Below are 72,089 nucleotides of genomic sequence, written 5' to 3'. Positions count from 1 at the left end.
TTGGGAAAGGCCATGGGATGTAGAAATATTTTTTTCACATTTTATTTCCTTGTAAAAACAGGTAAATCAATAGGGATTTTCGTACAGATAAGTGCCCAGTGAACGGTTCGTTTAGCTTTATATATTGTTCCGGGTGAGCGTTGTATAGGTTTTTCGGAAGTGTTAGACCTGTAAGAGAAAAATTTAAATGGTTGGGAATGGCCATGGGATGTAGAAATATTTTTTTTCACATTTTATTTCCTTGTAAAAACAGCTAAATCAATAGGGATTTTCGTACAGATAAGTGCCCAGTGAACGGTTCGTTTAGCTTTATATATTGTTCCGGGTGGGCGTTGTATTGGTTTTTCGGAAGTGTTAGACCTGTAAGAGAAAAATTTAAATGGTTGGGAAAGGCCATGGGATGTAGAAATATTTTTTTCACATTTTATTTCCTTGTAAAAACAGGTAAATCAATAGGGATTTTCGTACGTGTAACTACCCAGTGAACGGTTCGTTTAGCTTTATATATTGTTCCGGGTAGGTGTTGTATTGGTTCTTCTGAAGTGTTAGACCTGTAAGAGAAAAATTTAAATGGTTGGGAAAGGCCATGAGATGTAGAAATATTTTTTTCACATTTTATTTCCTTGTAAAAACAGGTAAATCAATAGGGATTTTCGTACGTATAAGTACCCAGTGAACGGTTCGTTTAGCTTTATATATTGTTCCGGGTGGGCGTTGTATTGGTTTTTCGGAAGTGTTAGACCTGTAAGAGAAAATTTTAAATGGTTGGAAATGGCCATGGGATGTAGAAATATTTTTTTCACATTTTATTTCCTTGTAAAAACAGGTAAATCAATAGGGATTTTCGTACAGATAAGTGCCCAGTGAACGGTTCGTTTAGCTTTATATATTGTTCCGGGTGGGCGTTGTATTGGTTTTTCGGAAGTGTTAGACCTGTAAGAGAAAAATTTAAATGGTTGGGAAAGGCCATGGGATGTAGAAATATTTTTTTCACATTTTATTTCCTTGTAAAAACAGGTAAATCAATAGGGATTTTCGTACGTGTAACTACCCAGTGAACGGTTCGTTTAGCTTTATATATTGTTCCGGGTAGGTGTTGTATTGGTTTTTCTGAAGTGTTAGACCTGTAAGAGAAAATTTTAAATGGTTGGGAAAGGCCATGGGATGTAGAAATATTTTTTTCACATTTTATTTCCGTGTAAATACAGGTAAATCAATAGGGATTTTCGTAAGGATAAGTGTCCATTGAACGGTTCGTTTAGCTTTATATATTGTTCCAGGTGGGTGTTGTATTGGTTTTTCGGAAGTGTTAGACCTGTAAGAGAAAAATTTAAATGGTTGGGAAAGGCCATGGGATGTAGAAATATTTTTTTCACATTTTATTTCCTTGTAAAAACAGGTAAATCAATAGGGATTTACGTACGTGTAAGTACCCAGTGAACGGTTCGTTAAGCTTTATATATTGTTCCGGGTGGGCGTTGTATTGGTTTTTCGGAAGTGTTAGACCTGTAAGAGAAAAATTTAAATGGTTGGGAAAGGCCATGGGATGTAGAAATATTTTTTTCATATTTTATTTCCTTGTAAAAACTGGTAAATCAATAGGGATTTTCGTACGCATAAGTACCCAGTGAACGGTTCGTTTAGCTTTATATATTGTTCCGGGTGGGCGTTGTATTGGTTTTTCGGAAGTGTTAGACATGTAAGACAAAAATTTAAATGGTTGGGAAAGGCCATGGGATGTAGAAATATTTTTTTCACATTTTATTTCCTTGTAAAAACAGGTAAATCAATAGGGATTTTCGTACGGATAAGTGCCCAGTGAACGGTTCGTTTAGCTTTATATATTGTTCCGGGTGGGCGTTGTATTGGTTTTTCGGAAGTGTTAGACCTGTTAGAGAAAAATTTAAATGGTTGGGAAAGGCCATGGGATGTAGAAATATTTTTTTCACATTTTATTTCCTTGTAAAAACAGGTAAATCAATAGGGATTTTCGTACGTGTAACTACCCAGTGAACGGTTCGTTTAGCTTTATATATTGTTCCGGGTGGGCGTTGTATTGGTTTTTCGGAAGTGTTAGACATGTAAGACAAAAATTTAAATGGTTGGGAAAGGCCATGGGATGTAGAAATATTTTTTTCACATTTTATTTCCTTGTAAAAACAGGTAAATCAATAGGGATTTTCGTACGGATAAGTGCCCAGTGAACGGTTCGTTTAGCTTTATATATTGTTCCGGGTAGGCGTTGTATTGGTTTTTCCGAAGTGTTAGACCTGTAAGAGAAAATTTTAAATGGTTGGGAAAGGCCATGGGATGTAGAAATATTTTTTTCACATTTTATTTCCTTGTAAAAACAGGTAAATCAATAGGGATTTTCGTACAGATAAGTGCCCAGTGAACGGTTCGTTTAGCTTTATATATTGTTCCGGGTGAGCGTTGTATAGGTTTTTCGGAAGTGTTAGACCTGTAAGAGAAAAATTTAAATGGTTGGGAATGGCCATGGGATGTAGAAATATTTTTTTTCACATTTTATTTCCTTGTAAAAACAGCTAAATCAATAGGGATTTTCGTACAGATAAGTGCCCAGTGAACGGTTCGTTTAGCTTTATATATTGTTCCGGGTGGGCGTTGTATTGGTTTTTCGGAAGTGTTAGACCTGTAAGAGAAAAATTTAAATGGTTGGGAAAGGCCATGGGATGTAGAAATATTTTTTTCACATTTTATTTCCTTGTAAAAACAGGTAAATCAATAGGGATTTTCGTACGTGTAACTACCCAGTGAACGGTTCGTTTAGCTTTATATATTGTTCCGGGTAGGTGTTGTATTGGTTCTTCTGAAGTGTTAGACCTGTAAGAGAAAAATTTAAATGGTTGGGAAAGGCCATGAGATGTAGAAATATTTTTTTCACATTTTATTTCCTTGTAAAAACAGGTAAATCAATAGGGATTTTCGTACGTATAAGTACCCAGTGAACGGTTCGTTTAGCTTTATATATTGTTCCGGGTGGGCGTTGTATTGGTTTTTCGGAAGTGTTAGACCTGTTAGAGAAAAATTTAAATGGTTGGGAAAGGCCATGGGATGTAGAAATATTTTTTTCACATTTTATTTCCTTGTAAAAACAGGTAAATCAATAGGGATTTTCGTACAGATAAGTGCCCAGTGAACGGTTCGTTTAGCTTTATATATTGTTCCGGGTGGGCGTTGTATTGGTTTTTCGGAAGTGTTAGACCTGTAAGAGAAAAATTTAAATGGTTGGGAAAGGCCATGGGATGTAGAAATATTTTTTTCACATTTTATTTCCTTGTAAAAACAGGTAAATCAATAGGGATTTTCGTACGTGTAACTACCCAGTGAACGGTTCGTTTAGCTTTATATATTGTTCCGGGTAGGTGTTGTATTGGTTTTTCTGAAGTGTTAGACCTGTAAGAGAAAATTTTAAATGGTTGGGAAAGGCCATGGGATGTAGAAATATTTTTTTCACATTTTATTTCCGTGTAAATACAGGTAAATCAATAGGGATTTTCGTAAGGATAAGTGTCCATTGAACGGTTCGTTTAGCTTTATATATTGTTCCAGGTGGGTGTTGTATTGGTTTTTCGGAAGTGTTAGACCTGTAAGAGAAAAATTTAAATGGTTGGGAAAGGCCATGGGATGTAGAAATATTTTTTTCACATTTTATTTCCTTGTAAAAACAGGTAAATCAATAGGGATTTACGTACGTGTAAGTACCCAGTGAACGGTTCGTTAAGCTTTATATATTGTTCCGGGTGGGCGTTGTATTGGTTTTTCGGAAGTGTTAGACCTGTAAGAGAAAAATTTAAATGGTTGGGAAAGGCCATGGGATGTAGAAATATTTTTTTCATATTTTATTTCCTTGTAAAAACTGGTAAATCAATAGGGATTTTCGTACGCATAAGTACCCAGTGAACGGTTCGTTTAGCTTTATATATTGTTCCGGGTGGGCGTTGTATTGGTTTTTCGGAAGTGTTAGACATGTAAGACAAAAATTTAAATGGTTGGGAAAGGCCATGGGATGTAGAAATATTTTTTTCACATTTTATTTCCTTGTAAAAACAGGTAAATCAATAGGGATTTTCGTACGGATAAGTGCCCAGTGAACGGTTCGTTTAGCTTTATATATTGTTCCGGGTGGGCGTTGTATTGGTTTTTCGGAAGTGTTAGACCTGTTAGAGAAAAATTTAAATGGTTGGGAAAGGCCATGGGATGTAGAAATATTTTTTTCACATTTTATTTCCTTGTAAAAACAGGTAAATCAATAGGGATTTTCGTACGTGTAACTACCCAGTGAACGGTTCGTTTAGCTTTATATATTGTTCCGGGTGGGCGTTGTATTGGTTTTTCGGAAGTGTTAGACATGTAAGACAAAAATTTAAATGGTTGGGAAAGGCCATGGGATGTAGAAATATTTTTTTCACATTTTATTTCCTTGTAAAAACAGGTAAATCAATAGGGATTTTCGTACGTGTAACTACCCAGTGAACGGTTCGTTTAGCTTTATATATTGTTCCGGGTAGGCGTTGTATTGGTTTTTCCGAAGTGTTAGACCTGTAAGAGAAAATTTTAAATGGTTGGGAAAGGCCATGGGATGTAGAAATATTTTTTTCACATTTTATTTCCGTGTAAATACAGGTAAATCAATAGGGATTTTCGTAAGGATAAGTGTCCATTGAACGGTTCGTTCAGCTTTATATATTGTTCCAGGTGGGTGTTGTATTGGTTTTTCGGAAGTGTTAGACCTGTAAGAGAAAAATTTAAATGGTTGGGAAAGGCCATGGGATGTAGATATATTTTTTTCACATTTTATTTCCTTGTAAAAACTGGTAAATCAATAGGGATTTACGTACGTGTAAGTACCCAGTGAACGGTTCGTTTAGCTTTATATATTGTTCCGGGTGGGCGTTGTATTTGTTTTTCGGAAGTGTTAGACCTGTAAGAGAAAAATTTAAATGGTTGGGAAAGGCCATGGGATGTAGAAATATTTTTTTCATATTTTATTTCCTTGTAAAAACTGGTAAATCAATAGGGATTTTCGTACGCATAAGTACCCAGTGAACGGTTCGTTTAGCTTTATATATTGTTCCGGGTGGGCGTTGTACTGGTTTTTCGGAAGTGTTAGACATGTAAGACAAAAATTTAAATGGTTGGGAAAGGCCATGGGATGTAGAAATATTTTTTTCACATTTTATTTCCTTGTAAAAACAGGTAAATCAATAGGGATTTTCGTACGGATAAGTGCCCAGTGAACGGTTCGTTTAGCTTTATATATTGTTCCGGGTGGGCGTTGTATTGGTTTTTCGGAAGTGTTAGACCTGTTAGAGAAAAATTTAAATGGTTGGGAAAGGCCATGGGATGTAGAAATATTTTTTTCACATTTTATTTCCTTGTAAAAACAGGTAAATCAATAGGGATTTTCGTACAGATAAGTGCCCAGTGAACGGTTTGTTTAGCTTTATATATTGTTCCGGGTGAGCGTTGTATAGGTTTTTCGGAAGTGTTAGACCTGTAAGAGAAAAATTTAAATGGTTGGGAATGGCCATGGGATGTAGAAATATTTTTTTCACATTTTATTTCCTTGTAAAAACAGGTAAATCAATAGGGATTTTCGTACGGATAAGTGCCCAGTGAACGGTTCGTTTAGCTTCATATATTGTTCCGGGTAGGCGTTGTATTGGTTTTTCCGAAGTGTTAGACCTGTAAGAGAAAATTTTAAATGGTTGGGAAAGGCCATGGGATGTAGAAATATTTTTTTCACAGTTTATTTCCGTGTAAATACAGGTAAATCAATAGGGATTTTCGTAAGGATAAGTGTCCATTGAACGGTTCGTTTAGCTTTATATATTGTTCCAGGTGGGTGTTGTATTGGTTTTTCGGAAGTGTTAGACCTGTTAGAGAAAAATTTAAATTGTTGGGAAAGGCCATGGGATGTAGAAATATTTTTTTCACATTTTATTTCCTTGTAAAAAGAGGTAAATCAATAGGGATTTACGTACGTGTAAGTACACAGTGAACGGTTCGTTTAGCTTTATATATTGTTCCGGGTGGGCGTTGTATTGGTTTTTCGGAAGTGTTAGACCTGTAAGACAAAAATTTAAATGGTTGGGAAAGGCCATGGGATGTAGAAATATTTTTTTCTCATTTTATTTCCTTGTAAAAACAGGTAAATCAATAGGGATTTTCGTACGGATAAGTGCCCAGTGAACGGTTCGTTTAGCTTTATATATTGTTCCGGGTGGGCGTTGTATTGGTTTTTCGGAAGTGTTAGACCTGTTAGAGAAAAATTTAAATGGTTGGGAAAGGCCATGGGATGTAGAAATATTTTTTTCACATTTTATTTCCTTGTAAAAACAGGTAAATCAATAGGGATTTTCGTACAGATAAGTGCCCAGTGAACGGTTTGTTTAGCTTTATATATTGTTCCGGGTGAGCGTTGTATAGGTTTTTCGGAAGTGTTAGACCTGTAAGAGAAAAATTTAAACGGTTGGGAATGGCCATGGGATGTAGAAATATTTTTTTCACATTTTATTTCCTTGTTAAAACAGCTAAATCAATAGGGATTTTCGTACAGATAAGTGCCCAGTGAACGGTTCGTTTAGCTTTATATATTGTTCCGGGTGGGCGTTGTATTGGTTTTTCGGAAGTGTTAGACCTGTAAGAGAAAAATTTAAATGGTTGGGAAAGGCCATGGGATGTAGAAATATTTTTTTCACATTTTATTTCCTTGTAAAAACAGGTAAATCAATAGGGATTTACGTACGTGTAAGTACCCAGTGAACGGTTCGTTTAGCTTTATATATTGTTCCGGGTGGGCGTTGTATTGGTTTTTCGGAAGTGTTAGACCTGTAAGACAAAAATTTAAATGGTTGGGAAAGGCCATGGGATGTAGAAATATTTTTTTCACATTTTATTTCCTTGTAAAAACAGGTAAATCAATAGGGATTTTCGTACGGATAACTACCCAGTGAACGGTTCGTTTAGCTTTATATATTGTTCCGGGTGGGCGTTGTATTGGTTTTTCGGAAGTGTTAGACCTGTTAGAGAAAAATTTAAATGGTTGGGAAAGGCCATGGGATGTAGAAATATTTTTTTCACATTTTATTTCCTTGTAAAAACAGGTAAATCAATAGGGATTTTCGTACAGATAAGTGCCCAGTGAACGGTTCGTTTAGCTTTATATATTGTTCCGGGTGGGCGTTGTATTGGTTTTTCGGAAGTGTTAGACATGTAAGACAAAAATTTAAATGATTGGGAAAGGCCATGGGATGTAGAAATATTTTTTTCACATTTTATTTCCTTGTAAAAACAGGTAAATCAATAGGGATTTTCGTACGGATAAGTGCCCAGTGAACGGTTCGTTTTGCTTTATATATTGTTCCGGGCGGGCGTTGTATTGGTTTTTCGGAAGTGTTAGACCTGTAAGAGAAAAATTTAAATGGTTGGGAAAGGCCATGGGATGTAGAAATATTTTTTTCACATTTTATTTCCTTGTAAAAACAGGTAAATCAATAGGGATTTTCGTACAGATAAGTGCCCAGTGAACGGTTCGTTTAGCTTTATATATTGTTCCGGGTGTGCGTTGTATTGGTTTTTCAGAAGTGTTAGACCTGTAAGAGAAAAATTTAAATGGTTGGGAAAGGCCATGGGATGTAGAAATATTTTTTCCACATTTTATTTCCTTGTAAAAACAGGTAAATCAATAGGGATTTTCGTACGTGTAAGTACCCAGTAAACGGTTAGTTTAGCTTCATATATTGTTCCGGGTGGGCGTTGTATTGGTTTTTCGGAAGTGTTAGACCTGTAAGAGAAAAATTTAAATGGTTGGGAATGGCCATGGGATGTAGAAATATTTTTTTCACATTTTATTTCCTTGTACAAACAGGGAAAACAATAGGGATTTTTGTACAGATAAGTGCCCAGTGAACGGTTCGTTTAGCTTTATATATTGTTCCGGGTGGGCGTTGTATTGGTTTTTCGGAAGTGTTAGACCTGTAAGAGAAAAATTTAAATGGTTGGGAAAGGCCATGGGATGTAGAAATATTTTTTTCACATTTTATTTCCTTGTAAAAACAGGTAAATCAATAGGGATTTTCGTACGTGTAACTACCCAGTGAACGGTTCGTTTAGCTTTATATATTGTTCCGGGTAGGTGTTGTATTGGTTCTTCTGAAGTGTTAGACCTGTAAGAGAAAAATTTAAATGGTTGGGAAAGGCCATGAGATGTAGAAATATTTTTTTCACATTTTATTTCCTTGTAAAAACAGCTAAATCAATAGGGATTTTCGTACAGATAAGTGCCCAGTGAACGGTTCGTTTAGCTTTATATATTGTTCCGGGTGGGCGTTGTATTGGTTTTTCGGAAGTGTTAGACCTGTAAGAGAAAAATTTAAATGGTTGGGAAAGGCCATGGGATGTAGAAATATTTTTTTCACATTTTATTTCCTTGTAAAAACAGGTAAATCAATAGGGATTTTCGTACGTGTAACTACCCAGTGAACGGTTCGTTTAGCTTTATATATTGTTCCGGGTAGGTGTTGTATTGGTTCTTCTGAAGTGTTAGACCTGTAAGAGAAAAATTTAAATGGTTGGGAAAGGCCATGAGATGTAGAAATATTTTTTTCACATTTTATTTCCTTGTAAAAACAGCTAAATCAATAGGGATTTTCGTACGTATAAGTACCCAGTGAACGGTTCGTTTAGCTTTATATATTGTTCCGGGTGGGCGTTGTATTGGTTTTTCGGAAGTGTTAGACCTGTAAGAGAAAATTTTAAATGGTTGGAAATGGCCATGGGATGTAGAAATATTTTTTTCACATTTTATTTCCTTGTAAAAAGAGGTAAATCAATAGGGATTTTCGTACAGATAAGTGCCCAGTGAACGGTTCGTTTAGCTTTATATATTGTTCCGGGTGGGCGTTGTATTGGTTTTTCGGAAGTGTTAGACCTGTAAGAGAAAAATTTAAATGGTTGGGAAAGGCCATGGGATGTAGAAATATTTTTTTCACATTTTATTTCCTTGTAAAAACAGGTAAATCAATAGGGATTTTCGTACGTGTAACTACCCAGTGAACGGTTCGTTTAGCTTTATATATTGTTCCGGGTAGGTGTTGTATTGGTTTTTCTGAAGTGTTAGACCTGTAAGAGAAAATTTTAAATGGTTGGGAAAGGCCATGGGATGTAGAAATATTTTTTTCACATTTTATTTCCGTGTAAATACAGGTAAATAAATAGGGATTTTCGTAAGGATAAGTGTCCATTGAACGGTTCGTTTAGCTTTATATATTGTTCCAGGTGGGTGTTGTATTGGTTTTTCAGAAGTGTTAGACCTGTAAGAGAAAAATTTAAATGGTTGGAAATGGCCATGGGATGTAGAAATATTTTTTCCACATTTTATTTCCTTGTAAAAACAGGTAAATCAATAGGGATTTTCGTACGTGTAAGTACCCAGTAAACGGTTAGTTTAGCTTCATATATTGTTCCGGGTGGGCGTTGTATTGGTTTTTCGGAAGTGTTAGACCTGTAAGAGAAAAATTTAAATGGTTGGGAATGGCCATGGGATGTAGAAATATTTTTTTCACATTTTATTTCCTTGTAAAAACAGGTAAAACAATAGGGATTTTTGTACAGATAAGTGCCCAGTGAACGGTTCGTTTAGCTTTATATATTGTTCCGGGTGGGCGTTGTATTGGTTTTTCGGAAGTGTTAGACCTGTAAGAGAAAAATTTAAATGGTTGGGAAAGGCCATGGGATGTAGAAATATTTTTTTCACATTTTATTTCCTTGTAAAAACAGGTAAATCAATAGGGATTTTCGTACGTTTAACTACCCAGTGAACGGTTCGTTTAGCTTTATATATTGTTCCGGGTAGGTGTTGTATTGGTTCTTCTGAAGTGTTAGACCTGTAAGAGAAAAATTTAAATGGTTGGGAAAGGCCATGAGATGTAGAAATATTTTTTTCACATTTTATTTCCTTGTAAAAACAGCTAAATCAATAGGGATTTTCGTACAGATATGTGCCCAGTGAACGGTTCGTTTAGCTTTATATATTGTTCCGGGTGGGCGTTGTATTGGTTTTTCGGAAGTGTTAGACCTGTAAGAGAAAAATTTAAATGGTTGGGAAAGGCCATGGGATGTAGAAATATTTTTTTCACATTTTATTTCCTTGTAAAAACAGGTAAATCAATAGGGATTTTCGTACGTGTAACTACCCAGTGAACGGTTCGTTTAGCTTTATATATTGTTCCGGGTAGGTGTTGTATTGGTTCTTCTGAAGTGTTAGACCTGTAAGAGAAAAATTTAAATGGTTGGGAAAGGCCATGAGATGTAGAAATATTTTTTTCACATTTTATTTCCTTGTAAAAACAGCTAAATCAATAGGGATTTTCGTACGTATAAGTACCCAGTGAACGGTTCGTTTAGCTTTATATATTGTTCCGGGTGGGCGTTGTATTGGTTTTTCGGAAGTGTTAGACCTGTAAGAGAAAATTTTAAATGGTTGGAAATGGCCATGGGATGTAGAAATATTTTTTTCACATTTTATTTCCTTGTAAAAACAGGTAAATCAATAGGGATTTTCGTACAGATAAGTGCCCAGTGAACGGTTCGTTTAGCTTTATATATTGTTCCGGGTGGGCGTTGTATTGGTTTTTCGGAAGTGTTAGACCTGTAAGAGAAAAATTTAAATGGTTGGGAAAGGCCATGGGATGTAGAAATATTTTTTTCACATTTTATTTCCTTGTAAAAACAGGTAAATCAATAGGGATTTTCGTACGTGTAACTACCCAGTGAACGGTTCGTTTAGCTTTATATATTGTTCCGGGTAGGTGTTGTATTGGTTTTTCTGAAGTGTTAGACCTGTAAGAGAAAATTTTAAATGGTTGGGAAAGGCCATGGGATGTAGAAATATTTTTTTCACATTTTATTTCCGTGTAAATAGAGGTAAATAAATAGGGATTTTCGTAAGGATAAGTGTCCATTGAACGGTTCGTTTAGCTTTATATATTGTTCCAGGTGGGTGTTGTATTGGTTTTTCGGAAGTGTTAGACCTGTAAGACAAAAATTTAAATGGTTGGGAAAGGCCATGGGATGTAGAAATATTTTTTTCACATTTTATTTCCTTGTAAAAACAGGTAAATCAATAGGGATTTACGTACGTGTAAGTACCCAGTGAACGGTTCGTTAAGCTTTATATATTGTTCCGGGTGGGCGTTGTATTGGTTTTTCGGAAGTGTTAGACCTGTTAGAGAAAAATTTAAATGGTTGGGAAAGGCCATGGGATGTAGAAATATTTTTTTCACATTTTATTTCCTTGTAAAAACAGGTAAATCAATAGGGATTTTCGTACGTGTAACTACCCAGTGAACGGTTCGTTTAGCTTTATATATTGTTCCGGGTGAGCGTTGTATAGGTTTTTCGGAAGTGTTAGACCTGTAAGAGAAAAATTTAAATGGTTGGGAATGGCCATGGGATGTAGAAATATTTTTTTCACATTTTATTTCCTTGAAAAAACAGGTAAATCAATAGGGATTTTCGTACGGATAAGTGCCCAGTGAACGGTTCGTTTAGCTTTATATATTGTTCCGGGTGGGCGTTGTATTGGTTTTTCGGAAGTGTTAGACCTGTTAGAGAAAAATTTAAATGGTTGGGAAAGGCCATGGGATGTAGAAATATTTTTTTCACATTTTATTTCCTTGTAAAAAGAGGTAAATCAATAGGGATTTTCGTACAGATAAGTGCCCAGTGAACGGTTCGTTTAGCTTTATATATTGTTCCGGGTGGGCGTTGTATTGGTTTTTCGGAAGTGTTAGACCTGTAAGAGAAAAATTTAAATGGTTGGGAAAGGCCATGGGATGTAGAAATATTTTTTTCACATTTTATTTCCTTGTAAAAACAGGTAAATCAATAGGGATTTTCGTACGTGTAACTACCCAGTGAACGGTTCGTTTAGCTTTATATATTGTTCCGGGTAGGTGTTGTATTGGTTTTTCTGAAGTGTTAGACCTGTAAGAGAAAAATTTAAAGGGTTGGGAAAGGCCATGGGATGTAGAAATATTTTTTTCACATTTTATTTCCTTGAAAAAACAGGTAAATCAATAGGGATTTTCGTACGTATAAGTACCCAGTGAACGGTTCGTTTAGCTTTATATATTGTTCCGGGTGGCCGTTGTATTGGTTTTTCGGAAGTGTTAGACCTGTAAGAGAAAATTTTAAATGGTTGGGAATGGCCATGGGATGTAGAAATATTTTTTTCACATTTTATTTCCTTGTAAAAACAGGTAAATCAATAGGGATTTACGTACGTGTAAGTACCCAGTGAACGGTTCGTTTAGCTTTATATATTGTTCCGGGTGGGCGTTGTATTTGTTTTTCGGAAGTCTTAGACCTGTAAGAGAAAAATTTAAATGGTTGGGAAAGGCCATGGGATGTAGAAATATTTTTTTCATATTTTATTTCCTTGTAAAAACTGGTAAATCAATAGGGATTTTCGTACGCATAAGTACCCAGTGAACGGTTCGTTTAGCTTTATATATTGTTCCGGGTGGGCGTTGTATTGGTTTTTCGGAAGTGTTAGACATGTAAGACAAAAATTTAAATGGTTGGGAAAGGCCATGGGATGTAGAAATATTTTTTTCACATTTTATTTCCTTGTAAAAACAGGTAAATCAATAGGGATTTTCATACGGATAAGTGCCCAGTGAACTGTTCGTTTAGCTTTATATATTGTTCCGGGTGGGCGTTGTATTGGTTTTTCGGAAGTGTTAGACCTGTAAGAGAAAAATTTAAATGGTTGGGAATGGCCATGGGATGTAGAAATATTTTTTTCACATTTTATTTCCTTGTAAAAACAGGTAAATCAATAGGGATTTTCGTACGGATAAGTGCCCAGTGAACGGTTCGTTTAGCTTTATATATTGTTCCGGGTAGGCGTTGTATTGGTTTTTCGGAAGTGTTAGACCTGTAAGAGAAAATTTTAAATGGTTGGGAAAGGCCATGGGATGTAGAAATATTTTTTTCACATTTTATTTCCGTGTAAATACAGGTAAATCAATAGGGATTTTCGTAAGGATAAGTGTCCATTGAACGGTTCGTTTAGCTTTATATATTGTTCCAGGTGGGTGTTGTATTGGTTTTTCGGAAGTGTTAGACCTGTTAGAGAAAAATTTAAATTGTTGGGAAAGGCCATGGGATGTAGAAATATTTTTTTCACATTTTATTTCCTTGTAAAAACAGGTAAATCAATAGGGATTTACGTACGTGTAAGTACACAGTGAACGGTTCGTTTAGCTTTATATATTGTTCCGGGTGGGCGTTGTATTGGTTTTTCGGAAGTGTTAGACCTGTAAGACAAAAATTTAAATGGTTGGGAAAGGCCATGGGATGTAGAAATATTTTTTTCACATTTTATTTCCTTGTAAAAACAGGTAAATCAATAGGGATTTTCGTACGGATAAGTGCCCAGTGAACGGTTCGTTTAGCTTTATATATTGTTCCGGGTGGGCGTTGTATTGGTTTTTCGGAAGTGTTAGACCTGTTAGAGAAAAATTTAAATGGTTGGGAAAGGCCATGGGATGTAGAAATATTTTTTTCACATTTTATTTCCTTGTAAAAACAGGTAAATCAATAGGGAGTTTCGTACAGATAAGTGCCCAGTGAACGGTTTGTTTAGCTTTATATATTGTTCCAGGTGGGTGTTGTATTGGTTTTTCGGAAGTGTTAGACCTGTTAGAGAAAAATTTAAATTGTTGGGAAAGGCCATGGGATGTAGAAATATTTTTTTCACATTTTATTTCCTTGTAAAAACAGGTAAATCAATAGGGATTTACGTACGTGTAAGTACACAGTGAACGGTTCGTTTAGCTTTATATATTGTTCCGGGTGGGCGTTGTATTGGTTTTTCGGAAGTGTTAGACCTGTAAGACAAAAATTTAAATGGTTGGGAAAGGCCATGGGATGTAGAAATATTTTTTTCACATTTTATTTCCTTGTAAAAACAGGTAAATCAATAGGGATTTTCGTACGGATAAGTGCCCAGTGAACGGTTCGTTTAGCTTTATATATTGTTCCGGGTGGGCGTTGTATTGGTTTTTCGGAAGTGTTAGACCTGTTAGAGAAAAATTTAAATGGTTGGGAAAGGCCATGGGATGTAGAAATATTTTTTTCACATTTTATTTCCTTGTAAAAACAGGTAAATCAATAGGGAGTTTCGTACAGATAAGTGCCCAGTGAACGGTTTGTTTAGCTTTATATATTGTTCCGGGTGAGCGTTGTATAGGTTTTTCGGAAGTGTTAGACCTGTAAGAGAAAAATTTAAATGGTTGGGAATGGCCATGGGATGTAGAAATATTTTTTTCACATTTTATTTCCTTGTTAAAACAGCTAAATCAATAGGGATTTTCGTACAGATAAGTGCCCAGTGAACGGTTCGTTTAGCTTTATATATTGTTCCGGGTGGGCGTTGTATTGGTTTTTCGGAAGTGTTAGACCTGTAAGAGAAAAATTTAAATGGTTGGGAAAGGCCATGGGATGTAGAAATATTTTTTTCACATTTTATTTCCTTGTAAAAACAGGTAAATCAATAGGGATTTTCGTACGTGTAACTACCCAGTGAACGGTTCGTTTAGCTTTATATATTGTTCCGGGTAGGTGTTGTATTGGTTTTTCTGAAGTGTTAGACCTGTAAGAGAAAAATTTAAAGGGTTGGGAAAGGCCATGGGATGTAGAAATATTTTTTTCACATTTTATTTCCTTGAAAAAACAGGTAAATCAATAGGGATTTTCGTACGTATAAGTACCCAGTAAACGGTTCGTTTAGCTTTATATATTGTTCCGGGTGGCCGTTGTATTGGTTTTTCGGAAGTGTTAGACCTGTAAGAGAAAATTTTAAATGGTTGGGAATGGCCATGGGATGTAGAAATATTTTTTTCACATTTTATTTCCTTGTAAAAACAGGTAAATCAATAGGGATTTTCGTACAAATAAGTGCCCAGTGAACTGTTCGTTTAGCTTTATATATTGTTCCGGGTGGGCGTTGTATTGGTTTTTCTGAAGTGTTAGACATGTAAGACAAAAATTTAAAGGGTTGGGAAAGGCCATGGGATGTAGAAATATTTTTTTCACATTTTATTTCCTTGTAAAAACAGGTAAATCAATAGGGATTTTCGTACGGATAAGTGCCCAGTGAACGGTTCGTTTAGCTTTATATATTGTTCCGGGTAGGCGTTGTATTGGTTTTTCCGAAGTGTTAGACCTGTAAGAGAAAAATTTAAATGGTTGGGAAAGGCCATGGGATGTAGAAATATTTTTTTCACATTTTATTTCCTTGTAAAAACAGGTAAATCAATAGGGATTTACGTACGTGTAAGTACCCAGTGAACGGTTCGTTTAGCTTTATATATTGTTCCGGGTGGGGTTGCATTGGTTTTTCGGAAGTGTTAGACCTGTAAGAGAAAAATTTAAATGGTTGGGAAAGGCCATGGGATGTAGAAATATTTTTTTCATATTTTATTTCCTTGTAAAAACTGGTAAATCAATAGGGATTTTCGTACGCGTAAGTACCCAGTGAACGGTTCGTTTAGCTTTATATATTGTTCCGGGTGGGCGTTGTATTGGTTTTTCGGAAGTGTTAGACCTGTAAGAGAAAAATTTAAATGGTTGGGAAAAGCCATGGGATGTAGAAATATTTTTTTCACATTTTATTTCCTTGTAAAAACAGGTAAATCAATAGGGATTTTCGTACAGATGAGTGCCCAGTGAACGGTTCGTTTAGCTTTATATATTGTTCCGGGTGGGCGTTGTATTGGTTTTTCGGAAGTGTTAGACCTGTAAGAGAAAAATTTAAATGGTTGGAAAAGGCCATGGGATGTAGAAATTTTTTTTTCACATTTTATTTCCTTGTAAAACAGGTAAATCAATAGGGATTTTCGTACGTGTAACTACCCAGTGAACGGTTCGTTTAGCTTTATATATTGTTCCGGGTAGGTGTTGTATTGGTTTTTCTGAAGTGTTAGACCTGTAAGAGAAAAATTTAAATGGTTGGGAAAGGCCATGAGATGTAGAAATATTTTTTTCACATTTTATTTCCTTGTAAAAACAGGTAAATCAAGAGGGATTTTCGTACGTATAAGTACCCAGTGAACGGTTCGTTTAGCTTTATATATTGTTCCGGGTGGGCGTTTTATTGGTTTTTCGGAAGTGTTAGACCTGTAAGAGAAAATTTTAAATGGTTGGGAATGGCCATGGGATGTAGAAATATTTTTTTCACATTTTATTTCCTTGTAAAAACAGGTAAATCAATAGGGATTTTCGAACAGATAAGTGCCCAGTAAACGGTTCGTTTAGCTTTATATATTGTTCCGGGTGGGCGTTGTATTGGTTTTTCGGAAGTGTTAGACCTGTAAGAGAAATATTTAAATGGTTGGAAAAGGCCATTGGATGTAGAAATATTTTTTTCACATTTTATTTCCTTGTAAAAACAGGTAAATCAATAGGGATTTTCGTACGCGTAACTACCCAGTGAACGGTTCGTTTAGCTTTATATATTGTTCCGGGTGGGCGTTGTATTGGTTTTTCGGAAGTGTTAGACCTGTAAGAGAAAATTTTAAATGGTTGGGAATGGCCATGGGATGTAGAAATATTTTTTTCACATTTTATTTCCTTGTAAAAACAGGTAAATCAATAGGGATTTTCGTACAGATGAGTGCCCAGTGAACGGTTCGTTTAGCTTTATATATTGTTCCGGGTGGGCGTTGTATTGGTTTTTCGGAAGTGTTAGACCTGTAAGAGAAAAATTTAAATGGTTGGAAAAGGCCATGGGATGTAGAAATATTTTTTTCACATTTTATTTCCTTGTAAAAACAGGTAAATCAATAGGGATTTTCGTACGTGTAACTACCCAGTGAACGGTTCGTTTAGCTTTATATATTGTTCCGGGTAGGTGTTGTATTGGTTTTTCTGAAGTGTTAGACCTGTAAGAGAAAAATTTAAATGGTTGGGAAAGGCCATGGGATGTAGAAATATATTTTTCACATTTTATTTCCTTGTAAAAACAGGTAAATCAATAGGGATTTTCGTACGTATAAGTACCCAGTGAACGGTTCGTTTAGCTTTATATATTGTTCCGGGTGGGCGTTGTATTGGTTTTTCGGAAGTGTTAGACCTGTAAGAGAAAATTTTAAATGGTTGGGAATGGCCATGGGATGTAGAAATATTTTTTTCACATTTTATTTCCTTGTAAAAACAGGTAAATCAATAGGGATTTTCGTACAGATAAGTGCCCAGTGAACTGTTCGTTTAGCTTTATATATTGTTCCGGGTGGGCGTTGTATTGGTTTTTCTGAAGTGTTAGACATGTAAGAGAAAAATTTAAAGGGTTGGGAAAGGCCATGGGATGTAGAAATATTTTTTTCACATTTTATTTCCTTGTAAAAACAGGTAAATCAATAGGGATTTTCGTACGGATAAGTGCCCAGTGAACGGTTCGTTTAGCTTTATATATTGTTCCGGGTAGGCGTTGTATTGGTTTTTCCGAAGTGTTAGACCTGTAAGAGAAAAATTTAAATGGTTGGGAAAGGCCATGGGATGTAGAAATATTTTTTTCACATTTTATTTCCTTGTAAAAACAGGTAAATCAATAGGGATTTACGTACGTGTAAGTACCCAGTGAACGGTTCGTTTAGCTTTATATATTGTTCCGGGTGGGGTTGCATTGGTTTTTCGGAAGTGTTAGACCTGTAAGAGAAAAATTTAAATGGTTGGGAAAGGCCATGGGATGTAGAAATATTTTTTTCATATTTTATTTCCTTGTAAAAACTGGTAAAACAATAGGGATTTTCGTACGCGTAAGTACCCAGTGAACGGTTCGTTTAGCTTTATATATTGTTCCGGGTGGGCGTTGTATTGGTTTTTCGGAAGTGTTAGACCTGTAAGAGAAAAATTTAAATGGTTGGGAAAGGCCATGGGATGTAGAAATATTTTTTTCACATTTTATTTCCTTGTAAAAACAGGTAAATCAATAGGGATTTTCGTACAGATGAGTGCCCAGTGAACGGTTCGTTTAGCTTTATATATTGTTCCGGGTGGGCGTTGTATTGGTTTTTCGGAAGTGTTAGACCTGTAAGAGAAAAATTTAAATGGTTGGAAAAGGCCATGGGATGTAGAAATTTTTTTTTCACATTTTATTTCCTTGTAAAACAGGTAAATCAATAGGGATTTTCGTACGTGTAACTACCCAGTGAACGGTTCGTTTAGCTTTATATATTGTTCCGGGTAGGTGTTGTATTGGTTTTTCTGAAGTGTTAGACCTGTAAGAGAAAAATTTAAAAGGTTGGGAAAGGCCATGAGATGTAGAAATATTTTTTTCACATTTTATTTCCTTGTAAAAACAGGTAAATCAATAGGGATTTTCGTACGTATAAGTACCCAGTGAACGGTTCGTTTAGCTTTATATATTGTTCCGGGTGGGCGTTTTATTGGTTTTTCGGAAGTGTTAGACCTGTAAGAGAAAATTTTAAATGGTTGGGAATGGCCATGGGATGTAGAAATATTTTTTTCACATTTTATTTCCTTGTAAAAACAGGTAAATCAATAGGGATTTTCGTACAGATAAGTGCCCAGTAAACGGTTCGTTTAGCTTTATATATTGTTCCGGGTGGGCGTTGTATTGGTTTTTCGGAAGTGTTAGACCTGTAAGAGAAAAATTTAAATGGTTGGAAAAGGCCATTGGATGTAGAAATATTTTTTTCACATTTTATTTCCTTGTAAAAACAGGTAAATCAATAGGGATTTTCGTACGCGTAACTACCCAGTGAACGGTTCGTTTAGCTTTATATATTGTTCCGGGTGGGCGTTGTATTGGTTTTTCGGAAGTGTTAGACCTGTTAGAGAAAATTTTAAATGGTTGGGAATGGCCATGGGATGTAGAAATATTTTTTTCACATTTTATTTCCTTGTAAAAACAGGTAAATAAATAGGGATTTTCGTACAGATGAGTGCCCAGTGAACGGTTCGTTTAGCTTTATATATTGTTCCGGGTGGGCGTTGTATTGGTTTTTCGGAAGTGTTAGACCTGTAAGAGAAAAATTTAAATGGTTGGAAAAGGCCATGGGATGTAGAAATATTTTTTTCACATTTTATTTCCTTGTAAAAACAGGTAAATCAATAGGGATTTTCGTACGTGTAACTACCCAGTGAACGGTTCGTTTAGCTTTATATATTGTTCCGGGTAGGTGTTGTATTGGTTTTTCTGAAGTGTTAGACCTGTAAGAGAAAAATTTAAATGGTTGGGAAAGGCCATGGGATGTAGAAATATATTTTTCACATTTTATTTCCTTGTAAAAACAGGTAAATCAATAGGGATTTTCGTACGTATAAGTACCCAGTGAACGGTTCGTTTAGCTTTATATATTGTTCCGGGTGGGCGTTGTATTGGTTTTTCGGAAGTGTTAGACCTGTAAGAGAAAATTTTAAATGGTTGGGAATGGCCATGGGATGTAGAAATATTTTTTTCACATTTTATTTCCTTGTAAAAACAGGTAAATCAATAGGGATTTTCGTACAGATAAGTGCCCAGTGAACTGTTCGTTTAGCTTTATATATTGTTCCGGGTGGGCGTTGTATTGGTTTTTCGGAAGTGTTAGACATGTAAGACAAAAATTTAAATGGTTGGGAAAGGCCATGGGATGTAGAAATATTTTTTACACATTTTATTTCCTTGTAAAAACTGGTAAATCAATAGGGATTTTCGTACGCATAAGTACCCAGTGAACGGTTCGTTTAGCTTTATATATTGTTCCGGGTGGGCGTTGTATTGGTTTTTCGGAAGTGTTAGACATGTAAGACAAAAATTTAAATGGTTGGGAAAGGCCATGGGATGTAGAAATATATTTTTAACATTTTATTTCCTTGTAAAAACAGGTAAATCAATAGGGATTTTCGTACGGATAAGTGCCCAGTGAACGGTTCGTTTAGCTTTATATATTGTTCCGGGTGGGCGTTGTATTGGTTTTTCGGAAGTGTTAGACCTGTTAGAGAAAAATTTAAATGGTTGGGAAAGGCCATGGGATGTAGAAATATTTTTTTCACATTTTATTTCCTTGTAAAAACAGGTAAATCAATAGGGATTTTCGTACAGATAAGTGCCCAGTGAACTGTTCGTTTAGCTTTATATATTGTTCCGGGTGGGCGTTGTATTGGTTTTTCGGAAGTGTTAGACATGTAAGACAAAAATTTAAATGGTTGGGAAAGGCCATGGGATGTAGAAATATTTTTTACACATTTTATTTCCTTGTAAAAACTGGTAAATCAATAGGGATTTTCGTACGCATAAGTACCCAGTGAACGGTTCGTTTAGCTTTATATATTGTTCCGGGTGGGCGTTGTATACGTTTTTCGGAAGTGTTAGACCTGTAAGAGAAAAATTTAAATGGTTGGGAATGGCCATGGGATGTAGAAATATTTTTTTCACATTTTATTTCCTTGTAAAAACAGCTAAATCAATAGGGATTTTCGTACAGATAAGTGCCCAGTGAACGGTTCGTTTAGCTTTATATATTGTTTCGGGTGGGCGTTGTATTGGTTTTTCGGAAGTGTTAGACCTGTAAGAGAAAAATTTAAATGGTTGGGAAAGGCCATGGGATGTAGAAATATTTTTTTCACATTTTATTTCCTTGTAAAAACAGGTAAATCAATAGGGATTTTCGTACGTATAAGTACCCAGTGAACGGTTCGTTTAGCTTTATATATTGTTCCGGGTGGGCGTTGTATAGGTTTTTCGGAAGTGTTAGACCTGTAAGAGAAAATTTTAAATGGTTGGGAATGACCATGGGATGTAGAAATATTTTTTTCACATTTTACTTCCTTGTAAAAACAGGTAAATCAATAGGGATTTTCGTACAGATAAGTGCCCAGTGAACGGTTCGTTTAGCTTTATATATTGTTCCTGGTGGGCGTTGTATTGGTTTTTCGGAAGTGTTAGACCTGTAAGAGAACAATTTAAATGGTTGGGAAAGGCCATGGGATGTAGAAATATTTTTTTCACATTTTATTTCCTTGTAAAAACAGGTAAATCAATAGGGATTTTCGTACGGATAAGTGCCCAGTGAACGGTTCGTTTAGCTTTATATATTGTTCCGGGTGGGCGTTGTATTGGTTTTTCGGAAGTGTTAGACCTGTAAGAGAAAAATTTAAATGGTTGGGAAAGGCCATGGGATGTAGAAATATTTTTTTCACATTTTATTTCCTTGTAAAAACAGGTAAATCAATAGAGATTTTCGTACGTGTAACTACCCAGTGAACAGTTCCTTTAGCTTTATATATTGTTCCGGGTGGGCGTTGTATTGGTTTTTCGGAAGTGTTAGACCTGTAAGAGAAAAATTTAAATGGTTGGGAAAGGCCATGGGATGTAGAAATATTTTTTTCACATTTTATTTCCTTGTAAAAACAGGTAAATCAATAGAGATTTTCGTACGTGTAACTACCCAGTGAACAGTTCCTTTAGCTTTATATATTGTTCCGGGTGGGCGTTGTATTGGTTTTTCGGAAGTGTTAGACCTGTAAGAGAAAAATTTAAATGGTTGGGAAAGGCCATGGGATGTAGAAATATTTTTTTCACATTTTATTTCCTTGTAAAAACAGGTAAAACAATAGGGATTTTTGTACGGGTAAGTGCCCAGTGAACGGTTCGTTTAGCTTTATATATTGTTCCGGGTGGGCGTTGTATTGGTTTTTCAGAAGTGTTAGACCTGTAAGAGAAAAATTTAAATGTTTGGGAAAGGCCATGGGATGTAGAAATATTTTTTTCATATTTTATTTCCTTGTAAAAACTGGTAAATCAATAGGGATTTTCGTACGCATAAGTACCCAGTGAACGGTTCGTTTAGCTTTATATATTGTTCCGGGTGGGCGTTGTATTGGTTTTTCAGAAGTGTTAGACATGTAAGACAAATATTTAAATGGTTGGGAAAGGCCATGGGATGTAGAAATATTTTTTTCACATTTTATTTCCTTGTAAAAACAGGTAAATCAATAGGGATTTGCGTACGGATAAGTGCCCAGTGAACGGTTCGTTTAGCTTTATATATTGTTCCGGGTGAGCGTTGTATAGGTTTTTCGGAAGTGTTAGACCTGTAAGAGAAAATTTAAATGGTTGGGAATGGCCATGGGATGTAGAAATATTTTTTTCACATTTTATTTCCTTGTAAAAACAGCTAAATCAATAGGGATTTTCGTACAGATAAGTGCCCAGTGAACGGTTCGTTTAGCTTTATATATTGTTCCGGGTGGGCGTTGTATTGGTTTTTCGGAAGTGTTAGACCTGTAAGAGAAAAATTTAAATGGTTGGGAAAGGCCATGGGATGTAGAAATATTTTTTTCACATTTTATTTCCTTGTAAAAACAGGTAAATCAATAGGGATTTTCGTACGGATACGTGCCCAGTGAACGGTTCGTTTAGCTTTATATATTTTTCTGGGCGGGCGTTGTATTGGTTTTTCGGAAGTGTTAGACCTGTAAGAGAAAAATTTAAATGGTTGGGAAAGGCCATGGGATGTAGAAATATTTTTTTCACATTTTATTTCCTTGTAAAAACAGGTAAATCAATAGGGATTTTCGTACGTGTAACTACCCAGTGAACGGTTCGTTTAGCTATATATATTGTTCCGGGTGGGCGTTGTATTGGTTTTTCGGAAGTGTTAGACCTGTAAGAGAAAAATTTAAATGGTTGGGAATGGCCATGGGATGTAGAAATATATTTTCACATTATATTTCCTTGTAAAAACAGGTAAATCAATAGGGATTTTCGTACAGATAAGTGCCCAGTGAACGGTTCGTTTAGCTTTATATATTGTTCCGGGTGTGCGTTGTATTGGTTTTTCGGAAGTGTTAGACCTGTAAGAGAAAAATGTAAATGGTTGGGAAAGGCCATGGGATGTAGAAATATTTTTTCGACATTTTATTTCCTTGTAAAAACAGGTAAATCAATAGGGATTTTCGTACGTGTAAGTACCCAGTAAACGGTTAGTTTAGCTTCATATATTGTTCCGGGTGGGAGTTGTATTGGTTTTTCAGAAGTGTTAGACCTGTAAGAGAAAAATTTAAATGGTTGGGAAAGGCCATGGGATGTAGAAATATTTTTTTCACATTTTATTTCCTTGTAAAAACTGGTAAATCAATAGGGATTTTCGTAAGGATAAGTGCCCATTGAACGGTTCGTTTAGCTTTATATATTGTTCCAGGTGGGTGTTGTATTGGTTTTTCGGAAGTGTTAGACATGTAAGAGAAAAATTTAAATGGTTAGGAAAGGCCATGGGATGTAGAAATATTTTTTTCACATTTTATTTCCTTGTAAAACAGGTAAAACAATAGGGATTTTTGTACGGATAAGTGCCCAGTGAACGGTTCGTTTAGCTTTATATATTGTTCCGGGTGGGCGTTGTATTGGTTTTTCAGAAGTGTTAGACCTGTAGGAGAAAAATTTAAATGGTTGGGAAAGGCCATGGGATGTAGAAATATTTTTTTCATATTTTATTTCCTTGTAAAAACTGGTAAATCAATAGGGATTTTCGTACGCATAAGTACCCATTGAACGGTTCGTTTAGCTTTATATATTGTTCCCGGTGGGCGTTGTATTGGTTTTTCGGAAGTGTTAGACATGTAAGACAAAAATTTAAATGGTTGGGAAAGGCCATGGGATGTAGAAATATTTTTTTCACATTTTATTTCCGTGTAAGTAGAGGTAAATCAATAGGGATTTTCGTAAGGATAAGTGTCCATTGAACGGTTCGTTTAGCTTTATATATTGTTCCAGGTGGGTGTTGTATTGGTTTTTCGGAAGTGTTAGACCTGTAAGAGAAAAATTTAAATGGTTGGGAAAGGCCATGGGATGTAGAAATATTTTTTTCACATTTTATTTCCTTGTAAAAACAGGTAAATCTATAGGGATTTACGTACGTGTAAGTACCCAGTGAACGGTTCGTTTAGCTTTATATATTGTTCCGGGTGGGCGTTGTATTGGTTTTTCGGAAGTGTTAGACCTGTAAGAGAAAAATTTAAATGGTTGGGAAAGGCCATGGGATGTAGAAATATTTTTTTCATATTTTATTTCCTTGTAAAAACTGGTAAATAAATAGGGATTTTCGTACGCATAAGTACCCAGTGAACGGTTCGTTTAGCTTTATATATTGTTCCGGGTGGGCGTTGTATTGGTTTTTCGGAAGTGTTAGACATGTAAGACAAAAATTTAAATGGTTGGGAAAGGCCATGGGATGTAGAAATATTTTTTTCACATTTTATTTCCTTGTAAAAACAGGTAAATCAATAGGGATTTTCGTACGGATAAGTGCCCAGTGAACGGTTCGTTTAGCTTTATATATTGTTCCGGGTGGGCGTTGTATTGGTTTTTCGGAAGTGTTAGACCTGTTAGAGAAAAATTTAAATGGTTGGGAAAGGCCATGGGATGTAGAAATATTTTTTTCACATTTTATTTCCTTGTAAAAACAGCTAAATCAATAGGGATTTTCGTACAGATAAGTGCCCAGTGAACGGTTTGTTTAGCTTTATATATTGTTCCGGGTGAGCGTTGTATAGGTTTTTCGGAAGTGTTAGACCTGTAAGAGAAAAATTTAAATGGTTGGGAATGGCCATGGGATGTAGAAATATTTTTTTCACATTTTATTTCCTTGTAAAAACAGCTAAATCAATAGGGATTTTCGTACAGATAAGTGCCCAGTGAACGGTTCGTTTAGCTTTATATATTGTTCCGGGTGGGCGTTGTATTGGTTTTTCGGAAGTGTTAGACCTGTAAGAGAAAAATTTAAATGGTTGGGAAATGCCATGGGATGTAGAAATATTTTTTTCACATTTTATTTCCTTGTAAAAACAGGTAAATCAATAGGGATTTTCGTACGTGTAACTACCCAGTGAACGGTTCGTTTAGCTTTATATATTGTTCCGGGTAGGTGTTGTATGGGTTTTTCTGAAGTGTTAGACCTGTAAGAGAAAAATTTAAATGGTTGGGAAAGGCCATGAGATGTAGAAATATTTTTTTCACATTTTATTTCCTTGTAAAAACAGGTAAATCAATAGGGATTTTCGTACGTATAAGTACCCAGTGAACGGTTCGTTTAGCTTTATATATTGTTCCGGGTGGGCGTTGTATTGGTTTTTCGGAAGTGTTAGACCTGTAAGAGAAAATTTTAAATGGTTGGGAATGGCCATGGGATGTAGAAATATTTTTTTCACATTTTATTTCCTTGTAAAAACAGGTAAATCAATAGGGATTTTCGTACAGATGAGTGCCCAGTGAACGGTTCGTTTAGCTTTATATATTGTTCCGGGTGGGCGTTGTATTGGTTTTTCGGAAGTGTTAGACCTGTAAGAGAAAAATTTAAATGGTTGGAAAAGGCCATGGGATGTAGAAATATTTTTTTCATATTTTATTTCCTTGTAAAAACTGGTAAATCAATAGGGATTTTCGTACGCATAAGTACCCAGTGAACGGTTCGTTTAGCTTTATATATTGTTCCGGGTAGGCGTTGTATTGGTTTTTCGGAAGTGTTAGACATGTAAGACAAAAATTTAAATGGTTGGGAAAGGCCATGGGATGTAGAAATATTTTTTTCACATTTTATTTCCTTGTAAAAACAGGTAAATCAATAGGGATTTTCGTACGGATAAGTGCCCAGTGAACGGTTCGTTTAGCTTTATATATTGTTCCGGGTGGGCGTTGTATTGGTTTTTCGGAAGTGTTTGACCTGTTAGAGAAAAATTTAAATGGTTGGGAAAGGCCATGGGATGTAGAAATATTTTTTTCACATTTTATTTCCTTGTAAAAACAGGTAAATCAATAGGGATTTTCGTACAGATAAGTGCCCAGTGAACGGTTTGTTTAGCTTTATATATTGTTCCGGGTGAGCGTTGTATAGGTTTTTCGGAAGTGTTAGACCTGTAAGAGAAAAATTTAAATGGTTGGGAATGGCCATGGGATGTAGAAATATTTTTTTCACATTTTATTTCCTTGTAAAAACAGCTAAATCAATAGGGATTTTCGTACAGATAAGTGCCCAGTGAACGGTTCGTTTAGCTTTATATATTGTTCCGGGTGGGCGTTGTATTGGTTTTTCGGAAGTGTTAGACCTGTAAGAGAAAAATTTAAATGGTTGGGAAAGGCCATGGGATGTAGAAATATTTTTTTCACATTTTATTTTCTTGTAAAAACAGGTAAATCAATAGGGATTTTCGTACGTGTAACTACCCAGTGAACGGTTCGTTTAGCTTTATATATTGTTCCGGGTAGGTGTTGTATTGGTTTTTCTGAAGTGTTAGACCTGTAAGAGAAAAATTTAAATGGTTGGGAAAGGCCATGGGATGTAGAAATATATTTTTCACATTTTATTTCCTTGTAAAAACAGGTAAATCAATAGGGATTTTCGTACGTATAAGTACCCAGTGAACGGTTCGTTTAGCTTTATATATTGTTCCGGGTGGGCTTTGTATTGGTTTTTCGGAAGTGTTAGACCTGTAAGAGAAAATTTTAAATGGTTGGGAATGGCCATGGGATGTAGAAATATTTTTTTCACATTTTATTTCCTTGTAAAAACAGGTAAATCAATAGGGATTTTCGTACAGATAAGTGCCCAGTGAACTGTTCGTTTAGCTTTATATATTGTTCCGGGTGGGCGTTGTATTGGTTTTTCGGAAGTGTTAGACCTGTAAGAGAATAATTTAAATGGTTGGGAAAGGCCATGGGATGTAGAAATATTTTTTTCATATTTTATTTCCTTGTAAAAACTGGTAAATCAATAGGGATTTTCGTACGCATAAGTACCCAGTGAACGGTTCGTTTAGCTTTATATATTGTTCCGGGTGGGCGTTGTATTGGTTTTTCGGAAGTGTTAGACATGTAAGACAAAAATTTAAATGGTTGGGAAAGGCCATGGGATGTAGAAATATTTTTTTCACATTTTATTTCCTTGTAAAAACAGGTAAATCAATAGGGATTTTCGTACGGATAAGTGCCCAGTGAACGGTTCGTTTAGCTTTATATATTGTTCCGGGTGGGCGTTGTATTGGTTTTTCGGAAGTGTTAGACCTGTTAGAGAAAAATTTAAATGGTTGGGAAAGGCCATGGGATGTAGAAATATTTTTTTCACATTTTATTTCCTTGTAAAAACAGCTAAATCAATAGGGATTTTCGTACAGATAAGTGCCCAGTGAACGGTTCGTTTAGCTTTATATATTGTTCCGGGTAGGCGTTGTATTGGTTTTTCGGAAGTGTTGGACATGTAAGACAAAAATTTAAATGGTTGGGAAAGGCCATGGGATGTAGAAATATTTTTTTCACATTTTATTTCCTTGTAAAAACAGGTAAATCAATAGGGATTTTCGTACGGATAAGTGCCCAGTGAACGGTTCGTTTAGCTATATATATTGTTCCGGGTGGGCGTTGTATTGGTTTTTCGGAAGTGTTTGACTTGTTAGAGAAAAATTTAAATGGTTGGAAAAGGCCATGGGATGTAGAAATATTTTTTTCACATTTTATTTCCTTGTAAAAACAGGTAAATCAATAGGGATTTTCGTACAGATAAGTGACCAGTGAACGGTTTGTTTAGCTTTATATATTGTTCCGGGTGAGCGTTGTATAGGTTTTTCGGAAGTGTTAGACCTGTAAGAGAAAAATTTAAATGGTTGGGAATGGCCATGGGATGTAGAAATATTTTTTTCACATTTTATTTCCTTGTAAAAACAGCTAAATCAGTAGGGATTTTCGTACAGATAAGTGCCCAGTGAACGGTTCGTTTAGCTTTATATATTGTTCCGGGTGGGCGTTGTATTGGTTTTTCGGAAGTGTTAGACCTGTAAGAGAAAAATTTAAATGGTTGGGAAAGGCCATGGGATGTAGAAATATTTTTTTCACATTTTATTTCCTTGTAAAAACAGGTAAATCAATAGGGATTTTCGTACGTGTAACTACCCAGTGAACGGTTCGTTTAGCTTTATATATTGTTCCGGGTAGGTGTTGTATTGGTTTTTCTGAAGTGTTAGACCTGTAAGAGAAAAATTTAAATGGTTGGGAAAGGCCATGGGATGTAGAAATATATTTTTCACATTTTATTTCCTTGTAAAAACAGGTAAATCAATAGGGATTTTCGTACGTATAAGTACCCAGTGAAAGGTTCGTTTAGCTTTATATATTGTTCCGGGTGGGCGTTGTATTGGTTTTTCGGAAGTGTTAGACCTGTAAGAGAAAATTTTAAATGGTTGGGAATGGCCATGGGATGTAGAAATATTTTTTTCACATTTTATTTCCTTGTAAAAACAGGTAAATCAATAGGGATTTTCGTACAGATACGTGCCCAGTGAACTGTTCTTTTAGCTTTATATATTGTTCCGGGTGGGCGTTGTATTGGTTTTTCGGAAGTGTTAGACATGTAAGACAAAAATTTAAATGGTTGGGAAAGGCCATGGGATGTAGAAATATTTTTTACACATTTTATTTCCTTGTAAAAACTGGTAAATCAATAGGGATTTTCGTACGCATAAGTACCCAGTGAACGGTTCGTTTAGCTTTATATATTGTTCCGGGTGGGCGTTGTATTGGTTTTTCGGAAGTGTTAGACATGTAAGACAAAAATTTAAATGGTTGGGAAAGGCCATGGGATGTAGAAATATTTTTTTCACATTTTATTTCCTTGTAAAAACAGGTAAATCAATAGGGATTTTCGTACGGATAAGTGACCAGTGAACGGTTCGTTTAGCTTTATATATTGTTCCGGGTGGGCGTTGTATTGGTTTTTCGGAAGTGTTAGACCTGTTAGAGAAAAATTTAAATGGTTGGGAAAGGCCATGGGATGTAGAAATATTTTTTTCACATTTTATTTCCTTGTAAAAACAGGTAAATCAATAGGGATTTTCGTACAGATAAGTGCCCAGTGAACTGTTCGTTTAGCTTTATATATTGTTCCGGGTGGGCGTTGTATTGGTTTTTCGGAAGTGTTAGACATGTAAGACAAAAATTTAAATGGTTGGGAAAGGCCATGGGATGTAGAAATATTTTTTTCACATTTTATTTCCTTGTAAAAACAGGTAAATCAATAGGGATTTTCGTACGGATAAGTGCCCAGTGAACGGTTCGTTTAGCTTTATATATTGTTCCGGGTGGGCGTTGTATTGGTTTTTCGGAAGTGTTAGACCTGTTAGAGAAAAATTTAAATGGTTGGGAAAGGCCATGGGATGTAGAAATATTTTTTTCACATTTTATTTCCTTGTAAAAACAGCTAAATCAATAGGGATTTTCGTACAGATAAGTGCCCAGTGAACGGTTCGTTTAGCTTTATATATTGTTCCGGGTGAGCGTTGTATAGGTTTTTCGGAAGTGTTAGACCTGTAAGAGAAAAATTTAAATGGTTGGGAATGGCCATGGGATGTAGAAATATTTTTTTCACATTTTATTTCCTTGTAAAAAGAGCTAAATCAATAGGGATTTTCGTACAGATAAGTGCCCAGTGAACGGTTCGTTTAGCTTTATATATTGTTCCGGGTGGGCGTTGTATTGGTTTTTCGGAAGTGTTAGACCTGTAAGAGAAAAATTTAAATGGTTGGGAAAGGCCATGGGATGTAGAAATATTTTTTTCACATTTTATTTCCTTGTAAAAACAGGTAAATCAATAGGGATTTTCGTACGTGTAACTACCCAGTGAACGGTTCGTTTAGCTTTATATATTGTTCCGGGTAGGCGTTGTATTGGTTTTTCTGAAGTGTTAGACCTGTAAGAGAAAAATTTAAATGGTTGGGAAAGGCCATGAGATGTAGAAATATTTTTTTCACATTTTATTTCCTTGTAAAAACAGGTAAATCAATAGGGATTTTCGTACGTATAAGTACCCAGTGAACGGTTCGTTTAGCTTTATATATTGTTCCGGGTGGGCGTTGTATTGGTTTTTCGGAAGTGTTAGACCTGTAAGAGAAAAATTTAAATGGTTGGAAAAGGCCATGGGATGTAGAAATATTTTTTTCACATTTTATTTCCTTGTAAAAACAGGTAAATCAATAGGGATTTTCGTACGTGTAAGTACCCAGTGAACGGTTCGTTTAGCTTTATATATTGTTCCGGGTGGGCGTTGTATTGGTTTTTCGGAAGTGTTAGACATGTAAGACAAAAATTTAAATGGTTGGGAAAGGCCATGGGATGTAGAAATATTTTTTTCACATTTTATTTCCTTGTAAAAACAGGTAAATCAATAGGGATTTTCGTACGGATAAGTGCCCAGTGAACGGTTCGTTTAGCTTTATATATTGTTCCGGGTGGGCGTTGTATTGGTTTTTCGGAAGTGTTAGACCTGTTAGAGAAAAATTTAAATGGTTGGGAAAGGCCATGGGATGTAGAAATATTTTTTTCACATTTTATTTCCTTGTAAAAACAGGTAAATCAATAGGGATTTTCGTACAGATAAGTGCCCAGTGAACGGTTTGTTTAGCTTTATATATTGTTCCGGGTGAGCGTTGTATAGGTTTTTCGGAAGTGTTAGACCTGTAAGAGAAAAATTTAAATGGTTGGGAATGGCCATGGGATGTAGAAATATTTTTTTCACATTTTATTTCCTTGTAAAAACAGCTAAATCAATAGGGATTTTCGTACAGATAAGTGCCCAGTGAACGGTTCGTTTAGCTTTATATATTGTTCCGGGTGGGCGTTGTATTGGTTTTTCGGAAGTGTTAGACCTGTAAGAGAAAAATTTAAATGGTTGGGAAAGGCCATGGGATGTAGAAATATTTTTTTCACATTTTATTTCCTTGTAAAAACAGGTAAATCAATAGGGATTTTCGTACGTGTAACTACCCAGTGAACGGTTCGTTTAGCTTTATATATTGTTCCGGGTAGGTGTTGTATTGGTTTTTCTGAAGTGTTAGACCTGTAAGAGAAAAATTTAAATGGTTGGGAAAGGCCATGGGATGTAGAAATATATTTTTCACATTTTATTTCCTTGTAAAAACAGGTAAATCAATAGGGATTTTCGTACGGATAAGTGCCCAGTGAACGGTTTGTTTAGCTTTATATATTGTTCCGGGTAGGCGTTGTATAGGTTTTTCGGAAGTGTTAGACCTGTAAGAGAAAAATTTAAATGGTTGGGAATGGCCATGGGATGTAGAAATATTTTTTTCACATTTTATTTCCTTGTAAAAACAGCTAAATCAGTAGGGATTTTCGTACAGATAAGTGCCCAGTGAACGGTTCGTTTAGCTTTATATATTGTTCCGGGTGGGCGTTGTATTGGTTTTTCGGAAGTGTTAGACCTGTAAGAGAAAAATTTAAATGGTTGGGAAAGGCCATGGGATGTAGAAATATTTTTTTCACATTTTATTTCCTTGTAAAAACAGGTAAATCAATAGGGATTTTCGTACGTGTAACTACCCAGTGAACGGTTCGTTTAGCTTTATATATTGTTCCGGGTAGGTGTTGTATTGGTTTTTCTGAAGTGTTAGACCTGTAAGAGAAAAATTTAAATGGTTGGGAAAGGCCATGGGATGTAGAAATATATTTTTCACATTTTATTTCCTTGTAAAAACAGGTAAATCAATAGGGATTTTCGTACGTATAAGTACCCAGTGAAAGGTTCGTTTAGCTTTATATATTGTTCCGGGTGGGCGTTGTATTGGTTTTTCGGAAGTGTTAGACCTGTAAGAGAAAATTTTAAATGGTTGGGAATGGCCATGGGATGTAGAAATATTTTTTTCACATTTTATTTCCTTGTAAAAACAGGTAAATCAATAGGGATTTTCGTACAGATACGTGCCCAGTGAACTGTTCTTTTAGCTTTATATATTGTTCCGGGTGGGCGTTGTATTGGTTTTTCGGAAGTGTTAGACATGTAAGACAAAAATTTAAATGGTTGGGAAAGGCCATGGGATGTAGAAATATTTTTTACACATTTTATTTCCTTGTAAAAACTGGTAAATCAATAGGGATTTTCGTACGCATAAGTACCCAGTGAACGGTTCGTTTAGCTTTATATATTGTTCCGGGTGGGCGTTGTATTGGTTTTTCGGAAGTGTTAGACATGTAAGACAAAAATTTAAATGGTTGGGAAAGGCCATGGGATGTAGAAATATTTTTTTCACATTTTATTTCCTTGTAAAAACAGGTAAATCAATAGGGATTTTCGTACGGATAAGTGACCAGTGAACGGTTCGTTTAGCTTTATATATTGTTCCGGGTGGGCGTTGTATTGGTTTTTCGGAAGTGTTAGACCTGTTAGAGAAAAATTTAAATGGTTGGGAAAGGCCATGGGATGTAGAAATATTTTTTTCACATTTTATTTCCTTGTAAAAACAGGTAAATCAATAGGGATTTTCGTACAGATAAGTGCCCAGTGAACTGTTCGTTTAGCTTTATATATTGTTCCGGGTGGGCGTTGTATTGGTTTTTCGGAAGTGTTAGACATGTAAGACAAAAATTTAAATGGTTGGGAAAGGCCATGGGATGTAGAAATATTTTTTTCACATTTTATTTCCTTGTAAAAACAGGTAAATCAATAGGGATTTTCGTACGGATAAGTGCCCAGTGAACGGTTCGTTTAGCTTTATATATTGTTCCGGGTGGGCGTTGTATTGGTTTTTCGGAAGTGTTAGACCTGTTAGAGAAAAATTTAAATGGTTGGGAAAGGCCATGGGATGTAGAAATATTTTTTTCACATTTTATTTCCTTGTAAAAACAGCTAAATCAATAGGGATTTTCGTACAGATAAGTGCCCAGTGAACGGTTCGTTTAGCTTTATATATTGTTCCGGGTGAGCGTTGTATAGGTTTTTCGGAAGTGTTAGACCTGTAAGAGAAAAATTTAAATGGTTGGGAATGGCCATGGGATGTAGAAATATTTTTTTCACATTTTATTTCCTTGTAAAAAGAGCTAAATCAATAGGGATTTTCGTACAGATAAGTGCCCAGTGAACGGTTCGTTTAGCTTTATATATTGTTCCGGGTGGGCGTTGTATTGGTTTTTCGGAAGTGTTAGACCTGTAAGAGAAAAATTTAAATGGTTGGGAAAGGCCATGGGATGTAGAAATATTTTTTTCACATTTTATTTCCTTGTAAAAACAGGTAAATCAATAGGGATTTTCGTACGTGTAACTACCCAGTGAACGGTTCGTTTAGCTTTATATATTGTTCCGGGTAGGCGTTGTATTGGTTTTTCTGAAGTGTTAGACCTGTAAGAGAAAAATTTAAATGGTTGGGAAAGGCCATGAGATGTAGAAATATTTTTTTCACATTTTATTTCCTTGTAAAAACAGGTAAATCAATAGGGATTTTCGTACGTATAAGTACCCAGTGAACGGTTCGTTTAGCTTTATATATTGTTCCGGGTGGGCGTTGTATTGGTTTTTCGGAAGTGTTAGACCTGTAAGAGAAAAATTTAAATGGTTGGAAAAGGCCATGGGATGTAGAAATATTTTTTTCACATTTTATTTCCTTGTAAAAACAGGTAAATCAATAGGGATTTTCGTACGTGTAAGTACCCAGTGAACGGTTCGTTTAGCTTTATATATTGTTCCGGGTGGGCGTTGTATTGGTTTTTCGGAAGTGTTAGACATGTAAGACAAAAATTTAAATGGTTGGGAAAGGCCATGGGATGTAGAAATATTTTTTTCACATTTTATTTCCTTGTAAAAACAGGTAAATCAATAGGGATTTTCGTACGGATAAGTGCCCAGTGAACGGTTCGTTTAGCTTTATATATTGTTCCGGGTGGGCGTTGTATTGGTTTTTCGGAAGTGTTAGACCTGTTAGAGAAAAATTTAAATGGTTGGGAAAGGCCATGGGATGTAGAAATATTTTTTTCACATTTTATTTCCTTGTAAAAACAGGTAAATCAATAGGGATTTTCGTACAGATAAGTGCCCAGTGAACGGTTTGTTTAGCTTTATATATTGTTCCGGGTGAGCGTTGTATAGGTTTTTCGGAAGTGTTAGACCTGTAAGAGAAAAATTTAAATGGTTGGGAATGGCCATGGGATGTAGAAATATTTTTTTCACATTTTATTTCCTTGTAAAAACAGCTAAATCAATAGGGATTTTCGTACAGATAAGTGCCCAGTGAACGGTTCGTTTAGCTTTATATATTGTTCCGGGTGGGCGTTGTATTGGTTTTTCGGAAGTGTTAGACCTGTAAGAGAAAAATTTAAATGGTTGGGAAAGGCCATGGGATGTAGAAATATTTTTTTCACATTTTATTTCCTTGTAAAAACAGGTAAATCAATAGGGATTTTCGTACGTGTAACTACCCAGTGAACGGTTCGTTTAGCTTTATATATTGTTCCGGGTAGGTGTTGTATTGGTTTTTCTGAAGTGTTAGACCTGTAAGAGAAAAATTTAAATGGTTGGGAAAGGCCATGGGATGTAGAAATATATTTTTCACATTTTATTTCCTTGTAAAAACAGGTAAATCAATAGGGATTTTCGTACGTATAAGTACCCAGTGAACGGTTCGTTTAGCTTTATATATTGTTCCGGGTGGGCGTTGTATTGGTTTTTCGGAAGTGTTAGACCTGTAAGAGAAAATTTTAAATGGTTGGGAATGGCCATGGGATGTAGAAATATTTTTTTCACATTTTATTTCCTTGTAAAAACAGGTAAATCAATAGGGATTTTCGTACAGATAAGTGCCCAGTGAACTGTACGTTTAGCTTTATATATTGTTCCGGGTGGGCGTTGTATTGGTTTTTCGGAAGTGTTAGACATGTAAGACAAAAATTTAAATGGTTGGGAAAGGCCATGGGATGTAGAAATATTTTTTACACATTTTATTTCCTTGTAAAAACAGGTAAATCAATAGGGATTTTCGTACGGATAAGTGCCCAGTGAACGGTTCGTTTAGCTTTATATATTGTTCCGGGTAGGCGTTGTATTGGTTTTTCCGAAGTGTTAGACCTGTAAGAGAAAATTTTAAATGGTTGGGAAAGGCCATGGGATGTAGAAATATTTTTTTCACATTTTATTTCCGTGTAAATAGAGGTAAATCAATAGGGATTTTCGTAAGGATAAGTGTCCATTGAACGGTTCGTTTAGCTTTATATATTGTTCCAGGTGGGTGTTGTATTGGTTTTTCGGAAGTGTTAGACCTGTAAGAGAAAAATTTAAATGGTTGGGAAAGGCCATGGGATGTAGAAATATTTTTTTCACATTTTATTTCCTTGTAAAAACAGGTAAATCAATAGGGATTTACGTACGTGTAAGTACCCAGTGAACGGTTCGTTTAGCTTTATATATTGTTCCGGGTGGGCATTGTATTGGTTTTTCGGAAGTGTTAGACCTGTAAGAGAAAAATTTAAATGGTTGGGAAAGGCCATGGGATGTAGAAATATTTTTTTCACATTTTATTTCCTTGTAAAAACTGGTAAATCAATAGGGATTTTCATACGGATAAGTGCCCAGTGAACGGTTCGTTTAGCTTTATATATTGTTCCGGGTGGGCGTTGTATTGGTTTTTCGGAAGTGTTAGACCTGTTAGAGAAAAATTTAAATGGTTGGGAAAGGCCATGGGATGTAGAAATATTTTTTTCACATTTTATTTCCTTGTAAAAACAGGTAAATCAATAGGGATTTTCGTACAGATAAGTACCCAGTGAACAGTTCGTTTAGCTTTATATATTGTTCCGGGTGAGCGTTGTATAGGTTTTTCGGAAGTGTTAGACCTGTAAGAGAAAAATTTAAATGGTTGGGAATGGCCATGGGATGTAGAAATATTTTTTTCACATTTTATTTCCTTGTAAAAACAGGTAAATCAATAGGGATTTACGTACGTGTAAGTACCCAGTGAACGGTTCGTTTAGCTTTATATATTGTTCCGGGTGGGCGTTGTATTGGTTTTTCTGAAGTGTTAGACCTGTAAGAGAAAAATTTAAATGGTTGGGAAAGGCCATGGGATGTAGAAATATTTTTTTCATATTTTATTTCCTTGTAAAAACTGGTAAATCAATAGGGATTTTCGTACGCATAAGTACCCAGTGAACGGTTCGTTTAGCTTTATATATTGTTCCGGGTGGGCGTTGTATTGGATTTTCGGAAGTGTTAGACATGTAAGACAAAAATTTAAATGGTTGGGAAAGGCCATGAGATGTAGAAATATTTTTTTCACATTTTATTTCCTTGTAAAAACAGATAAATCTATAGGGATTTTCGTACGGATAAGTGCCCAGTGAACGGTTCGTTTAGCTTTATATATTGTTCCGGGTGGGCGTTGTATTGGTTTTTCGGAAGTGTTAGACCTGTTAGAGAAAAATTTAAATGGTTGGGAAAGGCCATGGGATGTAGAAATATTTTTTTCACATTTTATTTCCTTGTAAAAACAGGTAAATCAATAGGGATTTTCGTACAGATAAGTGCCCAGTGAACGGTTCGTTTAGCTTTATATATTGTTCCGGGTGAGCGTTGTATAGGATTTTCGGAAGTGTTAGACCTGTAAGAGAAAAATTTAAATGGTTGGGAATGGCCATGGGATGTAGAAATATTTTTTTCACATTTTATTTCCTTGTAAAAACAGCTAAATCAATAGGGATTTTCGTTCAGATAAGTGCCCAGTGAACGGTTTGTTTAGCTTTATATATTGTTCCGGGTGGGCGTTGTATTGGTTTTTCGGAAGTGTTAGACCTGTAAGAGAAAAATTTAAATGGTTGGGAAAGGCCATGGGATGTAGAAATATTTTTTTCACATTTTATTTCCTTGTAAAAACAGGTAAATCAATAGGGATTTTCGTACGTATAAGTACCCAGTGAACGGTTCGTTTAGCTTTATATATTGTTCCGGGTGGGCGTTGTATAGGTTTTTCGGAAGTGTTAGACCTGTAAGAGAAAATTTTAAATGGTTGGGAATGACCATGGGATGTAGAAATATTTTTTTCACATTTTATTTCCTTGTAAAAACAGGTAAATCAATAGGGATTTTCGTACAGATAAGTGCCCAGTGAACGGTTCGTTTAGCTTTATATATTGTTCCTGGTGGGCGTTGTATTGGTTTTTCGGAAGTGTTAGACATGGAAGACAAAAATTTAAATGGTTGGGAAAGGCCATGGGATGTAGAAATATTTTTTTCACATTTTATTTCCTTGTAAAAACAGGTAAATCAATAGGGATTTACGTACGGATAAGTGCCCAGTGAACGGTTCGTTTAGCTTTATATATTGTTCCGGGTGGGCGTTGTATTGGTTTTTCGGAAGTGTTAGACCTGTAAGAGAAAAATTTAAATGGTTGGGAAAGGCCATGGGATGTAGAAATATTTTTTTCACATTTTATTTCGTTGTAAAAACAGGTAAATCAATAGAGATTTTCGTACGTGTAACTACCCAGTGAACAGTTCGTTTAGCTTTATATATTGTTCCGGGTGGGCGTTGTATTGGTTTTTCGGAAGTGTTAGACCTGTAAGAGAAAAATTTAAATGGTTGGGAAAGGCCATGGGATGTAGAAATATTTTTTTCACATTTTATTTCCTTGTAAAAACAGGTAAATCAATAGGGATTTTCGTAAGGATAAGTGCCCATTGAACGGTTCGTTTAGCTTTATATATTGTTCCAGGTGGGTGTTGTATTGGTTTTTCGGAAGTGTTAGACCTGTAAGAGAAAATTTTAAATGGTTGGGAATGGCCATGGGATGTAGAAATATTTTTTTCACATTTTATTTCCTTGTAAAAACAGGTAAATCAATAGGGATTTTCGTACAGATAAGTGCCCAGTGAACTGTACGTTTAGCTTTATATATTGTTCCGGGTGGGCGTTGTATTGGTTTTTCGGAAGTGTTAGACATGTAAGACAAAAATTTAAATGGTTGGGAAAGGCCATGGGATGTAGAAATATTTTTTACACATTTTATTTCCTTGTAAAAACAGGTAAATCAATAGGGATTTTCGTACGGATAAGTGCCCAGTGAACGGTTCGTTTAGCTTTATATATTGTTCCGGGTAGGCGTTGTATTGGTTTTTCCGAAGTGTTAGACCTGTAAGAGAAAATTTTAAATGGTTGGGAAAGGCCATGGGATGTAGAAATATTTTTTTCACATTTTATTTCCGTGTAAATAGAGGTAAATCAATAGGGATTTTCGTAAGGATAAGTGTCCATTGAACGGTTCGTTTAGCTTTATATATTGTTCCAGGTGGGTGTTGTATTGGTTTTTCGGAAGTGTTAGACCTGTAAGAGAAAAATTTAAATGGTTGGGAAAGGCCATGGGATGTAGAAATATTTTTTTCACATTTTATTTCCTTGTAAAAACAGGTAAATCAATAGGGATTTACGTACGTGTAAGTACCCAGTGAACGGTTCGTTTAGCTTTATATATTGTTCCGGGTGGGCATTGTATTGGTTTTTCGGAAGTGTTAGACCTGTAAGAGAAAAATTTAAATGGTTGGGAAAGGCCATGGGATGTAGAAATATTTTTTTCACATTTTATTTCCTTGTAAAAACTGGTAAATCAATAGGGATTTTCATACGGATAAGTGCCCAGTGAACGGTTCGTTTAGCTTTATATATTGTTCCGGGTGGGCGTTGTATTGGTTTTTCGGAAGTGTTAGACCTGTTAGAGAAAAATTTAAATGGTTGGGAAAGGCCATGGGATGTAGAAATATTTTTTTCACATTTTATTTCCTTGTAAAAACAGGTAAATCAATAGGGATTTTCGTACAGATAAGTACCCAGTGAACAGTTCGTTTAGCTTTATATATTGTTCCGGGTGAGCGTTGTATAGGTTTTTCGGAAGTGTTAGACCTGTAAGAGAAAAATTTAAATGGTTGGGAATGGCCATGGGATGTAGAAATATTTTTTTCACATTTTATTTCCTTGTAAAAACAGGTAAATCAATAGGGATTTACGTACGTGTAAGTACCCAGTGAACGGTTCGTTTAGCTTTATATATTGTTCCGGGTGGGCGTTGTATTGGTTTTTCTGAAGTGTTAGACCTGTAAGAGAAAAATTTAAATGGTTGGGAAAGGCCATGGGATGTAGAAATATTTTTTTCATATTTTATTTCCTTGTAAAAACTGGTAAATCAATAGGGATTTTCGTACGCATAAGTACCCAGTGAACGGTACGTTTAGCTTTATATATTGTTCCGGGTGGGCGTTGTATTGGATTTTCGGAAGTGTTAGACATGTAAGACAAAAATTTAAATGGTTGGGAAAGGCCATGAGATGTAGAAATATTTTTTTCACATTTTATTTCCTTGTAAAAACAGATAAATCTATAGGGATTTTCGTACGGATAAGTGCCCAGTGAACGGTTCGTTTAGCTTTATATATTGTTCCGGGTGGGCGTTGTATTGGTTTTTCGGAAGTGTTAGACCTGTTAGAGAAAAATTTAAATGGTTGGGAAAGGCCATGGGATGTAGAAATATTTTTTTCACATTTTATTTCCTTGTAAAAACAGGTAAATCAATAGGGATTTTCGTACAGATAAGTGCCCAGTGAACGGTTCGTTTAGCTTTATATATTGTTCCGGGTGAGCGTTGTATAGGATTTTCGGAAGTGTTAGACCTGTAAGAGAAAAATTTAAATGGTTGGGAATGGCCATGGGATGTAGAAATATTTTTTTCACATTTTATTTCCTTGTAAAAACAGCTAAATCAATAGGGATTTTCGTTCAGATAAGTGCCCAGTGAACGGTTTGTTTAGCTTTATATATTGTTCCGGGTGGGCGTTGTATTGGTTTTTCGGAAGTGTTAGACCTGTAAGAGAAAAATTTAAATGGTTGGGAAAGGCCATGGGATGTAGAAATATTTTTTTCACATTTTATTTCCTTGTAAAAACAGGTAAATCAATAGGGATTTTCGTACGTATAAGTACCCAGTGAACGGTTCGTTTAGCTTTATATATTGTTCCGGGTGGGCGTTGTATAGGTTTTTCGGAAGTGTTAGACCTGTAAGAGAAAATTTTAAATGGTTGGGAATGACCATGGGATGTAGAAATATTTTTTTCACATTTTATTTCCTTGTAAAAACAGGTAAATCAATAGGGATTTTCGTACAGATAAGTGCCCAGTGAACGGTTCGTTTAGCTTTATATATTGTTCCTGGTGGGCGTTGTATTGGTTTTTCGGAAGTGTTAGACATGGAAGACAAAAATTTAAATGGTTGGGAAAGGCCATGGGATGTAGAAATATTTTTTTCACATTTTATTTCCTTGTAAAAACAGGTAAATCAATAGGGATTTACGTACGGATAAGTGCCCAGTGAACGGTTCGTTTAGCTTTATATATTGTTCCGGGTGGGCGTTGTATTGGTTTTTCGGAAGTGTTAGACCTGTAAGAGAAAAATTTAAATGGTTGGGAAAGGCCATGGGATGTAGAAATATTTTTTTCACATTTTATTTCGTTGTAAAAACAGGTAAATCAATAGAGATTTTCGTACGTGTAACTACCCAGTGAACAGTTCGTTTAGCTTTATATATTGTTCCGGGTGGGCGTTGTATTGGTTTTTCGGAAGTGTTAGACCTGTAAGAGAAAAATTTAAATGGTTGGGAAAGGCCATGGGATGTAGAAATATTTTTTTCACATTTTATTTCCTTGTAAAAACAGGTAAATCAATAGGGATTTTCGTAAGGATAAGTGCCCATTGAACGGTTCGTTTAGCTTTATATATTGTTCCAGGTGGGTGTTGTATTGGTTTTTCGGAAGTGTTAGACCTGTAAGAGAAAAATTTAAATGGTTGGGAAAGGCCATGGGATGTAGAAATATTTTTTTCACATTTTATTTCCTTGTAAAAACAGGTAAAACAATAGGGATTTTTGTACGGATAAGTGCCCAGTGAACGGTTCGTTTAGCTTTATATATTGTTCCGGGTGGGCGTTGTATTGGTTTTTCAGAAGTGTTAGACCTGTAAGAGAAAAATTTAAATGGTTGGGAAAGGCCATGGGATGTAGAAATATTTTTTTCATATTTTATTTCATTGTAAAAACTGGTAAATCAATAGGGATTTTCGTACGCATAAGAACCTTGTGAACGGTTCGTTTAGCTTTATATATTGTTCCGGGTGGGCGTTGTATTGGTTTTTCAGAAGTGTTAGACATGTAAGACAAATATTTAAATGGTTGGGAAAGGCCATGGGATGTAGAAATATTTTTTTCACATTTTATTTCCTTGTAAAAACAGGTAAATCAATAGGGATTTTCGTACGGATAAGTGCCCAGTGAACGGTTCGTTTAGCTTTATATATTGTTCCGGGTGGGCGTTGTATTGGTTTTTCGGAAGTGTTAGACCTGTTAGAGAAAAATTTAAATGGTTGGGAAAGGCCATGGGATGTAGAAATATTTTTTTCACATTTTATTTCCTTGTAAAAACTGGTAAATCAATAGGGATTTTCGTACAGATAAGTGCCCAGTGAACGGTTCGTTTAGCTTTATATATTGTTCCGGGTGAGCGTTGTATAGGTTTTTCGGAAGTGTTAGACCTGTAAGAGAAAAATTTAAATGGTTGGGAATGGCCATGGGATGTAGAAATATTTTTTTCACATTTTATTTCCTTGTAAAAACAGCTAAATCAATAGGGATTTTCGTACAGATAAGTGCCCAGTGAACGGTTCGTTTAGCTTTATATATTGTTCCGGGTGGGCGTTGTATTGGTTTTTCGGAAGTGTTAGACCTGTAAGAGAAAAATTTAAATGGTTGGGAAAGGCCATGGGATGTAGAAATATTTTTTTCACATTTTATTTCCTTGTAAAAACAGGTAAATCAATAGGGATTTTCGTACGGATAAGTGCCCAGTGAACGGTTCGTTTAGCTTTATATATTGTTCTGGGCGGGCGTTGTATTGGTTTTTCGGAAGTGTTAGACCTGTAAGAGAAAAATTTAAATGGTTGGGAAAGGCCATGGGATGTAGAAATATTTTTTTCACATTTTATTTCCTTGTAAAAACAGGTAAATCAATAGGGATTTTCGTACGTGTAACTACCCAGTGAACGGTTCATTTAGCTTTATATATTGTTCCGGGTGGGCGTTGTATTGGTTTTTCGGTAGTGTTAGACCTGTAAGAGAAAAATTTAAATGGTTGGGAATGGCCATTGGATGTAGAAATATTTTTTTCACATTTTATTTCCTTGTAAAAACAGGTAAATCAATAGGGATTTTCGTACAGATAAGTGCCCAGTGAACGGTTCGTTTAGCTTTATATATTGTTCCGGGTGTGCGTTGTATTGGTTTTTCAGAAGTGTTAGACCTGTAAGAGAAAAATTTAAATGGTTGGGAAAGGCCATGGGATGTAGAAATATTTTTTTCATATTTTATTTCATTGTAAAAACTGGTAAATCAATAGGGATTTTCGTACGCATAAGAACCTTGTGAACGGTTCGTTTAGCTTTATATATTGTTCCGGGTGGGCGTTGTATTGGTTTTTCAGAAGTGTTAGACATGTAAGACAAATATTTAAATGGTTGGGAAAGGCCATGGGATGTAGAAATATTTTTTTCACATTTTATTTCCTTGTAAAAACAGGTAAATCAATGGGATTTTCGTACGGATAAGTGCCCAGTGAACGGTTCGTTTAGCTTTATATATTGTTCCGGGTGGGCGTTGTATTGGTTTTTCGGAAGTGTTAGACCTGTTAGAGAAAAATTTAAATGGTTGGGAAAGGCCATGGGATGTAGAAATATTTTTTTCACATTTTATTTCCTTGTAAAAACAGGTAAATCAATAGGGATTTTCGTACAGATAAGTGCCCAGTGAACGGTTCGTTTAGCTTTATATATTGTTCCGGGTGAGCGTTGTATAGGTTTTTCGGAAGTGTTAGACCTGTAAGAGAAAAATTTAAATGGTTGGGAATGGCCATGGGATGTAGAAATATTTTTTTCACATTTTATTTCCTTGTAAAAACAGCTAAATCAATAGGGATTTTCGTACAGATAAGTGCCCAGTGAACGGTTCGTTTAGCTTTATATATTGTTCCGGGTGGGCGTTGTATTGGTTTTTCGGAAGTGTTAGACCTGTAAGAGAAAAATTTAAATGGTTGGGAAAGGCCATGGGATGTAGAAATATTTTTTTCACATTTTATTTCCTTGTAAAAACAGGTAAATCAATAGGGATTTTCGTACGGATAAGTGCCCAGTGAACGGTTCGTTTAGCTTTATATATTGTTCCGGGTGGGCGTTGTATTGGTTTTTCGGAAGTGTTAGACCTGTTAGAGAAAAATTTAAATGGTTGGGAAAGGCCATGGGATGTAGAAATATTTTTTTCACATTTTATTTCCTTGTAAAAACAGGTAAATCAATAGGGATTTTCGTACAGATAAGTGCCCAGTGAACGGTTCGTTTAGCTTTATATATTGTTCCGGGTGAGCGTTGTATAGGATTTTCGGAAGTGTTAGACCTGTAAGAGAAAAATTTAAATGGTTGGGAATGGCCATGGGATGTAGAAATATTTTTTTCACATTTTATTTCCTTGTAAAAACAGCTAAATCAATAGGGATTTTCGTTCAGATAAGTGCCCAGTGAACGGTTCGTTTAGCTTTATATATTGTTCCGGGTGGGCGTTGTATTGGTTTTTCGGAAGTGTTAGACCTGTAAGAGAAAAATTTAAATGGTTGGGAAAGGCCATGGGATGTAGAAATATTTTTTTCACATTTTATTTCCTTGTAAAAACAGGTAAATCAATAGGGATTTTCGTACGTATAAGTACCCAGTGAACGGTTCGTTTAGCTTTATATATTGTTCCGGGTGGGCGTTGTATAGGTTTTTCGGAAGTGTTAGACCTGTAAGAGAAAATTTTAAATGGTTGGGAATGACCATGGGATGTAGAAATATTTTTTTCACATTTTATTTCCTTGTAAAAACAGGTAAATCAATAGGGATTTTCGTACAGATAAGTGCCCAGTGAACGGTTCGTTTAGCTTTATATATTGTTCCTGGTGGGCGTTGTATTGGTTTTTCGGAAGTGTTAGACATGGAAGACAAAAATTTAAATGGTTGGGAAAGGCCATGGGATGTAGAAATATTTTTTTCACATTTTATTTCCTTGTAAAAACAGGTAAATCAATAGGGATTTACGTACGGATAAGTGCCCAGTGAACGGTTCGTTTAGCTTTATATATTGTTCCGGGTGGGCGTTGTATTGGTTTTTCGGAAGTGTTAGACCTGTAAGAGAAAAATTTAAATGGTTGGGAAAGGCCATGGGATGTAGAAATATTTTTTTCACATTTTATTTCGTTGTAAAAACAGGTAAATCAATAGAGATTTTCGTACGTGTAACTACCCAGTGAACAGTTCGTTTAGCTTTATATATTGTTCCGGGTGGGCGTTGTATTGGTTTTTCGGAAGTGTTAGACCTGTAAGAGAAAAATTTAAATGGTTGGGAAAGGCCATGGGATGTAGAAATATTTTTTTCACATTTTATTTCCTTGTAAAAACAGGTAAATCAATAGGGATTTTCGTAAGGATAAGTGCCCATTGAACGGTTCGTTTAGCTTTATATATTGTTCCAGGTGGGTGTTGTATTGGTTTTTCGGAAGTGTTAGACCTGTAAGAGAAAAATTTAAATGGTTGGGAAAGGCCATGGGATGTAGAAATATTTTTTTCACATTTTATTTCCTTGTAAAAACAGGTAAAACAATAGGGATTTTTGTACGGATAAGTGCCCAGTGAACGGTTCGTTTAGCTTTATATATTGTTCCGGGTGGGCGTTGTATTGGTTTTTCAGAAGTGTTAGACCTGTAAGAGAAAAATTTAAATGGTTGGGAAAGGCCATGGGATGTAGAAATATTTTTTTCATATTTTATTTCATTGTAAAAACTGGTAAATCAATAGGGATTTTCGTACGCATAAGAACCTTGTGAACGGTTCGTTTAGCTTTATATATTGTTCCGGGTGGGCGTTGTATTGGTTTTTCAGAAGTGTTAGACATGTAAGACAAATATTTAAATGGTTGGGAAAGGCCATGGGATGTAGAAATATTTTTTTCACATTTTATTTCCTTGTAAAAACAGGTAAATCAATAGGGATTTTCGTACGGATAAGTGCCCAGTGAACGGTTCGTTTAGCTTTATATATTGTTCCGGGTGGGCGTTGTATTGGTTTTTCGGAAGTGTTAGACCTGTTAGAGAAAAATTTAAATGGTTGGGAAAGGCCATGGGATGTAGAAATATTTTTTTCACATTTTATTTCCTTGTAAAAACTGGTAAATCAATAGGGATTTTCGTACAGATAAGTGCCCAGTGAACGGTTCGTTTAGCTTTATATATTGTTCCGGGTGAGCGTTGTATAGGTTTTTCGGAAGTGTTAGACCTGTAAGAGAAAAATTTAAATGGTTGGGAATGGCCATGGGATGTAGAAATATTTTTTTCACATTTTATTTCCTTGTAAAAACAGCTAAATCAATAGGGATTTTCGTACAGATAAGTGCCCAGTGAACGGTTCGTTTAGCTTTATATATTGTTCCGGGTGGGCGTTGTATTGGTTTTTCGGAAGTGTTAGACCTGTAAGAGAAAAATTTAAATGGTTGGGAAAGGCCATGGGATGTAGAAATATTTTTTTCACATTTTATTTCCTTGTAAAAACAGGTAAATCAATAGGGATTTTCGTACGGATAAGTGCCCAGTGAACGGTTCGTTTAGCTTTATATATTGTTCTGGGCGGGCGTTGTATTGGTTTTTCGGAAGTGTTAGACCTGTAAGAGAAAAATTTAAATGGTTGGGAAAGGCCATGGGATGTAGAAATATTTTTTTCACATTTTATTTCCTTGTAAAAACAGGTAAATCAATAGGGATTTTCGTACGTGTAACTACCCAGTGAACGGTTCGTTTAGCTTTATATATTGTTCCGGGTGGGCGTTGTATTGGTTTTTCGGAAGTGTTAGACCTGTAAGAGAAAAATTTAAATGGTTGGGAATGGCCATTGGATGTAGAAATATTTTTTTCACATTTTATTTCCTTGTAAAAACAGGTAAATCAATAGGGATTTTCGTACAGATAAGTGCCCAGTGAACGGTTCGTTTAGCTTTATATATTGTTCCGGGTGTGCGTTGTATTGGTTTTTCAGAAGTGTTAGACCTGTAAGAGAAAAATTTAAATGGTTGGGAAAGGCCATGGGATGTAGAAATATTTTTTTCATATTTTATTTCATTGTAAAAACTGGTAAATCAATAGGGATTTTCGTACGCATAAGAACCTTGTGAACGGTTCGTTTAGCTTTATATATTGTTCCGGGTGGGCGTTGTATTGGTTTTTCAGAAGTGTTAGACATGTAAGACAAATATTTAAATGGTTGGGAAAGGCCATGGGATGTAGAAATATTTTTTTCACATTTTATTTCCTTGTAAAAACAGGTAAATCAATGGGATTTTCGTACGGATAAGTGCCCAGTGAACGGTTCGTTTAGCTTTATATATTGTTCCGGGTGGGCGTTGTATTGGTTTTTCGGAAGTGTTAGACCTGTTAGAGAAAAATTTAAATGGTTGGGAAAGGCCATGGGATGTAGAAATATTTTTTTCACATTTTATTTCCTTGTAAAAACAGGTAAATCAATAGGGATTTTCGTACAGATAAGTGCCCAGTGAACGGTTCGTTTAGCTTTATATATTGTTCCGGGTGAGCGTTGTATAGGTTTTTCGGAAGTGTTAGACCTGTAAGAGAAAAATTTAAATGGTTGGGAATGGCCATGGGATGTAGAAATATTTTTTTCACATTTTATTTCCTTGTAAAAACAGCTAAATCAATAGGGATTTTCGTACAGATAAGTGCCCAGTGAACGGTTCGTTTAGCTTTATATATTGTTCCGGGTGGGCGTTGTATTGGTTTTTCGGAAGTGTTAGACCTGTAAGAGAAAAATTTAAATGGTTGGGAAAGGCCATGGGATGTAGAAATATTTTTTTCACATTTTATTTCCTTGTAAAAACAGGTAAATCAATAGGGATTTTCGTACGGATAAGTGCCCAGTGAACGGTTCGTTTAGCTTTATATATTGTTCTGGGCGGGCGTTGTATTGGTTTTTCGGAAGTGTTAGACCTGTAAGAGAAAAATTTAAATGGTTGGGAAAGGCCATGGGATGTAGAAATATTTTTTTCACATTTTATTTCCTTGCAAAAACAGGTAAATCCATAGGGATTTTCGTACGTGTAACTACCCAGTGAACGGTTCGTTTAGCTTTATATATTGTTCCGGGTGGGCGTTGTATTGGTTTTTCGGAAGTGTTAGACCTGTAAGAGAAAAATTTAAATGGTTGGGAATGGCCATTGGATGTAGAAATATTTTTTTCACATTTTATTTCCTTGTAAAAACAGGTAAATCAATAGGGATTTTCGTACAGATAAGTGCCCAGTGAACGGTTCGTTTAGCTTTATATATTGTTCCGGGTGTGCGTTGTATTGGTTTTTCAGAAGTGTTAGACCTGTAAGAGAAAAATTTAAATGGTTGGGAAAGGCCATGGGATGTAGAAATATTTTTTTCACATTTTAATTCCTTGTAAAAACAGATAAATCAATAGGGATTTTCTTACGGATAAATACCCAGTGAACGGTTCGTTTAGCTTTATATATTGTTCCGGGTGGGTGTTGTATTTGTTTTTCGGAAGTGTTAGACCTGTAAGAGAAAAATTTAAATGGTTGGGAAAGGCCATGGTATGTAGAAATATTTTTTTCACATTTTATTTCCTTGTAAAAACAGGTAAATCAATAGGGATTTTCGTACGGATAAGTGCCCAGTGAACGGTTCGTTTAGCTTTATATATTGTTCCGGGTAGGCGTTGTATTGGTTTTTCCGAAGTGTTAGACCTGTAAGAGAAAATTTTAAATGGTTGGGAAAGGCCATGGGATGTAGAAATATTTTTTTCACATTTTATTTCCTTGTAAAAACAGGTAAATCAATAGGGATTTTCGTACAGATAAGTGCCCAGTGAACGGTTCGTTTAGCTTTATATATTGTTCCGGGTGAGCGTTGTATAGGATTTTCGGAAGTGTTAGACCTGTAAGAGAAAAATTTAAATGGTTGGGAATGGCCATGGGATGTAGAAATATTTTTTTCACATTTTATTTCCTTGTAAAAACAGCTAAATCAATAGGGATTTTCGTACAGATAAGTGCCCAGTGAACGGTTCGTTTAGCTTTATATATTGTTCCGGGTGGGCGTTGTATTGGTTTTTCGGAAGTGTTAGACCTGTAAGAGAAAAATTTAAATGGTTGGGAAAGGCCATGGGATGTAGATATATTTTTTTCACATTTTATTTCCTTGTAAAAACAGGTAAATCAATAGGGATTTTCGTACGTATAAGTACCCAGTGAACGGTTCGTTTAGCTTTATATATTGTTCCGGGTGGGCGTTGTATAGGTTTTTCGGAAGTGTTAGACCTGTAAGAGAAAATTTTAAATGGTTGGGAATGACCATGGGATGTAGAAATATTTTTTTCACATTTTATTTCCTTGTAAAAACAGGTAAATCAATAGGGATTTTCGTACGTGTAACTACCCAGTGAACAGTTCGTTTAGCTTTATATATTGTTCCGGGTGGGCGTTGTATTGGTTTTTCGGAAGTGTTAGACCTGTAAGAGAAAAATTTAAATGGTTGGGAAAGGCCATGGGATGTAGAAATATTTTTTTCACATTTTATTTCCTTGTAAAAACAGGTAAATCAATAGGGATTTTCGTAAGGATAAGTGCCCATTGAACGGTTCGTTTAGCTTTATATATTGTTCCAGGTGGGTGTTGTATTGGTTTTTCGGAAGTGTTAGACCTGTAAGAGAAAAATTTAAATGGTTGGGAAAGGCAATGGGATGTAGAAATATTTTTTTCACATTTTATTTCCTTGTAAAAACAGGTAAAACAATAGGGATTTTTGTACGGATAAGTGCCCAGTGAACGGTTCGTTTAGCTTTATATATTGTTCCGGGTGGGCGTTGTATTGGTTTTTCAGAAGTGTTAGATCTGTAAGAGAAAAATTTAAATGGTTGGGAAAGGCCATGGGATGTAGAAATATTTTTTTCATATTTTATTTCCTTGTAAAAACTGGTAAATCAATAGGGATTTTCGTACGCATAAGAACCTTGTGAACGGTTCGTTTAGCTTTATATATTGTTCCGGGTGGGCGTTGTATTGGTTTTTCAGAAGTGTTAGACATGTAAGACAAATATTTAAATGGTTGGGAAAGGCCATGGGATGTAGAAATATTTTTTTCACATTTTATTTCCTTGTAAAAACAGGTAAATCAATAGGGATTTTCGTACGGATAAGTGCCCAGTGAACGGTTCGTTTAGCTTTATATATTGTTCCGGGTGGGCGTTGTATTGGTTTTTCGGAAGTGTTAGACCTGTTAGAGAAAAATTTAAATGGTTGGGAAAGGCCATGGGATGTAGAAATATTTTTTTCACATTTTATTTCCTTGTAAAAACAGGTAAATCAATAGGGATTTTCGTACAGATAAGTGCCCAGTGAACGGTTCGTTTAGCTTTATATATTGTTCCGGGTGAGCGTTGTATAGGTTTTTCAGAAGTGTTAGACCTGTAAGAGAAAAATTTAAATGGTTGGGAATGGCCATGGGATGTAGAAATATTTTTTTCACATTTTATTTCCTTGTAAAAACAGCTAAATCAATAGGGATTTTCGTACAGATAAGTGCCCAGTGAACGGTTCGTTTAGCTTTATATATTGTTCCGGGTGGGCGTTGTATTGGTTTTTCGGAAGTGTTAGACCTGTAAGAGAAAAATTTAAATGGTTGGGAAAGGCCATGGGATGTAGAAATATTTTTTTCACATTTTATTTCCTTGTAAAAACAGGTAAATCAATAGGGATTTTCGTACGGATAAGTGCCCAGTGAACGGTTCGTTTAGCTTTATATATTGTTCCGGGTAGGCGTTGTATTGGTTTTTCCGAAGTGTTAGACCTGTAAGAGAAAAATTTAAATGGTTGGGAAAGGCCATGGGATGTAGAAATATTTTTTTCACATTTTATTTCCTTGTAAAAACAGGTAAATCAATAGGGATTTTCGTACGTGTAACTACCCAGTGAACGGTTCGTTTAGCTTTATATATTGTTCCGGGTGGGCGTTGTATTGGTTTTTCGGAAGTGTTAGACCTGTAAGAGAAAAATTTAAATGGTTGGGAATGGCCATTGGATGTAGAAATATTTTTTTCACATTTTATTTCCTTGTAAAAACAGGTAAATCAATAGGGATTTTCGTACAGATAAGTGCCCAGTGAACGGTTCGTTTAGCTTTATATATTGTTCCGGTTGTGCGTTGTATTGGTTTTTCAGAAGTGTTAGACCTGTAAGAGAAAAATTTAAATGGTTGGGAAAGGCCATGGGATGTAGAAATATTTTTTTCACATTTTATTTCCTTGTAAAAACAGGTAAATCAATAGGGATTTTCGTACGGATAAGTGCCCAGTGAACGGTTCGTTTAGCTTTATATATTGTTCCGGGTAGGCATTGTATTGGTTTTTCCGAAGTGTTAGACCTGTAAGAGAAAATTTTAAATGGTTGGGAAAGGCCATGGGATGTAGAAATATTTTTTTCACATTTTATTTCCTTGTAAAAACAGGTAAATCAATAGGGATTTTCGTACGTGTAACTACCCAGTGAACGTTTCGTTTAGCTTTATATATTGTTCCGGGTGGGCGTTGTATTGGTTTTTCAGAAGTGTTAGACCTGTAAGAGAAAAATTTAAATGGTTGGGAAAGGCCATGGGATGTAGAAATATTTTTTTCACATTTTACTTCCTTGTAAAAACAGATAAATCAATAGGGATTTTCTTACGGATAAATACCCAGTGAACGGTTCGTTTAGCTTTATATATTGTTCCGGGTGGGTGTTGTATTTGTTTTTCGGAAGTGTTAGACCTGTAAGAGAAAAATTTAAATGGTTGGGAAAGGCCATGGTATGTAGAAATATTTTTTTCACATTTTATTTCCTTGTAAAAACAGGTAAATCAATAGGGATTTTCGTACGGATAAGTGCCCAGTGAACGGTTCGTTTAGCTTTATATATTGTTCCGGGTAGGCATTGTATTGGTTTTTCCGAAGTGTTAGACCTGTAAGAGAAAATTTTAAATGGTTGGGAAAGGCCATGGGATGTAGAAATATTTTTTTCACATTTTATTTCCTTGTAAAAACAGGTAAATCAATAGGGATTTTCGTACGTGTAACTACCCAGTGAACGGTTCGTTTAGCTATATATATTGTTCCGGGTGGGCGTTGTATTGGTTTTTCGGAAGTGTTAGACCTGTAAGAGAAAAATTTAAATGGTTGGGAATGGCCATGGGATGTAGAAATATTTTTTTCACATTTTATTTCCTTGTAAAAACAGGTAAATCAATAGGGATTTTCGTACGTGTAACTACCCAGTGAACGGTTCGTTTAGCTATATATATTGTTCCGGGTGGGCGTTGTATTGGTTTTTCCGAAGTGTTAGACTAGTAAGAGAAAAATTTAAATGGTTGGGAAAGGCCATGGGATGTAGAAATATTTTTTTCACATTTTATTTCCTTGTAAAAACAGGTAAATCAATAGGGATTTTCGTACGTGTAACTACCCAGTGAACGGTTCGTTTAGCTATATATATTGTTCCGGGTGGGCGTTGTTTTGGTTTTTCAGAAGTGTTAGACCTGTAAGAGAAAAATTTAAATGGTTGGGAATGGCCATGGGATGTAGAAATATTTTTTTCACATTTTATTTCCTTGTAAAAACAGGTAAATCAATAGGGATTTTCGTACAGATAAGTGCCCAGTGAACGGTTCGTTTAGCTTTATATATTGTTCCGGGTGTGCGTTGTATTGGTTTTTGGGAAGTGTTAGACCTGTAAGAGAAAAATTTAAATGGTTGGGAAAGGCCATGGGATGTAGAAATATTTTTTCCACATTTTATTTCCTTGTAAAAACAGGTAAATCAATAGGGATTTTCGTACGTGTAAGTACCCAGTAAACGGTTAGTTTAGCTTCATATATTGTTCCGGGTGGGCGTTGTATTGGTTTTTCGGAAGTGTTAGACCTGTAAGAGAAAAATTTAAATGGTTGGTAAAGGCCATGGGATGTAGAAATATTTTTTTCACATTTTATTTCCTTGTAAAAACTGGTAAATCAATAGGGATTTTCGTAAGGATAAGTGCCCATTGAACGGTTCGTTTAGCTTTATATATTGTTCCAGGTGGGTGTTGTATTGGTTTTTCGGAAGTGTTAGACATGTAAGAGAATAATTTAAATGGTTAGGAAAGGCCATGGGATGTAGAAATATTTTTTTCACATTTTATTTCTTTGTAAAACAGGTAAAACAATAGGGATTTTTGTACGGATAAGTGCCCAGTGAACGGTTCGTTTAGCTTTATATATTGTTCCGGGTGTGCGTTGTATTGGTTTTTGGGAAGTGTTAGACCTGTAAGAGAAAAATTTAAATGGTTGGGAAAGGCCATGGGATGTAGAAATATTTTTTTCACATTTTATTTCCTTGTAAAAACAGGTAAATCAATAGGGATTTTCGTACGGATAAGGGCCCAGTGAACGGTTCGTTTAGCTTTATATATTGTTCCGGGTGGGCGTTGTATTGGTTTTTCGGAAGTGTTAGACCTGTTAGAGAAAAATTTAAATGGTTGGGAAAGGCCATGGGATGTAGAAATATTTTTTTCACATTTTATTTCCTTGTAAAAACAGGTAAATCAATAGGGATTTTCGTACGTGTAACTACCCAGTGAACGGTTCGTTTAGCTATATATATTGTTCCGGGTGGGCGTTGTATTGGTTTTTCGGAAGTGTTAGACCTGTAAGAGAAAAATTTAAATGGTTGGGAATGGCCATGGGATGTAGAAATATTTTTTTCACATTTTATTTCCTTGTAAAAACAGGTAAATCAATAGGGATTTTCGTACAGATAAGTGCCCAGTGAACGGTTCATTTAGCTTTATATATTGTTCCGGGTGTGCGTTGTATTGGTTTTTGGGAAGTGTTAGACCTGTAAGAGAAAAATTTAAATGGTTGGGAAAGGCCATGGGATGTAGAAATATTTTTTCCACATTTTATTTCCTTGTAAAAACAGGTAAATCAATAGGGATTTTCGTACGTGTAAGTACCCAGTAAACGGTTAGTTTAGCTTCATATATTGTTCCGGGTGGGCGTTGTATTGGTTTTTCGGAAGTGTTAGACCTGTAAGAGAAAAATTTAAATGGTTGGTAAAGGCCATGGGATGTAGAAATATTTTTTTCACATTTTATTTCCTTGTAAAAACAGGTAAATCAATAGGGATTTTCGTACGGATAAGTGCCCAGTGAACGGTTCGTTTAGCTTTATATATTGTACCGGGTAGGCGTTGTATTGGTTTTTCCGAAGTGTTAGACCTGTAAGAGAAAAATTTAAATGGTTGGGAAAGGCCATGGGATGTAGAAATATTTTTTTCACATTTTATTTCCTTGTAAAAACAGGTAAATCAATAGGGATTTTCGTACGTGTAACTACCCAGTGAACGGTTCGTTTAGCTTTATATATTGTTCCGGGTGGGCGTTGTATTGGTTTTTGGGAAGTGTTAGACCTGTAAGAGAAAAATTTAAATGGTTGGGAATGGCCATTGGATGTAGAAATATTTTTTTCACATTTTATTTCCTTGTAAAAACAGGTAAATCAATAGGGATTTTCGTACAGATAAGTGCCCAGTGAACGGTTCGTTTAGCTTTATATATTGTTCCGGGTGTGCGTTGTATTGGTTTTTCAGAAGTGTTAGACCTGTAAGAGAAAAATTTAAATGGTTGGGAAAGGCCATGGGATGTAGAAATATTTTTTTCACATTTTACTTCCTTGTAAAAACAGATAAATCAATAGGGATTTTCTTACGGATAAATACCCAGTGAACGGTTCGTTTAGCTTTATATATTGTTCCGGGTGGGTGTTGTATTTGTTTTTCGGAAGTGTTAGACCTGTAAGAGAAAAATTTAAATGGTTGGGAAAGGCCATGGGATGTAGAAATATTTTTTTCACATTTTATTTCCTTGTAAAAACAGGTAAATCAATAGGGATTTTCGTACGGATAAGTGCCCAGTGAACGGTTCGTTTAGCTTTATATATTGTTCCGGGTAGGCATTGTATTGGTTTTTCCGAAGTGTTAGACCTGTAAGAGAAAATTTTAAATGGTTGGGAAAGGCCATGGGATGTAGAAATATTTTTTTCACATTTTATTTCCTTGTAAAAACAGGTAAATCAATAGGGATTTTCGTACGTGTAACTACCCAGTGAACGGTTCGTTTAGCTTTATATATTGTTCCGGGTGGGCGTTGTATTGGTTTTTCGGAAGTGTTAGACCTGTAAGAGAAAAATTTAAATGGTTGGGAATGGCCATTGGATGTAGAAATATTTTTTTCACATTTTATTTCCTTGTAAAAACAGGTAAATCAATAGGGATTTTCGTACAGATAAGTGCCCAGTGAACGGTTCGTTTAGCTTTATATATTGTTCCGGGTGTGCGTTGTATTGGTTTTTCAGAAGTGTTAGACCTGTAAGAGAAAAATTTAAATGGTTGGGAAAGGCCATGGGATGTAGAAATATTTTTTTCACATTTTACTTCCTTGTAAAAACAGATAAATCAATAGGGATTTTCTTACGGATAAATACCCAGTGAACGGTTCGTTTAGCTTTATATATTGTTCCGGGTGGGTGTTGTATTTGTTTTTCGGAAGTGTTAGACCTGTAAGAGAAAAATTTAAATGGTTGGGAAAGGCCATGGTATGTAGAAATATTTTTTTCACATTTTATTTCCTTGTAAAAACAGGTAAATCAATAGGGATTTTTGTACGGATAAGTGCCCAGTGAACGGTTCGTTTAGCTTTATATATTGTTCCGGGTAGGCATTGTATTGGTTTTTCCGAAGTGTTAGACCTGTAAGAGAAAATTTTAAATGGTTGGGAAAGGCCATGGGATGTAGAAATATTTTTTTCACATTTTATTTCCTTGTAAAAACAGGTAAATCAATAGGGATTTTCGTACGTGTAACTACCCAGTGAACGGTTCGTTTAGCTATATATATTGTTCCGGGTGGGCGTTGTATTGGTTTTTCGGAAGTGTTAGACCTGTAAGAGAAAAATTTAAATGGTTGGGAATGGCCATGGGATGTAGAAATATTTTTTTCACATTTTATTTCCTTGTAAAAACAGGTAAATCAATAGGGATTTTCGTACAGATAAGTGCCCAGTGAACGGTTCGTTTAGCTTTATATATTGTTCCGGGTGGGCGTTGTATTGGTTTTTCGGAAGTGTTAGACATGTAAGACAAAAATTTAAATGGTTGGGAAAGGCCATGGGATGTAGAAATATTTTTTTCACATTTTATTTCCTTGTAAAAACAGGTAAATCAATAGGGATTTTCGTACGTGTAACTACCCAGTGAACGGTTCGTTTAGCTATATATATTGTTCCGGGTGGGCGTTGTATTGGTTTTTCGGAAGTGTTAGACCTGTAAGAGAAAAATTTAAATGGTTGGGAATGGCCATGGGATGTAGAAATATTTTTTTCACATTTTATTTCCTTGTAAAAACAGGTAAATCAATAGGGATTTTCGTACAGATAAGTGCCCAGTGAACGGTTCGTTTAGCTTTATATATTGTTCCGGGTGTGCGTTGTATTGGTTTTTGGGAAGTGTTAGACCTGTAAGAGAAAAATTTAAATGGTTGGGAAAGGCCATGGGATGTAGAAATATTTTTTCCACATTTTATTTCCTTGTAAAAACAGGTAAATCAATAGGGATTTTCGTACGTGTAAGTACCCAGTAAACGGTTAGTTTAGCTTCATATATTGTTCCGGGTGGGCGTTGTATTGGTTTTTCGGAAGTGTTAGACCTGTAAGAGAAAAATTTAAATGGTTGGTAAAGGCCATGGGATGTAGAAATATTTTTTTCACATTTTATTTCCTTGTAAAAACTGGTAAATCAATAGGGATTTTCGTAAGGATAAGTGCCCATTGAACGGTTCGTTTAGCTTTATATATTGTTCCAGGTGGGTGTTGTATTGGTTTTTCGGAAGTGTTAGACATGTAAGAGAAAAATTTAAATGGTTAGGAAAGGCCATGGGATGTAGAAATATTTTTTTCACATTTTATTTCTTTGTAAAACAGGTAAAACAATAGGGATTTTTGTACGGATAAGTGCCCAGTGAACGGTTCGTTTAGCTTTATATATTGTTCCGGGTGTGCGTTGTATTGGTTTTTGGGAAGTGTTAGACCTGTAAGAGAAAAATTTAAATGGTTGGGAAAGGCCATGGGATGTAGAAATATTTTTTTCACATTTTATTTCCTTGTAAAAACAGGTAAATCAATAGGGATTTTCGTACGGATAAGGGCCCAGTGAACGGTTCGTTTAGCTTTATATATTGTTCCGGGTGGGCGTTGTATTGGTTTTTCGGAAGTGTTAGACCTGTTAGAGAAAAATTTAAATGGTTGGGAAAGGCCATGGGATGTAGAAATATTTTTTTCACATTTTATTTCCTTGTAAAAACAGGTAAATCAATAGGGATTTTCGTACGTGTAACTACCCAGTGAACGGTTCGTTTAGCTATATATATTGTTCCGGGTGGGCGTTGTATTGGTTTTTCGGAAGTGTTAGACCTGTAAGAGAAAAATTTAAATGGTTGGGAATGGCCATGGGATGTAGAAATATTTTTTTCACATTTTATTTCCTTGTAAAAACAGGTAAATCAATAGGGATTTTCGTACAGATAAGTGCCCAGTGAACGGTTCGTTTAGCTTTATATATTGTTCCGGGTGTGCGTTGTATTGGTTTTTGGGAAGTGTTAGACCTGTAAGAGAAAAATTTAAATGGTTGGGAAAGGCCATGGGATGTAGAAATATTTTTTCCACATTTTATTTCCTTGTAAAAACAGGTAAATCAATAGGGATTTTCGTACGTGTAAGTACCCAGTAAACGGTTAGTTTAGCTTCATATATTGTTCCGGGTGGGCGTTGTATTGGTTTTTCGGAAGTGTTAGACCTGTAAGAGAAAAATTTAAATGGTTGGTAAAGGCCATGGGATGTAGAAATATTTTTTTCACATTTTATTTCCTTGTAAAAACTGGTAAATCAATAGGGATTTTCGTAAGGATAAGTGCCCATTGAACGGTTCGTTTAGCTTTATATATTGTTCCAGGTGGGTGTTGTATTGGTTTTTCGGAAGTGTTAGACATGTAAGAGAAAAATTTAAATGGTTAGGAAAGGCCATGGGATGTAGAAATATTTTTTTCACATTTTAATTCTTTGTAAAACAGGTAAAACAATAGGGATTTTTGTACGGATAAGTGCCCAGTGAACGGTTCGTTTAGCTTTATATATTGTTCCGGGTGTGCGTTGTATTCGTTTTTGGGAAGTGTTAGACCTGTAAGAGAAAAATTTAAATGGTTGGGAAAGGCCATGGGATGTAGAAATATTTTTTTCACATTTTATTTCCTTGTAAAAACAGGTAAATCAATAGGGATTTTCGTACGGATAAGTGCCCAGTGAACGGTTCGTTTAGCTTTATATATTGTTCTGGGCGGGCGTTGTATTGGTTTTTCGGAAGTGTTAGACCTGTAAGAGAAAAATTTAAATGGTTGGGAAAGGCCATGGGATGTAGAAATATTTTTTTCACATTTTATTTCCTTGTAAAAACAGGTAAATCAATAGGGATTTTCGTACGTGTAACTACCCAGTGAACGGTTCGTTTAGCTTTATATATTGTTCCGGGTGGGTGTTGTATTTGTTTTTCGGAAGTGTTAGACCTGTAAGAGAAAAATTTAAATGGTTGGGAAAGGCCATGGTATGTAGAAATATTTTTTTCACATTTTATTTCCTTGTAAAAACAGGTAAATCAATAGGGATTTTCGTACGGATAAGTGCCCAGTGAACGGTTCGTTTAGCTTTATATATTGTTCCGGGTAGGCATTGTATTGGTTTTTCCGAAGTGTTAGACCTGTAAGAGAAAATTTTAAATGGTTGGGAAAGGCCATGGGATGTAGAAATATTTTTTTCACATTTTATTTCCTTGTAAAAACAGGTAAATCAATAGGGATTTTCGTACGTGTAACTACCCAGTGAACGGTTCGTTTAGCTATATATATTGTTCCGGGTGGGCGTTGTATTGGTTTTTCGGAAGTGTTAGACATGTAAGAGAAAAATTTAAATGGTTAGGAAAGGCCATGGGATGTAGAAATATTTTTTTCACATTTTATTTCTTTGTAAAACAGGTAAAACAATAGGGATTTTTGTACGGATAAGTGCCCAGTGAACGGTTCGTTTAGCTTTATATATTGTTCCGGGTGTGCGTTGTATTCGTTTTTGGGAAGTGTTAGACCTGTAAGAGAAAAATTTAAATGGTTGGGAAAGGCCATGGGATGTAGAAATATTTTTTTCACATTTTATTTCCTTGTAAAAACAGGTAAATCAATAGGGATTTTGGTACGGATAAGTGCCCAGTGAACGGTTCGTTTAGCTTTATATATTGTTCTGGGCGGGCGTTGTATTGGTTTTTCGGAAGTGTTAGACCTGTAAGAGAAAAATTTAAATGGTTGGGAAAGGCCATGGGATGTAGAAATATTTTTTTCACATTTTATTTCCTTGTAAAAACAGGTAAATCAATAGGGATTTTCGTACGTGTAACTACCCAGTGAACGGTTCGTTTAGCTTTATATATTGTTCCGGGTGGGCGTTGTATTGGTTTTTCGGAAGTGTTAGACCTGTAAGAGAAAAATTTAAATGGTTGGGAATGGCCATTGGATGTAGAAATATTTTTTTCACATTTTATTTCCTTGTAAAAACAGGTAAATCAATAGGGATTTTCGGACAGATAAGTGCCCAGTGAACGGTTCGTTTAGCTTTATATATTGTACCGGGTAGGCGTTGTATTGGTTTTTCCGAAGTGTTAGACCTGTAAGAGAAAAATTTAAATGGTTGGGAAAGGCCATGGGATGTAGAAATATTTTTTTCACATTTTATTTCCTTGTAAAAACAGGTAAATCAATAGGGATTTTCGTACGTGTAACTACCCAGTGAACGGTTCGTTTAGCTTTATATATTGTTCCGGGTGGGCGTTGTATTGGTTTTTGGGAAGTGTTAGACCTGTAAGAGAAAAATTTAAATGGTTGGGAATGGCCATTGGATGTAGAAATATTTTTTTCACATTTTATTTCCTTGTAAAAACAGGTAAATCAATAGGGATTTTCGTACAGATAAGTGCCCAGTGAACGGTTCGTTTAGCTTTATATATTGTTCCGGGTGTGCGTTGTATTGGTTTTTCAGAAGTGTTAGACCTGTAAGAGAAAAATTTAAATGGTTGGGAAAGGCCATGGGATGTAGAAATATTTTTTTCACATTTTACTTCCTTGTAAAAACAGATAAATCAATAGGGATTTTCTTACGGATAAATACCCAGTGAACGGTTCGTTTAGCTTTATATATTGTTCCGGGTGGGTGTTGTATTTGTTTTTCGGAAGTGTTAGACCTGTAAGAGAAAAATTTAAATGGTTGGGAAAGGCCATGGGATGTAGAAATATTTTTTTCACATTTTATTTCCTTGTAAAAACAGGTAAATCAATAGGGATTTTCGTACGGATAAGTGCCCAGCGAACGGTTCGTTTAGCTTTATATATTGTTCCGGGTAGGCATTGTATTGGTTTTTCCGAAGTGTTAGACCTGTAAGAGAAAATTTTAAATGGTTGGGAAAGGCCATGGGATGTAGAAATATTTTTTTCACATTTTATTTCCTTGTAAAAACAGGTAAATCAGTAGGGATTTTCGTACGTGTAACTACCAAGTGAACGGTTCGTTTAGCTTTATATATTGTTCCGGGTGGGCGTTGTATTGGTTTTTCGGAAGTGTTAGACCTGTAAGAGAAAAATTTAAATGGTTGGGAATGGCCATTGGATGTAGAAATATTTTTTTCACATTTTATTTCCTTGTAAAAACAGGTAAATCAATAGGGATTTTCGTACAGATAAGTGCCCAGTGAACGGTTCGTTTAGCTTTATATATTGTTCCGGGTGTGCGTTGTATTGGTTTTTCAGAAGTGTTAGACCTGTAAGAGAAAAATTTAAATGGTTGGGAAAGGCCATGGGATGTAGAAATATTTTTTTCACATTTTACTTCCTTGTAAAAACAGATAAATCAATAGGGATTTTCTTACGGATAAATACCCAGTGAACGGTTCGTTTAGCTTTATATATTGTTCCGGGTGGGTGTTGTATTTGTTTTTCGGAAGTGTTAGACCTGTAAGAGAAAAATTTAAATGGTTGGGAAAGGCCATGGTATGTAGAAATATTTTTTTCACATTTTATTTCCTTGTAAAAACAGGTAAATCAATAGGGATTTTTGTACGGATAAGTGCCCAGTGAACGGTTCGTTTAGCTTTATATATTGTTCCGGGTAGGCATTGTATTGGTTTTTCCGAAGTGTTAGACCTGTAAGAGAAAATTTTAAATGGTTGGGAAAGGCCATGGGATGTAGAAATATTTTTTTCACATTTTATTTCCTTGTAAAAACAGGTAAATCAATAGGGATTTTCGTACGTGTAACTACCCAGTGAACGGTTCGTTTAGCTATATATATTGTTCCGGGTGGGCGTTGTATTGGTTTTTCGGAAGTGTTAGACCTGTAAGAGAAAAATTTAAATGGTTGGGAATGGCCATGGGATGTAGAAATATTTTTTTCACATTTTATTTCCTTGTAAAAACAGGTAAATCAATAGGGATTTTCGTACAGATCAGTGCCCAGTGAACGGTTCGTTTAGCTTTATATATTGTTCCGGGTGGGCGTTGTATTGGTTTTTCGGAAGTGTTAGACATGTAAGACAAAAATTTAAATGGTTGGGAAAGGCCATGGGATGTAGAAATATTTTTTTCACATTTTATTTCCTTGTAAAAACAGGTAAATCAATAGGGATTTTCGTACGTGTAACTACCCAGTGAACGGTTCGTTTAGCTATATATATTGTTCCGGGTGGGCGTTGTATTGGTTTTTCGGAAGTGTTAGACCTGTAAGAGAAAAATTTAAATGGTTGGGAATGGCCATGGGATGTAGAAATATTTTTTTCACATTTTATTTCCTTGTAAAAACAGGTAAATCAATAGGGATTTTCGTACAGATAAGTGCCCAGTGAACGGTTCGTTTAGCTTTATATATTGTTCCGGGTGTGCGTTGTATTGGTTTTTGGGAAGTGTTAGACCTGTAAGAGAAAAATTTAAATGGTTGGGAAAGGCCATGGGATGTAGAAATATTTTTTCCACATTTTATTTCCTTGTAAAAACAGGTAAATCAATAGGGATTTTCGTACGTGTAAGTACCCAGTAAACGGTTAGTTTAGCTTCATATATTGTTCCGGGTGGGCGTTGTATTGGTTTTTCGGAAGTGTTAGACCTGTAAGAGAAAAATTTAAATGGTTGGTAAAGGCCATGGGATGTAGAAATATTTTTTTCACATTTTATTTCCTTGTAAAAACTGGTAAATCAATAGGGATTTTCGTAAGGATAAGTGCCCATTGAACGGTTCGTTTAGCTTTATATATTGTTCCAGGTGGGTGTTGTATTGGTTTTTCGGAAGTGTTAGACATGTAAGAGAAAAATTTAAATGGTTAGGAAAGGCCATGGGATGTAGAAATATTTTTTTCACATTTTATTTCTTTGTAAAACAGGTAAAACAATAGGGATTTTTGTACGGATAAGTGCCCAGTGAACGGTTCGTTTAGCTTTATATATTGTTCCGGGTGTGCGTTGTATTGGTTTTTGGGAAGTGTTAGACCTGTAAGAGAAAAATTTAAATGGTTGGGAAAGGCCATGGGATGTAGAAATATTTTTTTCACATTTTATTTCCTTGTAAAAACAGGTAAATCAATAGGGATTTTCGTACGGATAAGGGCCCAGTGAACGGTTCGTTTAGCTTTATATATTGTTCCGGGTGGGCGTTGTATTGGTTTTTCGGAAGTGTTAGACCTGTTAGAGAAAAATTTAAATGGTTGGGAAAGGCCATGGGATGTAGAAATATTTTTTTCACATTTTATTTCCTTGTAAAAACAGGTAAATCAATAGGGATTTTCGTACGTGTAACTACCCAGTGAACGGTTCGTTTAGCTATATATATTGTTCCGGGTGGGCGTTGTATTGGTTTTTCGGAAGTGTTAGACCTGTAAGAGAAAAATTTAAATGGTTGGGAATGGCCATGGGATGTAGAAATATTTTTTTCACATTTTATTTCCTTGTAAAAACAGGTAAATCAATAGGGATTTTCGTACAGATAAGTGCCCAGTGAACGGTTCGTTTAGCTTTATATATTGTTCCGGGTGTGCGTTGTATTGGTTTTTGGGAAGTGTTAGACCTGTAAGAGAAAAATTTAAATGGTTGGGAAAGGCCATGGGATGTAGAAATATTTTTTCCACATTTTATTTCCTTGTAAAAACAGGTAAATCAATAGGGATTTTCGTACGTGTAAGTACCCAGTAAACGGTTAGTTTAGCTTCATATATTGTTCCGGGTGGGCGTTGTATTGGTTTTTCGGAAGTGTTAGACCTGTAAGAGAAAAATTTAAATGGTTGGTAAAGGCCATGGGATGTAGAAATATTTTTTTCACATTTTATTTCCTTGTAAAAACTGGTAAATCAATAGGGATTTTCGTAAGGATAAGTGCCCATTGAACGGTTCGTTTAGCTTTATATATTGTTCCAGGTGGGTGTTGTATTGGTTTTTCGGAAGTGTTAGACATGTAAGAGAAAAATTTAAATGGTTAGGAAAGGCCATGGGATGTAGAAATATTTTTTTCACATTTTAATTCTTTGTAAAACAGGTAAAACAATAGGGATTTTTGTACGGATAAGTGCCCAGTGAACGGTTCGTTTAGCTTTATATATTGTTCCGGGTGTGCGTTGTATTCGTTTTTGGGAAGTGTTAGACCTGTAAGAGAAAAATTTAAATGGTTGGGAAAGGCCATGGTATGTAGAAATATTTTTTTCACATTTTATTTCCTTGTAAAAACAGGTAAATCAATAGGGATTTTCGTACGGATAAGTGCCCAGTGAACGGTTCGTTTAGCTTTATATATTGTTCTGGGCGGGCGTTGTATTGGTTTTTCGGAAGTGTTAGACCTGTAAGAGAAAAATTTAAATGGTTGGGAAAGGCCATGGGATGTAGAAATATTTTTTTCACATTTTATTTCCTTGTAAAAACAGGTAAATCAATAGGGATTTTCGTACGTGTAACTACCCAGTGAACGGTTCGTTTAGCTTTATATATTGTTCCGGGTGGGTGTTGTATTTGTTTTTCGGAAGTGTTAGACCTGTAAGAGAAAAATTTAAATGGTTGGGAAAGGCCATGGTATGTAGAAATATTTTTTTCACATTTTATTTCCTTGTAAAAACAGGTAAATCAATAGGGATTTTCGTACGGATAAGTGCCCAGTGAACGGTTCGTTTAGCTTTATATATTGTTCCGGGTAGGCATTGTATTGGTTTTTCCGAAGTGTTAGACCTGTAAGAGAAAATTTTAAATGGTTGGGAAAGGCCATGGGATGTAGAAATATTTTTTTCACATTTTATTTCCTTGTAAAAACAGGTAAATCAATAGGGATTTTCGTACGTGTAACTACCCAGTGAACGGTTCGTTTAGCTATATATATTGTTCCGGGTGGGCGTTGTATTGGTTTTTCGGAAGTGTTAGACATGTAAGAGAAAAATTTAAATGGTTAGGAAAGGCCATGGGATGTAGAAATATTTTTTTCACATTTTATTTCTTTGTAAAACAGGTAAAACAATAGGGATTTTTGTACGGATAAGTGCCCAGTGAACGGTTCGTTTAGCTTTATATATTGTTCCGGGTGTGCGTTGTATTCGTTTTTGGGAAGTGTTAGACCTGTAAGAGAAAAATTTAAATGGTTGGGAAAGGCCATGGGATGTAGAAATATTTTTTTCACATTTTATTTCCTTGTAAAAACAGGTAAATCAATAGGGATTTTGGTACGGATAAGTGCCCAGTGAACGGTTCGTTTAGCTTTATATATTGTTCTGGGCGGGCGTTGTATTGGTTTTTCGGAAGTGTTAGACCTGTAAGAGAAAAATTTAAATGGTTGGGAAAGGCCATGGGATGTAGAAATATTTTTTTCACATTTTATTTCCTTGTAAAAACAGGTAAATCAATAGGGATTTTCGTACGTGTAACTACCCAGTGAACGGTTCGTTTAGCTTTATATATTGTTCCGGGTGGGCGTTGTATTGGTTTTTCGGAAGTGTTAGACCTGTAAGAGAAAAATTTAAATGGTTGGGAATGGCCATTGGATGTAGAAATATTTTTTTCACATTTTATTTCCTTGTAAAAACAGGTAAATCAATAGGGATTTTCGGACAGATAAGTGCCCAGTGAACGGTTCGTTTAGCTTTATATATTGTTCCGGGTGTGCGTTGTATTGGTTTTTCAGAAGTGTTAGACCTGTAAGAGAAAAATTTAAATGGTTGGGAAAGGCCATGGGATGTAGAAATATTTTTTTCACATTTTACTTCCTTGTAAAAACAGATAAATCAATAGGGATTTTCTTACGGATAAATACCCAGTGAACGGTTCGTTTAGCTTTATATATTGTTCCGGGTGGGTGTTGTATTTGTTTTTCGGAAATGTTAGACCTGTAAGAGAAAAATTTAAATGGTTGGGAAAGGCCATGGGATGTAGAAATATTTTTTTCACATTTTACTTCCTTGTAAAAACAGATAAATCAATAGGGATTTTCTTACGGATAAATACCCAGTGAACGGTTCGTTTAGCTTTATATATTGTTCCGGGTGGGTGTTGTATTTGTTTTTCGGAAGTGTTAGACCTGTAAGAGAAAAATTTAAATGGTTGGGAAAGGCCATGGGATGTAGAAATATTTTTTTCACATTTTATTTCCTTGTAAAAACAGGTAAATCAATAGGGATTTTCGTACGGATAAGTGCCCAGTGAACGGTTCGTTTAGCTTTATATATTGTTCCGGGTAGGCATTGTATTGGTTTTTCCGAAGTGTTAGACCTGTAAGAGAAAATTTTAAATGGTTGGGAAAGGCCATGGGATGTAGAAATATTTTTTTCACATTTTATTTCCTTGTAAAAACAGGTAAATCAATAGGGATTTTCGTACGTGTAACTACCCAGTGAACGTTTCGTTTAGCTTTATATATTGTTCCGGGTGGGCGTTGTATTGGTTTTTCAGAAGTGTTAGACCTGTAAGAGAAAAATTTAAATGGTTGGGAAAGGCCATGGGATGTAGAAATATTTTTTTCACATTTTACTTCCTTGTAAAAACAGATAAATCAATAGGGATTTTCTTACGGATAAATACCCAGTGAACGGTTCGTTTAGCTTTATATATTGTTCCGGGTGGGTGTTGTATTTGTTTTTCGGAAGTGTTAGACCTGTAAGAGAAAAATTTAAATGGTTGGGAAAGGCCATGGTATGTAGAAATATTTTTTTCACATTTTATTTCCTTGTAAAAACAGGTAAATCAATAGGGATTTTCGTACGGATAAGTGCCCAGTGAACGGTTCGTTTAGCTTTATATATTGTTCCGGGTAGGCATTGTATTGGTTTTTCCGAAGTGTTAGACCTGTAAGAGAAAATTTTAAATGGTTGGGAAAGGCCATGGGATGTAGAAATATTTTTTTCACATTTTATTTCCTTGTAAAAACAGGTAAATCAATAGGGATTTTCGTACGTGTAACTACCCAGTGAACGGTTCGTTTAGCTATATATATTGTTCCGGGTGGGCGTTGTATTGGTTTTTCGGAAGTGTTAGACCTGTAAGAGAAAAATTTAAATGGTTGGGAATGGCCATGGGATGTAGAAATATTTTTTTCACATTTTATTTCCTTGTAAAAACAGGTAAATCAATAGGGATTTTCGTACGTGTAACTACCCAGTGAACGGTTCGTTTAGCTATATATATTGTTCCGGGTGGGCGTTGTATTGGTTTTTCCGAAGTGTTAGACTAGTAAGAGAAAAATTTAAATGGTTGGGAAAGGCCATGGGATGTAGAAATATTTTTTTCACATTTTATTTCCTTGTAAAAACAGGTAAATCAATAGGGATTTTCGTACGTGTAACTACCCAGTGAACGGTTCGTTTAGCTATATATATTGTTCCGGGTGGGCGTTGTTTTGGTTTTTCAGAAGTGTTAGACCTGTAAGAGAAAAATTTAAATGGTTGGGAATGGCCATGGGATGTAGAAATATTTTTTTCACATTTTATTTCCTTGTAAAAACAGGTAAATCAATAGGGATTTTCGTACAGATAAGTGCCCAGTGAACGGTTCGTTTAGCTTTATATATTGTTACGGGTGTGCGTTGTATTGGTTTTTGGGAAGTGTTAGACCTGTAAGAGAAAAATTTAAATGGTTGGGAAAGGCCATGGGATGTAGAAATATTTTTTCCACATTTTATTTCCTTGTAAAAACAGGTAAATCAATAGGGATTTTCGTACGTGTAAGTACCCAGTAAACGGTTAGTTTAGCTTCATATATTGTTCCGGGTGGGCGTTGTATTGGTTTTTCGGAAGTGTTAGACCTGTAAGAGAAAAATTTAAATGGTTGGTAAAGGCCATGGGATGTAGAAATATTTTTTTCACATTTTATTTCCTTGTAAAAACTGGTAAATCAATAGGGATTTTCGTAAGGATAAGTGCCCATTGAACGGTTCGTTTAGCTTTATATATTGTTCCAGGTGGGTGTTGTATTGGTTTTTCGGAAGTGTTAGACATGTAAGAGAATAATTTAAATGGTTAGGAAAGGCCATGGGATGTAGAAATATTTTTTTCACATTTTATTTCTTTGTAAAACAGGTAAAACAATAGGGATTTTTGTACGGATAAGTGCCCAGTGAACGGTTCGTTTAGCTTTATATATTGTTCCGGGTGTGCGTTGTATTGGTTTTTGGGAAGTGTTAGACCTGTAAGAGAAAAATTTAAATGGTTGGGAAAGGCCATGGGATGTAGAAATATTTTTTTCACATTTTATTTCCTTGTAAAAACAGGTAAATCAATAGGGATTTTCGTACGGATAAGGGCCCAGTGAACGGTTCGTTTAGCTTTATATATTGTTCCGGGTGGGCGTTGTATTGGTTTTTCGGAAGTGTTAGACCTGTTAGAGAAAAATTTAAATGGTTGGGAAAGGCCATGGGATGTAGAAATATTTTTTTCACATTTTATTTCCTTGTAAAAACAGGTAAATCAATAGGGATTTTCGTACGTGTAACTACCCAGTGAACGGTTCGTTTAGCTATATATATTGTTCCGGGTGGGCGTTGTATTGGTTTTTCGGAAGTGTTAGACCTGTAAGAGAAAAATTTAAATGGTTGGGAATGGCCATGGGATGTAGAAATATTTTTTTCACATTTTATTTCCTTGTAAAAACAGGTAAATCAATAGGGATTTTCGTACAGATAAGTGCCCAGTGAACGGTTCATTTAGCTTTATATATTGTTCCGGGTGTGCGTTGTATTGGTTTTTGGGAAGTGTTAGACCTGTAAGAGAAAAATTTAAATGGTTGGGAAAGGCCATGGGATGTAGAAATATTTTTTCCACATTTTATTTCCTTGTAAAAACAGGTAAATCAATAGGGATTTTCGTACGTGTAAGTACCCAGTAAACGGTTAGTTTAGCTTCATATATTGTTCCGGGTGGGCGTTGTATTGGTTTTTCGGAAGTGTTAGACCTGTAAGAGAAAAATTTAAATGGTTGGTAAAGGCCATGGGATGTAGAAATATTTTTTTCACATTTTATTTCCTTGTAAAAACAGGTAAATCAATAGGGATTTTCGTACGGATAAGTGCCCAGTGAACGGTTCGTTTAGCTTTATATATTGTACCGGGTAGGCGTTGTATTGGTTTTTCCGAAGTGTTAGACCTGTAAGAGAAAAATTTAAATGGTTGGGAAAGGCCATGGGATGTAGAAATATTTTTTTCACATTTTATTTCCTTGTAAAAACAGGTAAATCAATAGGGATTTTCGTACGTGTAACTACCCAGTGAACGGTTCGTTTAGCTTTATATATTGTTCCGGGTGGGCGTTGTATTGGTTTTTGGGAAGTGTTAGACCTGTAAGAGAAAAATTTAAATGGTTGGGAATGGCCATTGGATGTAGAAATATTTTTTTCACATTTTATTTCCTTGTAAAAACAGGTAAATCAATAGGGATTTTCGTACAGATAAGTGCCCAGTGAACGGTTCGTTTAGCTTTATATATTGTTCCGGGTGTGCGTTGTATTGGTTTTTCAGAAGTGTTAGACCTGTAAGAGAAAAATTTAAATGGTTGGGAAAGGCCATGGGATGTAGAAATATTTTTTTCACATTTTACTTCCTTGTAAAAACAGATAAATCAATAGGGATTTTCTTACGGATAAATACCCAGTGAACGGTTCGTTTAGCTTTATATATTGTTCCGGGTGGGTGTTGTATTTGTTTTTCGGAAGTGTTAGACCTGTAAGAGAAAAATTTAAATGGTTGGGAAAGGCCATGGGATGTAGAAATATTTTTTTCACATTTTATTTCCTTGTAAAAACAGGTAAATCAATAGGGATTTTCGTACGGATAAGTGCCCAGTGAACGGTTCGTTTAGCTTTATATATTGTTCCGGGTAGGCATTGTATTGGTTTTTCCGAAGTGTTAGACCTGTAAGAGAAAATTTTAAATGGTTGGGAAAGGCCATGGGATGTAGAAATATTTTTTTCACATTTTATTTCCTTGTAAAAACAGGTAAATCAATAGGGATTTTCGTACGTGTAACTACCAAGTGAACGGTTCGTTTAGCTTTATATATTGTTCCGGGTGGGCGTTGTATTGGTTTTTCGGAAGTGTTAGACCTGTAAGAGAAAAATTTAAATGGTTGGGAATGGCCATTGGATGTAGAAATATTTTTTTCACATTTTATTTCCTTGTAAAAACAGGTAAATCAATAGGGATTTTCGTACAGATAAGTGCCCAGTGAACGGTTCGTTTAGCTTTATATATTGTTCCGGGTGTGCGTTGTATTGGTTTTTCAGAAGTGTTAGACCTGTAAGAGAAAAATTTAAATGGTTGGGAAAGGCCATGGGATGTAGAAATATTTTTTTCACATTTTACTTCCTTGTAAAAACAGATAAATCAATAGGGATTTTCTTACGGATAAATACCCAGTGAACGGTTCGTTTAGCTTTATATATTGTTCCGGGTGGGTGTTGTATTTGTTTTTCGGAAGTGTTAGACCTGTAAGAGAAAAATTTAAATGGTTGGGAAAGGCCATGGTATGTAGAAATATTTTTTTCACATTTTATTTCCTTGTAAAAACAGGTAAATCAATAGGGATTTTTGTACGGATAAGTGCCCAGTGAACGGTTCGTTTAGCTTTATATATTGTTCCGGGTAGGCATTGTATTGGTTTTTCCGAAGTGTTAGACCTGTAAGAGAAAATTTTAAATGGTTGGGAAAGGCCATGGGATGTAGAAATATTTTTTTCACATTTTATTTCCTTGTAAAAACAGGTAAATCAATAGGGATTTTCGTACGTGTAACTACCCAGTGAACGGTTCGTTTAGCTATATATATTGTTCCGGGTGGGCGTTGTATTGGTTTTTCGGAAGTGTTAGACCTGTAAGAGAAAAATTTAAATGGTTGGGAATGGCCATGGGATGTAGAAATATTTTTTTCACATTTTATTTCCTTGTAAAAACAGGTAAATCAATAGGGATTTTCGTACAGATAAGTGCCCAGTGAACGGTTCGTTTAGCTTTATATATTGTTCCGGGTGGGCGTTGTATTGGTTTTTCGGAAGTGTTAGACATGTAAGACAAAAATTTAAATGGTTGGGAAAGGCCATGGGATGTAGAAATATTTTTTTCACATTTTATTTCCTTGTAAAAACAGGTAAATCAATAGGGATTTTCGTACGTGTAACTACCCAGTGAACGGTTCGTTTAGCTATATATATTGTTCCGGGTGGGCGTTGTATTGGTTTTTCGGAAGTGTTAGACCTGTAAGAGAAAAATTTAAATGGTTGGGAATGGCCATGGGATGTAGAAATATTTTTTTCACATTTTATTTCCTTGTAAAAACAGGTAAATCAATAGGGATTTTCGTACAGATAAGTGCCCAGTGAACGGTTCGTTTAGCTTTATATATTGTTCCGGGTGTGCGTTGTATTGGTTTTTGGGAAGTGTTAGACCTGTAAGAGAAAAATTTAAATGGTTGGGAAAGGCCATGGGATGTAGAAATATTTTTTCCACATTTTATTTCCTTGTAAAAACAGGTAAATCAATAGGGATTTTCGTACGTGTAAGTACCCAGTAAACGGTTAGTTTAGCTTCATATATTGTTCCGGGTGGGCGTTGTATTGGTTTTTCGGAAGTGTTAGACCTGTAAGAGAAAAATTTAAATGGTTGGTAAAGGCCATGGGATGTAGAAATATTTTTTTCACATTTTATTTCCTTGTAAAAACTGGTAAATCAATAGGGATTTTCGTAAGGATAAGTGCCCATTGAACGGTTCGTTTAGCTTTATATATTGTTCCAGGTGGGTGTTGTATTGGTTTTTCGGAAGTGTTAGACATGTAAGAGAAAAATTTAAATGGTTAGGAAAGGCCATGGGATGTAGAAATATTTTTTTCACATTTTATTTCTTTGTAAAACAGGTAAAACAATAGGGATTTTTGTACGGATAAGTGCCCAGTGAACGGTTCGTTTAGCTTTATATATTGTTCCGGGTGTGCGTTGTATTGGTTTTTGGGAAGTGTTAGACCTGTAAGAGAAAAATTTAAATGGTTGGGAAAGGCCATGGGATGTAGAAATATTTTTTTCACATTTTATTTCCTTGTAAAAACAGGTAAATCAATAGGGATTTTCGTACGGATAAGGGCCCAGTGAACGGTTCGTTTAGCTTTATATATTGTTCCGGGTGGGCGTTGTATTGGTTTTTCGGAAGTGTTAGACCTGTTAGAGAAAAATTTAAATGGTTGGGAAAGGCCATGGGATGTAGAAATATTTTTTTCACATTTTATTTCCTTGTAAAAACAGGTAAATCAATAGGGATTTTCGTACGTGTAACTACCCAGTGAACGGTTCGTTTAGCTATATATATTGTTCCGGGTGGGCGTTGTATTGGTTTTTCGGAAGTGTTAGACCTGTAAGAGAAAAATTTAAATGGTTGGGAATGGCCATGGGATGTAGAAATATTTTTTTCACATTTTATTTCCTTGTAAAAACAGGTAAATCAATAGGGATTTTCGTACAGATAAGTGCCCAGTGAACGGTTCGTTTAGCTTTATATATTGTTCCGGGTGTGCGTTGTATTGGTTTTTGGGAAGTGTTAGACCTGTAAGAGAAAAATTTAAATGGTTGGGAAAGGCCATGGGATGTAGAAATATTTTTTCCACATTTTATTTCCTTGTAAAAACAGGTAAATCAATAGGGATTTTCGTACGTGTAAGTACCCAGTAAACGGTTAGTTTAGCTTCATATATTGTTCCGGGTGGGCGTTGTATTGGTTTTTCGGAAGTGTTAGACCTGTAAGAGAAAAATTTAAATGGTTGGTAAAGGCCATGGGATGTAGAAATATTTTTTTCACATTTTATTTCCTTGTAAAAACTGGTAAATCAATAGGGATTTTCGTAAGGATAAGTGCCCATTGAACGGTTCGTTTAGCTTTATATATTGTTCCAGGTGGGTGTTGTATTGGTTTTTCGGAAGTGTTAGACATGTAAGAGAAAAATTTAAATGGTTAGGAAAGGCCATGGGATGTAGAAATATTTTTTTCACATTTTAATTCTTTGTAAAACAGGTAAAACAATAGGGATTTTTGTACGGATAAGTGCCCAGTGAACGGTTCGTTTAGCTTTATATATTGTTCCGGGTGTGCGTTGTATTCGTTTTTGGGAAGTGTTAGACCTGTAAGAGAAAAATTTAAATGGTTGGGAAAGGCCATGGGATGTAGAAATATTTTTTTCACATTTTATTTCCTTGTAAAAACAGGTAAATCAATAGGGATTTTCGTACGGATAAGTGCCCAGTGAACGGTTCGTTTAGCTTTATATATTGTTCTGGGCGGGCGTTGTATTGGTTTTTCGGAAGTGTTAGACCTGTAAGAGAAAAATTTAAATGGTTGGGAAAGGCCATGGGATGTAGAAATATTTTTTTCACATTTTATTTCCTTGTAAAAACAGGTAAATCAATAGGGATTTTCGTACGTGTAACTACCCAG

Source organism: Paroedura picta, chromosome 4, assembly GCF_049243985.1.
Source record: "Paroedura picta isolate Pp20150507F chromosome 4, Ppicta_v3.0, whole genome shotgun sequence".
Taxonomy (NCBI): Eukaryota; Metazoa; Chordata; class Lepidosauria; order Squamata; family Gekkonidae; genus Paroedura; species Paroedura picta.
This window is presented reverse-complemented; position numbering follows the sequence as displayed.